At 38.6% G+C, this 67699-nt stretch overlaps 2 protein-coding genes across 4 annotated transcripts; both read left to right on the top strand.

The window, feature by feature from the left end:
• Positions 1–7411: 7411 nt before the first annotated feature.
• Positions 7412–15791, top strand: LOC108884479 (LIM/homeobox protein Lhx8). 3 transcript variants are annotated; one of them, XM_051070179.1, is made up of 8 exons: positions 7412–7577; positions 9301–9462; positions 10373–10494; positions 10870–11090; positions 12364–12467; positions 12781–12876; positions 15169–15349; positions 15599–15791. In XM_051070179.1, the coding sequence occupies exons 1-8, from the start codon at positions 7551–7553 to the stop codon at positions 15673–15675; spliced, it is 990 nt and encodes a 329-aa protein (XP_050926136.1). In that variant the 5' UTR covers positions 7412–7550; the 3' UTR covers positions 15676–15791. The 3 variants fall into 3 exon arrangements, with proteins under 3 accessions (XP_050926136.1, XP_018533899.1, XP_018533898.1); XM_018678383.2 differs by lacking the exon at positions 7412–7577 and adding an exon at positions 8366–8534; XM_018678382.2 differs by lacking the exon at positions 7412–7577 and adding an exon at positions 8611–9020.
• A 3765-nt stretch (positions 15792–19556) lies between these two features.
• klhl20 (kelch-like family member 20) lies at positions 19557–41307 on the top strand. Its single transcript, XM_018678380.2, has 14 exons — positions 19557–19679; positions 21941–22004; positions 26053–26310; positions 26430–26538; positions 28237–28443; positions 32183–32341; positions 32489–32583; positions 32784–32899; positions 33002–33185; positions 33335–33478; positions 33694–33827; positions 34636–34844; positions 34995–35101; positions 36857–41307. Exons 2-14 carry the CDS (start codon positions 21982–21984, stop codon positions 36939–36941), a joined length of 1830 nt encoding a protein of 609 aa, XP_018533896.1. The 5' UTR covers positions 19557–19679; positions 21941–21981; the 3' UTR covers positions 36942–41307.
• The last annotated feature ends 26392 nt before the right edge of the window (positions 41308–67699 follow it).

Genomic DNA, 67699 nt, shown 5'->3' with positions numbered 1-67699 from the left:
TTAAAGCATGCAAGAAACAGGGTCCACCTGAGCCTGACAGGAATTTAGCCTCCTAGCTGTTTGAAGATATTAAAGGTTCCTATGACCCGTCTAGACACAGAAGGGGTGTCTGGTCCTCTCCAGCCAGTGTCTCCTCTCCTCCAAGGCTAGCACCACTGCCAGGAACTCCTGGTTCCTGACATCATAATTTGGCAAGACAAATGGTGGGAGAAGAAAGCAGAGGGGTACAGTGCCGTTTCTTTGGTAGATCGCTGCAACAACAAAGCTCTAAAATGAGGGAATGCGGCCTTGGCCTCCAGAGACCAGGAAAATAGGTGAGTAGTGGAGGTTGACTTTAGATACTATATGGACACATGCTATACGAAGGCTAAATTCACAAGTTCTTGTACCATGTGCATAGCCTAGGACAGGAAGGCTCTGCAACAAATGATTAAAACCACCTACATCATCAACTACATGGGATGTTTAAAGTGATGCTTGTAGAGGTGATGGTTTTTGAGGCCCTCAGCCTCACTGGCTGGGTCAGTCTCACCACTTTCAATCTTGTTCCCAGCTGTAATGGCTAGCTTTCAACAAAAAAGCTCTACTAAACATGTTGTACACTATCTAGTCAACATGACACAGCAGAAAAAAAATAGCAACTAGCTGGTGAAGCTAGCTAGGTGGAGCGTTTAACAGCTAAAGAGCCAGATATGTTTTATACTAGTTGGTGACCAAAAGCAAATATTGGATACAATGTTGCTTTATGTATGCAGTGTGCGTACATAAGTAACTGCTTGCTAAAACATTCACCATGTACTTAGTATGTAAGGACAACCTGGACAGACCTGACATACAGATGTACGTACAGGGAGAACATGAAAACTCCACACAGAATAGCCCAGGCTGAACCAAGATTTGAACCTGGATCCTTCTTGTTGTGAGGCAACAGTGCTAACCCCTAACCGCAGCTTTTCTATATCTATCTAGTATTGTAACTGTTGTTGGAGTAGATGGCATTCATTTAGGATGCAAGTATATTTTTGCTTTCAAGGAAATGTTTATTTAGCTCCTGTCAGGCAACCTCTACAGATTTAAGGCACAGAGGGCAGAATTTTCCATCTGCTGAGGAAAAACATGAAAATCTCTGGAAAGAGTTAACACAATAAGTGGACCTTGAACAGAATCACTGTTGCCATGCAGAAGCTATTGCACTCAAATATGCATTTTTTTTCTCTTTTCTTTCAAGTCCTTCATGTTTTTTTAATAATTGAATACTGACAGTTTTATAATTAGATGCCTTTAAACTCATAGACATACAGTATGCAACCTGTGACAAGGTGTTACAAGTAGATATGGTTCTGCTTTAAGGAGAACACAAAACCAAAAAAAGAGTATGAATTAAGGTATATTTACTGTATATGCTGAGCAAATGGCAAGGTGCAGTAACTTGCAAACACTTCTGAATGTAAAGATGGAGATAACATAAGCAAAGACCGTGGCCATCAAAAGTAGCCTAATGCCACATGATTTCCCTTTACTATGATAGGGTCTTTAGGTTTATCTGACATTACTTTACTGTATGTTGCCAGAAAACTCTCTCTCCTACAAAAAATGTTTATATACTATAATCTAAGAAAATTATAGAAGCACTACATTTATCATCAGCAGTGGAGTCATCATAAATGTAGGGTGGGGTTGAGGTGGAAGGCAAATGTACAAAGCACACAACCGTCACACCGGAGAACTATAATGGACAAAAAATGACATATGTATAAATAAATAAACAAACAAATAAATAAAACATGTGGTGTCTGTCCTATGACTTGTCTATAATAACCTGATCACAATCTTAACCTCCATAAATGGATGTTGTTCTGCAGAGTCTAATATTTTGGTGGATGGTTTGGTGTTGTCTGTAAACATTTAACTTATCCTCATTCCATAAATAGAAAAACATAATCCAGTCACATTACATTTCTTACTACATGTATTTGCTGTTGCAGTTTGGTATATAAATGTTATTCTGAGGAAACATGTTTGCTCCAGATAGTTGTGATCAGTGTTGCATGTTAGCATACTGAAAATCAAGGACTGTTTGTGTTGTTTGAAGCACACTGTGTTTTGTAACTCAGCAGTGGCAGAAGTAGGAAGTATCTTGATCAAATGTCAAACATGCTGGCTGAATTTTTGGCTTTGCTCTCAGATTTATTGCAACAAACTGTATGTGTGTTTGTGCCTGTAGAGGAATACAGAAATGGGATGAAAGTGATCTGTCAACACCAGCAATGGGCTTTCAGTGAGTTTGGAATTTGTTTTTTAGCTGTGGCGGTTAACCAACTGACAGACAGAGCTTTGAAGCTGAGGCCTCAGCACTCAGCACCACAGTATGGCCTCAAGACCTATTTGGAACGAGAGATGACAAAAACTCTCTGGTGTGGAGTTTGACTTGAACAAAAGAGTGTTTTGTCTAACAATGTCTTAGAGCATAAAAAAAACTTTTATCACAATATTCTCTCACCTGCAAACCTTGTTTCATTGTCACAGACAATAATATCTGTGCTGACAAGTTAATGAATGACCAACCAGACAGAAAGAAGTCAAGATACAGTTGCCCTGTGATAAAAATGCTTTGAGAGTGATGCTGGAGAAAAACCAAAGCATATTTATAGATTGTTGCAATGCAACATATGTACATGTATCATTTATTTTAATTTTTTGGTATCTATTATCAAAAAAAGACCCTAATGACTGATGTATTAAAATTAACTAATCAGGAGAACCCACAGATTAGACTGGGGGCTGAAAGAGCAGTATCTCAAACCATACCAACCAAATTTAATCAAACCTGTCTGCTTGGATAAACCACAATGGATGTAAGTTTGAAAATGTTTATTTGTAATTGAAGTGAATCCACCCTTTCAGGTTAAACTCACAGTCCCAATGATAGTTATAGAGGTGAGCCGTAGTAAGTTTCCTTTGTTTGTTTGGTTTATTTTCCAAAATCCAGTTAACTTTTAATTATTTACACTTTAAACTCACTTAAAAGTTATAATAAATGGTTTGGATTTCAAAGCACCCTGCTGTTTGCATCACAAACCACTTAAGTTAGTATCCTGTGAATGAAGACAGAAAGCTAGTGGGGACATTAGCATGTTAGCTTAGCTGCAATAAACCATTGTGAAAGAACTGCAGTAAAATCAACATTGGAGGAAAACACACAATAATTAGTGTAGTAAAATGTTACAAAATAAATGCCAAAAAAGAACAATATGTTGCTGAATAACTAATGACAGTGTTCTAACATATATGCTTTAAACACGTACACACTGATCACTTCCTGTCACAGGTCAGGTATCCAATTAAAACCTAGCAGTGAGGAAGGAAGGTAGTCTGTCTCTCTTTCTCTCAAACACACACACACCACTCAGACGGCGTGAGACAGACACAGTTGCATCAAATCTTTCACAAGCAACTCTCCCTGACATCAAGCTAAATGATCTCTGATGCACTTGCACAAACACACGGATGAATACATGGTCACGCACGTACCATGACACTTCTAATCAGTGAGATAAGTCACGGTGTGTTGTGGCCAAACCAAAAGCAACTGCTACTGTACACCACAAACAACTGTGTGTTTGTAGGGTGCTGAGATTGTTTTTGGCTGAGGAGGGAAACCAAGCCCATCGACAAACACTGCCACTGCTCACGAACCCTGACGTCATGATGATACACTTGCCAGTGCTCAGTTCAAAAACTAGAAAAAAGCACTGAACTCTTATTATTGGATGCTATTTGACTAACATCACCAATGCTTTATGGTGTTCTGCTTACTCAAATTCTTGTTCAGGATTACACATTGGAGGCTCAAGAATATATATTCTTACTGTCTCATCAGTCCTAACCTAATCTAATCCTGCTTTATGCCTTGTGACTGCTTTAAGTGGCACTTACACCAACAGGTTGACACCTAAATTACACAACCACTTTCATAAAGGAGCAGGTGTCTGCAGTGTGTGAATGTTACCCAGAGCCCTCAGACCTTCATAAGTCATGGAAAATTTTGGACAATTTCAAATTAAGGCAACCACACAATTTCTTTCTCTTCTGCTTTTGTGCCAGGCATGGTATGACACTGACCATAAGAGGGGGCTGGGGCCGTATTACAGAAACTCCCTAACTCGCAGATCTTATCTTAATTGTTTTGTAAACATGGTGAGTAGGGTTAGGACCTGCTCTAGGAAAAAAAGCCATCACAAATGAATAGTTCCTAAGTCAATGTTCCTATCCTAACATATCTTAGGTTTCGGAAATCCTAAATACACCATCCAACAATGGTGATCAACTTTTATGTCTGTTACCCAGCACCTGGTGCTATTTTTCTCACCTTATCTCACCATGGTATTTTTCTAACCAATTAAATTTCTCATTGAAATGTACAAAAAAAAAATCGAAAGGCACATTACTTCAAGTTCTTTTTGGGAAATTTAGAACAAATCTAATTAACAGAAAGAGCTGGCTAAGATAGCTGACACAGTCTCCACCATATTAGAGCACTGACGCTATAAGTAAGAAGTAAGATGAAGTAAGATAAAATATGCCTAAAGTTAATTAGGATTTACCTCTGTAATACAAAATTAAGAAATATGATATTCTCTTCCCCTGATTCATATTTTTAGCAGCCATGTATATTTCTCAGCTGTCAATTAACCATAGTTTAGCAGTAGCACTAGTAGCACAAACAGAAATACAAACCAGATACAAAACAGTAAAAAAAAAAGTGTGAAGAAAAAAAATAACAAAAGGCAAAGTGTACTTCTAACTTCAAATCTTGGTGCCGTGATGTTAAACAGCTAGAGAGCTAATGTGGCAGCTGCCTCCACCTCACCCCACCCATTCATTTGACTGGATCAGCAGATGCTGTCTGTAAGGAGCATTGTCTGAAATCCTTTAACATTGTGAAGAGGCAGGATTAGGGTGAAGTGGAGTGGAGATGTCTGCCAAAGGCATGGCTTGACTGAGGGCCCATGGGCAGAAATTGTTAGGTCATTATTGGTTCCAACTATACCTGACAACCTAGAAACCAAGAAACCTTGAAAATTGGCTGAGTAATTGATAATAATTAAGGTTTTAAAACATGATTTTGTTAATTAATGACTAATGACACCTAAGCAAATTTGTGACAAACAAAATTACATCAAAGTTCCAGACACCTGCCACTACTACACTCCTATGGGTTGTATTAAAGGGCAGGGATTAGCGACATATATGGTCACAGGCCCCAGAGCAGCTCCTCACTCTGCCCAGTTGGTAATCCAGCCCTGACCAAGGGTGAAAAACAACAGGGGAAGATTTTATTTCTGATTTAAATTAAAGCAGTTGGCTCTCCTTTTGACCTTTTGGTTTAATTATTAAAACATAATCTTTATTTATCTAGAATGACAATAGTGTGATATTTCCATGTAAATAAAAGTAACATTTAAACTACCAATCATAACTCACTGGATAGATTCATAAAACCTTTAGCATTTGCTGTTCTTAACACCATCAGGTAGATCTCCAAGGAATAATATGTTTTACATGTGTAGTAAATGCAAGTTGATGCAAAATGAATTGAAGAAAAACTGGGTTAACAGTGAAAATGATGAAAGCACTATGCACAGGACAGAACAGCAGAAAAAAACACAAAGTTAACAGACTTCACATTCAGTGAATCAGGTTTGATTTGGGCTCAGGACCTCTTTCTTTCTGTGTAGTGATAGCTGCTGTCAATGGACTGCATTTATATTGTGCATTTCTAGTTATGTCAACCACTTAAAGTGCTTTACACTACATGTCACATTGACCCATTCACACACATATCCATATGTCCATATCCATATGCCATCTTGGGCAAGGATACTTTGGCACAAGAAGAAGCTGAGGATCTGATTGATGGGCAACCCACTATACCCCCTGAGCCATAGCCGCCCACTGTGCCATCTCAGTACAAAATATCTGCAGACATTCATGACAACATTTGGTGTTAAGCTTAGTATTATTACCTGTGGCATTTCCTTTTCACTCAGGCTCCAAAACCTAAATTCTTCATAGACATTTTTGTCTAACTTTGGAAAAAACAAAGTACTGCTTCCTTAATTTCTCCAAAGTTAAAGCAGACAGAGAAAACTGCAGTTGTTTTAATGCTCACCAAATAAATTGTATATTTTGTGAGCTCAGCATATCCTCTTTATCCTGTGGAGATAATGTGAAATTTGACAATCCTGCAAACTGTAATAGATGTTTCATTTAAAAGAACTAATTAAATATTTGAAATGGTTGTAAGAACAGGATTTGTTTTGGGGCATAATTCATAAATTTGATTCTTCCAGTCTTGTGATTTTCAAAGCCTGCTGGACACATTTCTCTGAAAGGCTAAATACACTCTGTTCCACACATTCAAGCCATGTAATTTCATATAAAGACCCAGTCTGGAGGGCTGGTGGCCTTAGTTTGGATTACAGATGTATATGCACAGATAATGGATTCTTGATCCAGTCTCATGCCTTGCCATTAACAAAGTACCTGGCTTGTTGTCATCTCTGTTGTCAGGTTTGACACAGCATTCCAACTTAAGTCAGTGAGCTGTATAAAATACACAATACTACAAGAATCTGTATATTTCTTTATAGAATATGACTATTCAGATGCACACCAGTAAACTGTTGTGTAAGAGAGAAAGCTACAGTAAGCTACAAAACAGAAACATCAACTCCTGCACACTGTCAACACTTCCTTCATCAGGCATTGTCTGATAAGGGTTTCATTACCAAAATGTAAATAAATACAACTTAAGTGTTGACAGTGTGCTTGGGCTGATTTTTTTTCACTCAGTTTAGCATAATTAAATCTTTAAAAGTGATTTTGTTCTAATTAACTCTGGGTATGAGGAATTAAATCAGAAAATGGTGTTGTGTTGAGGTGCTCTGAAAGTGCTGCTGCTCAGACAGTGTGGACGTCTAAACAAAAATAAACTGCTCCCCCAAACAAATTTGTGCTGTGTTCATAATGTCCTTGATTGTAAGAAAGGAAAATAAATAAGAAATACTGATAATGTCATACCGGGCATGAAGTAGAAGTGAATCTGTGTCTCTCACAAGAAAAGGAAATTGAGTTTTTAAGATTTTCTGCATGAATTGAAGTTTTTCAAATAATCAGCACTATGTGTTACTTTAAATAATTAGTTCTGGTCTAGTATTTTCCCATCTCAAATAAATAAGTAAATGAAAAAAAAAAAGCTCATCTGTTCTCCACAATGACAATCCAAACTCTCCACTTTTGTTTCAGCGGGCGGGTCCAGGCCGTCAGAGGATCAGAGTAGGAGGGCGCAGAGCTGCTGAAAATGAAAAGGTCGTGGCTGTCAAAACCTGGTGAGTGAACAAGTCTTCAGCAGAGCAAGAAGGGAGGCTGAAGGAGGTTGACAAGCTGAGGTACAGTGGACTAACGGGTTGAAACGAGAAACCCCACGTTGTGTTACTGTGGAATACCAACATCTGTCTGAGGAGGAATGCACAGGAGGAGCCGTAACAATGTTTAACTGTGTCTCCAACCGCATGGTGAGTAGGAAGGTGCTGCAGAAGAACAGAACTAGGCAGCTTCACAAAAATACAAATTCAAAAATATTTAATTAGAATCTATAGGTTTCATTTATTGTTATATTAAAAAAAATAGCTATGCATTAGCAGATATAGTTGTGGAGAAACCTTATTCACATGTCACAGATATTGTATTACACAGTTAACTTCATTGCAGTCATTACTTTCGTTTAGATGTTTTCGTTTAAATACACGTTAACATTAATACAAGTATTATAAGATCTTATAAAGCCTATACGATCACCATTTTTATTTATTTTGGAGCATCAGTATTGTCTACCATCAGTTTCAGTTCAATTAAGTGGCCGACATTTTTTTCTGCAAGTAAGTTGTTAAAACTTCCATTACTGTCACCACATATTGTCTGACCGAAAATAATGTGCACACAACTTACAGTAGTGAGACAGTGTAGGCCTAACCTACAATAGTGCCATTAACAAGGTTATAGTAATATGAGTTATTCTTGTACTTAGTTTAGGTTAAAAGTCACATCAGGAACACAGCGACAATACTTAGAAGATTTATCTGATTTATCATTCGGTTTAAACTCAACCGCTCTCTTAACGAGAGATCAGTCCTGACAGTCAGATAGGCTAGTTTACTGTACTGCATTAACACCACATAGGCTAAATATTCTTTATCCACCTCACATCCCGTCTCTGAACATTTTCTGTCATTCATTCACGTCTTTCTCCAGGGAAATTTAATGTGAAAGGTGTCGGGGGTGAACCAAATGAAATTGTGATTTTATTTAAATACCTGTTTTTTTTTTGTTTGTTATTTAGATTTTTTTTGTACTCGGCCTCCTTTAAAAGACCCTGTAGATCTCTACATGTTGTTACAGTTTAGAGGAGCAACAAGCGGGCAGATAATGTAGCCCAATGTGAGAGAAACATGCCCGGGTGTCAGCAGTCTGAAGTGAGTACTCATTGACATGTGCACGTGCGCGGCTGTGAACACAATTAGTCCGAATCACCTTCAGCTGTGAGCACGTGCCGGACGCTAACAACCTGCTGTCTTTGAGTAGGATTTGCTAATTGAACACAGAGAAAATGAATTGTTTTTCCATGGCAAAAATACACACATCCATAACAAGGTGATATGTGGAGCACTGCAGGCCACGACTGGACCTGTACCGAAATATGACTGCACATAAAAAGACGCACAAAAATACTTGCAAAACGTTGAAACTAAAATGTAGATTTTCATGGGTGGTGTCTGTTAGAAAGTGGGCTGATCTCTGTGGTTGTCATGGAAATATGAAAGGGACATTAGTCTATTTGGTCACCGTTGTGTCGTGCGTTTCACTCTGGACTTGTCGTTGGCACCATGTCGGAGGGAGAAAGGCGACCGACGGAGGCCGTTCTCACTCAGCTCCAACAAGGAAATATTTTTGTCGACACAGTAGGTGTTTTCAGTATCAAATTAACAAATTAATTTCTTGTTACGGCCGTGGAGTAAAGTGTTCGGAGAGTTTCAAAAAGCGTTAGTGGTTTCAGTCTGCCCAAATAAATATCAGCCTAGCAGCCTAATTTGAAATTATTTTTATTTTTCAGACATAAAAAAAAACATTGTTTGCTTGTCACTGACTGGCTACCTGATTCTAAAACGACACGCAACATTTTGTGATATGTAGGCATTTGGTTGTTGGTTGTTGTTACATTGTGGGGTTATTCTCTGACAGGGTTCCTCTGGGCCTGATGATATTTTCGAGGAGGACTCGTATTCTCCGTCCTCCCTCTCCTCCCCGTCGTCCTCGTCCTCCGTCCACACTGTGCCCTCTCTACGGGGGAAGACCCTGTGCACCTCCTGCGGCCTGGAGATAGCGGACCGATACCTCCTCAAGGTCAGACTGATATACAGCGAGTAGCATACAGTCTTAAAACCAGTTTTAATGTTGTGTCTGAGTGGTGTGTGTTTATGTATGTAAATATATAGAACACGTGTGTAGACATACAGTGTACTGTGTGTACACCATTAAGTCGCAATATTAAAACCGCGGTAACTGTTTTTTGTTTGGTGCTATATTTATTCTTATATATATTCTTGGCCTGCTTATACCATTATGCTTGTACTATTCCAAAAGTTATACAAATAAAGTAAGTTGACACTTGATTCAGGACATCGAAAATAGCCTCAAACATGCAGCTGGAGGCATAAATGGCCCTTTGGTCATTTGTTTTATCATAATTTGCAACGACTTAAGAAGTGCAGTGTTTTCAGCAACGTCATATATGGATCAGCCGCAATATGAAAAACTAACTGGTTTTAACTGGTTTTACTGTTATTTAGTTATAGACACATTTCAACAAAGTTCCCAACTGGAAAATGTAATTATTCCACGTAAAATGTTTTGTTTTGTTCTTAAATGAAAAACAATAATTCTACTGTAATTTAGAGTTAGAGTATTCATGTTGAAATAATTTGATGGTCTGTGGTAAAAGGTATAAACAACTTTTTTTTCTTTCTTTTTTTTTTTTTTTCTTTTTGACTGCACAGATTTTTCTTTTTCCCCCAGATGGTAAAAGTATTTCTACCTCTGGCTGCAAACCAAATAATTTTTGGAATAAAGCATAGAGGTATAAGTAGGCCAAATCACTTACAAGAATTATGGTGAATAAATATATCTTTATGCAATGATGCATAGAGTAATATGAGCAACCTTTCTTTTATTAATTTATAAGGATGGTATTAAATATACTAGTAAGGTATGTGCAGAATGACAAATCTACACCACTTTCTTTTTCCTCCCTTAGGTGAACAACTTGTGCTGGCATGTGCGCTGCCTCTCCTGCAGTGTGTGTAAGACATCACTGGGGCGACATGTGAGCTGTTACATCAAAGATAAACAGGTTTTCTGCAAACTCGACTATTTCAGGTAAGTCATACCTGGTGTGACTGTCTTTTGTAGATGTGTAGAAAAAAAAAACAACCCTCCAGGTAATCTGTGGAAAAGAAGTACCAGGTTTCTTGTTTTATATCAATGGTCTGGAGTGATTTTGTTTGTGCAACTAAAAATTTTAATATTTGATCATATAATTAAGGAGAATGATGGTGACATAGTACAGCTTGGTCCATCTAAAAATATACATTTCATGTGATCTGAAATGTCTGAGTAAGAGCAAAAAATGCAACAGAAAGAAATTCAATCGACAATCTACAGCAGGTGGAAGGAAAATATTATTTTGTATTACACAACTAAACATGTTCTGCTAATAGGAAAATCTGATGAGTGTGTTCTACTTTTCTTCAGGAGGTATGGGACCCGCTGTGCTCGTTGTGGCCGTAACATCCACTCTAGTGACTGGGTGCGTCAGGCACGAGGCAGCACCTTCCACCTGGCCTGTTTCTCCTGCACCTCTTGTAAGCGCCAGTTGTCTACTGGGGAGGAATGTGGACTACTTGAGAACAGGGTCTTCTGTCGGCCACACTATGATATTATGATGGAGAATATTAAACGTGCTAAGGAGAATGGTGAGTATATGAATGACATGGATAACAAGGGTCAGTTTGAATGGTAGCAGACAAAGGCAGTAAATTAGTCATGTAGTGTTGCACTACAACACACTTGACTAAACAGTTATAATTTGAGGTAAAAAAAAAAAAAAAAGTAAAAAAGAAATCTGGACATTCAGAAATAAAGGGTCAGGTTGCCCACTAGATTTAATCCTTACCCAGTAGAAATTGTAAGTGTTAAGCCATGTACAAGAGCTCATGAGTGTGACTGTCAGTCATAGAGCTGGTGCTCCCCATGTGTCCACATAATCAGAATAATCCATGGATCCTCTTATAAACTCAATATCACACTGGTTATGTCTGCAAATGGCAGTTTAGATTTCTGATAAAAACTGTTGTCAGAGCTTGTACCAATGCACTTGTCATTTGAAGTAGTAATGCTGTCATTGGTGAGAAAATTAGCAAAATCATAACTTGTGACAAAAGACAGCTAGAAAAAGACACACTAGTTTAAATCAAATGTATCAAATGTAAATGGCACATCAAATGTAAAAGAATACTATTTCCAGTAATTCAGGGTCATTTCATGAGCTAATGTGATTTTTGTGTTGTTTTGTGTAATTATCAGTAAACATCTACAAAACATGAACAGGGATTTGAAGATAAGACTGCACATGTTTGTCATAACTGAAACATTTCTTACCTAAAACACTCAACTATGTGTCCCACAAATCTTCTACATGAAAAAATGACAACATGCGTCATACATACAAAATGCTTCCAAGGACACAGGCTACATACGAATGCAGTTTCTGTAACTATGTTGCATCTGAATGTAGTCAGGTGATAATTTAGTACATTGGCTATAGAGATGCAATGTGGAAACCACAAGAACTGGGACTGGTCGTAGTCATCTCCTTTTCCGTATTAGTCATCTGGGAAAATCCTATACACTGCAAACCCTCTGGCCACCGTGACCATTGGTCTTTATCACTGTGGATCACAAACTGTAAATACAGCAGTTGTATGGCAGTAGTCTCCTTTTTAGTAGTGAGACAATCATAACTTTCCATTGCCACTTTGTCAGAAAGTGAATGGGGGAAAAATGCCAACATGCCTACTGACTTTAAAAAACAAATGGCTTTCTAAAGGAATACATCTTTGATGTGACTATACTGCAGATATGAAAGTTGCCAACAGGTTGAAGTGATCTGGAACAGGACCCTTAAGTGAGGGCCTATATTTCAAAATGTCAAATGTTCTTTGTAGCATATCCTGTCTTATCTTAAAGAGCAACCGAAAGTTGACAGTGAGGTGGCTGACAAAGATGACTCTAGTACCATGCCTAGACCTGCTAAGAGGGCCAGGACCAGCTTCACTGTTGACCAGTTACAGGTACTGCCAGCTACTGTGTGTGTGTGTGTGTGTGTGTGTGTGTGTGTGTGTGTGGTATTTCTTTTACTGCAGTAAAAGAAGTGCTGAATATGTAAATAGTGTTAGGCATAACAAATGAATATGGTGATATTTGGTCAGCTTGTTTAGTTTTTCTGTCTTCTAGTGGTAGTGGCAGTTAATCCATTGTATTTGAAACCAGATTGAGTACTCTTAGTGAAGTGGTCCCTTCATAACTGTTCTAGTCATATTATCAAAACTGACTAAAATGTCAACCATATAAACATGTCCCCCTCTGTGATTTCTACATCTGTAGGTAATGCAAACTCAGTTTGCCAAAGATAACAACCCAGATGCCCAGACTCTCCAGAAACTGGCAGAGAGGACTGGTCTCAGCCGCAGAGTTATTCAGGTGAAGCAACTGTTACGATCTCTAGAAAAGATGCTCCATTGAAATCTAATTGTTTCAAAAATGCTGATTGACTTCAGCAGCTGGGTTAGAATAAACATAGAGAAGAAATAATAGCTTTGCATGCTGAATTGGTAGTACTTCAAAGAAAGTCCTGTAATTGGGCTTTATATGATACGACACTCATGCAGACATCAGTGCACAGAAACTGTAAATGTACACCAATCAGCCACAACATTAAAACCACTGACCGGTAAAGTGAATGACATTGATCATCTCATTACAATACATTGTTCTTGGGTCCTGACATTCATCTGGATGTTACTTTGACACATACCACCCACCTATTAAATATTGTTGTAGACAAAGCACACATCCTAATGGCAGGGGCCTCCCCCAGTGGGTACAATGCTCTCACCACACCACAGAAACTGCTCAGAAATGTCTCAAGGAACACAAGGTGTTAATGTTGCCTCCAAACTCCCCAGATCCCAATCTGACCCAAGGGGAGGCCCCTGCCATTGGGGAGCATTGTTTCCATGGGGGTTGTGCTTTGTCTACAACAATATTTAGGTGGGTGGTATGTGTCAAAGTAACACCAGAGGCCTATACTATGGAAGGAGTTTAACCTACTCTGATTTAACTCGGGGTTATCAGTGAAAGTTGGGGTTGAGAAACCCTGACTGCCTCGATCTGTGTTAAATGGTAATACGGTGATTAAAATGTCGGTAAGTTGAGTCAGTGTTAACTTAATCGGAGTTGGTGCGCGTGCATAAAACAGGCATGCACTGTATCTCGGTTTACGAGGAATTTAAAGAGACTCTGTTGACAGCCGTGGTTTTACATTGTGTCGTTAAAGACAGGGAGACTTGTCACGTGTTCTCTGGGTTCTTAATCTGTAATATGAGATGTAAACACACGTAACATGTGATCATTTTTTGGATACTTGGATTACAGATTACACGTGGGTCACATGTCTGAGAATGACCTGTTACTTTCTGTTAATGATGTTCTACCTGGAACACTCAGGCTGTATATGTATGAATGTAATGCTGTTATGTTCAGTATGAAATTCATGTTATGGTAAAAAGTATTACAGTATTTCAGCTGCAGCCTCAGTGGAAATCTGAACCTGGAAATAGAAACTATAAAGTGCTACACATTCATATTTCCCATCATTAATGCTGCATGTTTTGGTCTGTAGTCTACAATTACAACAGTCTGTTGCATTATATTGTTTTTCAGGACAATAATGCCCCCTACCCTCATTTAAATGATTATTCAAATCGACAACATGCAACACTAATGATGCTAAATTCTGCTGCTTGACTGTGAGGAAAAAAAACGAAACAAATTGAAATAACTGAAATTGGAAATGGAAAATGCGGAGCATAAAAAACACCATTTATTGGTCCAGATATCTCTACCATCCACTACATACTTTTTTTTTGGTGGGTTGGGTTTGGGGGGTGGGGCAGACTGACTGTCTTTTGACAACCCCTGTTCTATGGAGTCAGCCTCTCTGTCGTTGTGCCAGTATCGATTGGTTCTTCCACCTGTGGGGTGGTACTTAGGTAGAAGTAACACCAGTAACACTGAGTTAACCACAAACATAAACTGCTCGGAGCAGTTTAGAGACGCAGCGTAATTTACCATGGCAGCAGACCCCAGGTAAAACCTATCCACCTTTCATAGTATGGATTAACTGGGAAGTTACACCTGACCAAGTTACTCCTAAAGTTACCCTGATAAGCCATTAACCTTGCTTCATAGTACAGGCCTCAGGACCCAAGTTTCCCAGCAGAACATTGTATTGTATAACAAATCACTGATCAGTGTTATTCACTTCACCTGTCAGTGGTTTTGTTATGTTGTGGCTGACTGGTGTATATATTCAGCCAGAATATATTCTTTACTCTTCTGCTGATTGTATAATGAATTTGCAAGAACTTGCACATTTGCACAAATTTTTACTTTTTTACTTTACTACCGTATTTTCTCAGAAATGGTCAAATGTAGATGAATTTGAATATTGTAATGGCACCAGGGTGCTTTCCTTTATGTGTGTGAATTTAAAGTTTTCACATGCATCATAATGAACTTGGAGAGTACTGATTTCCCTTTTTGTAATTTGACTGTAACAACTCCAGGGAATTTTAATGTTTAATGTCTGTAATAAAGTGTGTCTGAACATGAGAAGGGATGTATTGTTTAATCAGGAGCTACCACTTCAACACCTAGAAATAGTGAATATCACTTTAATGTCAAGTTATCAATCTATTCTACCTCCTTTAGGTTTGGTTTCAGAACTGTCGCGCTCGTCAAAAGAAACACATCAGCCCAAATCCTGCTTCCTCAGCCATGATGACATCACTTGCTCCTGGTCAGCTGACACCACCTATGATGGAGGATCTGCAATACACAACCTTTATTTCCCCAGACACACCCCTCCTCACTACACTGACTTATATGGATGGTAAGAAACACATTCACTGTCACTATCAATAAAGTTTTTGTATGGCATGTATGGCTGCCATTTAAAACTAATGCTGGGCCCATGCCAGGAGGAATTATATTTTCTCTGCAGTAGATCAGTGTTTATTAAAGTCCAAGTCTGAGAGTTTGTAGAAAAGCATTTTGTAACCATAATAATGATTATTAATTACGGTGTCTGGTTTATTCATATATTTTGTTTTTTTTTTCTCTTCTTTTTTTACTCTCCCAGTCCAAACTCCAGACCCACTTTTGCTTCAGCCACTCATATCCCATTCATTGACACAACTGCCAGTCAGCCATGCTTGAACTATAGCCCACCTCCTGAAAACTGAGGATGATGATTGCCTGCTGGGAAGATGAAGATCATTACTCTTTGATTAACACCAAAAAAAAAAAAAAAAAAAAAAAAAAAAAAAAGCAAAGATTGGATGAGTTTAATTCAAAACTGTCTGGAAAATGGACAGAAATTAAACAATTTAATTTTCACTGCTTAATATGTTAGCAAACACTTTAAGAAGAAACGTGATTGAATTAATTTCATTCAATACATACAGGGAGTCACAAATAAAGTTGAAAACGTCAAGTAAAAAAATGGTATTTGTAAGATGAAACTTTGTGAAACTAAATATATATGTGTTACGAATTTCTTTAATTTATTTGGAAAATATGCGAAGGCACTTTGTTAGAAAATGATGTAAAATGCTTTGTTTTTCAGTTAACTTTTTGATGGAGACATTCTCATGTTCCCTTCTGTTTTACTGACATGATAAACATGTAGAAAGCATTTATATTAAACTCCTAATATGGACTGCCCTCCTGCATTCTCCTCTTGAACTGCCTACATTTATTCTTAAGATATCCACACATCAAGCCAAAGTTAACCCATATCCCAAATAATACATTTACCTCAAGGGGCTTAATCTGTGCAACATGCCCTCTGACATTCAAAACTGATTAGCATGCAATAGATGAATAGATGTGGTGTATACACAATAGGGACAATATTATAGAGTGTAAACATGAGGTCTGCCAAACAGGATATTTACTAGGAAGAAGTCAAGAGAAGGTGGTGTAAAGACGTATGGGAAACTTGTTGGAGCAGCAAAACACTTGATTCTTATTTGAAACAAAGTTGACCTGGAAATATCATAAATAAGACAAAAAATGCAAGATGGTTCAAAATATAATGTCAGGGTCTGAGTGGGGAACACGTTCACATGCTTTAATATTTACAGTCATGCAAAAAAGAAAGTACATAATAAAACAAAAAATCTGGTTCTTACCAGGCTCTGAACTTATTTAAATCTAACTTCAGGTGTAAAACAACAGACGACAGATTCCACTGTGTCATTATTTAATCAACAAAAGTGAAGCTAATATGGAGAAGCCATGTGTGAAAATGAACTACACTCCATGATTCAGTAGCTGGCAGAACCAGCTTTAGCAGCAGTAACTTAAGAGTTTCCTGTACTGGTTGCATTGGTTTATGCAGAGTTTTCTTAAGGTCCCACCACAGCATTTCAGTCAGGTTTGAGTCTGAGGTCTGGACTTTGACTGAGCCATTGCAACACCTTGATTCTTTTCTTTTTCAGCCATTCTGATGAGGCTTTGCTGGTGTGCTGGGACCATTGTCCTGTTGCAATGACTGAAAGGTGCTCAGGTCCTGTGGCTGCAAAATAAGCCCCAATCATCAGTCCTCCACCACCACGCTTGACAGCTGGTATGAGGTGTTTGTGCTGATATGGTGTGTTTGGTTTTCTTCAGACATCTCCACTTTGGTCTGGTCTGTCCAAAGGACATTGTTCCAGAAGTCTGGTGGTTTGTTCAGATGAAACTTGGCAAACCTAAGCTGTGCTGCCATGTTCTTTTTAGAGAGAAGAGGCTTTCTCTTCCGAACAAGCCATACGTGTTGACTCTTTTTCTAACTGTACTGTTGTGAACTTTAACATTTACCATGCATCTAGTTTTTTTTGCAGTTTCTCTGAGCATTGCAGTTTGATCTTGGGGTGAATTTGCTGGGACGTCCACTCCTGACAAGGCTGACAACTGTCTTGAATGTTTTCCACTTGTGAATAATCTGTCTCACTGTAAAATGATGGACTTTAAATTGTTTGAAAATGGCCTGATAATCCCTCCAAGATTGATGGACGGCAACAGTTGCTTCTCTAACTTCATTACTGATGTCTTTCCTCCTTGGCATTGTGCAATGCTCCAGACCAGCAAACTGCCAAAACCTCTGCTTTTATAAAGGTGCTCACGCTTGCTGATGATCAGTTAATCAAATGGCATTTGCTCAGCAGCACCTGGCTGCTTCTTACCCATTTAATTCCTATGGATGCAATAAGAGTGTACTTAATTTTTCACACACTGCTCCTGCATTTTGTCCCATTTCTTGTTAAAGAAATAATGGCAGTGTAATATGTCATATATTGTCGTACATCTGAGGTTGTCTCTACCTAATTTAAGACCTACTGAGGAGCAGATTATATTTTATTATTTCCTGATATGTAAAACCATAGAATTCAAAGGGGGTCTACTTTCGTTTTCACATGACTGCATGTTGCTTCAATAAGTTCAGGGATTGGTTATGGAAGTGCCATATATATATAGATCAGCAGTAAAAAAGTGTTTGATAAGCTGGAAGTGATACAAAATCTTGAATTTTGAAATACCTTCTGTTGTGACTTGGCACTATATAAATAACATTGACTTGACTTAGTATTAAGGTTGGTGTAAGAATACAACAAAAAGAGGAGCTGGAAATTAGAGGAAGCCAATTGGGAAACTTTTCAAGTACTAGGGCAGATGTAAACCTTACAGTAGGTTCTATCTACAGAGAAGATACAGCAGATGGGGATGAAATCAATAAAAAAGTTGGTTGCAGACATTAATGCAATCAGCAGAGGAAACAAAAGCCAGGGGTACAGGGAGCAAAGCATAAAAGAGTGTACCATGGTGGGTTGGAAATTGTAGGAAAGCTGTAAAAAAGAAGGAACTGGGTATTTAGTTAAAAAAAACATCATTTATTAGAAACAAGTGTAGTGTTCAGAATAAGAGGAATGGAAGAGAGACATGTGTATAGCTTATAATATAAGATGATAATAATGTAACATGTCACCTTAATAAGCTGGATGTGGAGCAGGCACAAGGGCAAAGAGTTGAAAGTTGCAAGTCCAAATGGGGAAGCAACCATTATGAATAAGAAGAGTAAAACTTACGCTGACATACTGGATAAATCTGCAATCTGCCCCCACCCTGCAAAGGCTATCCTGCAGGACTGTTGGGAGAACAGCAAAACCAATTTTAGAAGTTTTGTACGGATAGGAAATATAAAAGCAGAAAGTATAGGTTTTTGTAACATACAGCTAATCCTCTGGTTATTTGTGATGCCATCAATAAATTTAAATAAACAACAACAACTGGGGAAAAATTCTGAACAGATACTTAGTGGGAGGACAGAGCAAAACTACACTGAGCAGCACAATGTAGGTATGTTGGTTTTATCACAGATGGCTCAAAAGATCCTGAGACTGGATGCATGGGAGCTGCAGTTTTCATCCCACAGTGCGAGGTAGCTACTGAGAAAAGAACATCAGATCATCATCGGTATATGCAGTCGTTGCTTTCCAGTGGATGGCAGAAAATTACATCTGGCAGCTGGGCAGCACTCACAAGCATTAAATCTGTGAAATCATACTGCAAAATCTTATATTTGAAATTCACTATTTAATATACAGAGTGCACAATAAGAGTCTGATGATCTGCTTCATTTGGGTTCCTGCCTATGTAGAAATAGAGGCTAGACATGAGGATCACTCAAATCAGAAACAGTAAACATGAAAATTCTGCAGAGTTGAATTGAATGCATTGAATGCCCTTATTGTATTATTCTGAAAGTACAAGAAGATTGGAGAGCTTCTCCTTTTCAGTGCAAACATACAAAATATGCAGAAACAAAATATATAAAAAAGATAAAAGACAGATCAACTCTATATACAATGAGGTAAAGCAGAGGGTAAAACAATCATAAAGAGAGAAATGCAGAGATTATGGCAAAAATACTGAAACGACGCACAAGGACATCTTTGTAATATCCAGAGGAATGTAGGTTTGGGAAAGAGACCGGGCAGGAGTCACACTCCAGTGCGGTAGGTGGCGGTAATGCGCCTGCAAACTGATTAGCCAACCGCCAAACAAACAGGAAGAAGGATAAGAAGGAAAAAAAAAAAGAAGAAGACGAAGAAGAAGGAGAAGAAGAAAACATTAGTACCCTGGGCGACTTCTATGTGTCGGTAGGATGGAAATATAAGGTAAAGCCCGTCTTAACCATGTCTAGTTTTTGTCAGATAGTTGTCACTGCTAATATTATCAACACATGTCGTTTCTGAAGCGCTGACATTAACTTAGTCAATGTTAGCAAAACAGTTTATGCTATCTAGTCCGTGGTTTCTGACCTGATGCTGAGAGATTCTCAAGCGGCCGCAGATACCCGGGACATTTCGGCTAACAAATGAATGCTTTAACTTATTGTTATATTTCCTCTTTATTTGGTTGTATGAATTCGCTGCAACGTTATTCGTTTGCTTTATGATTGGAATCGCCTGTGGATTCCCTACCCCCGGGCTAGCGATAGCACATAGTCTTCCCAGACATCCCCGGGAAATGATCCACTGTTAGCTAGCTTATTGATTTTTACAGGTCTGCTCAAATTAATTATGCATCGGAAGCATGCGTTCTTTTCTTCCTTATCTTATTAGTTTCTGTCACAACTATCGACAAACTTCAAAGAAACCTAATTCCTGCCACACCGTTGGAAATTGTGATTAGCTAACTGGTTAGCAAACTGCGTATCTGGCGTGCTAGTTTAACTAGTAATCATGTTGTCTGATGATTTTTGTTCTCTAGATGTTTACAGTCGCAGATTCGCCATATCGATGAAAATTTTCCTTTTAGGAAGAAAATAGATCACACTACCCCACTGCTTAAGACACTACACTGGCTACATGTATCTTGTAAATGTGTTTTTAAAATTCTCTTACTTGTATACAAAGTTTTACATGGCATTGCTCCTCCCTCCCTACTTCAGAGACTTTCTGTCATTTAGTGATTAGTGACTTTCTGTCACTAATCACTAAGTTCCTCCACTGCTTTTTAAAAAATGTTTCCTTTGTGTCCTGTGAGGCTGCATTTAATCAATGAAATTCATGGACCTTTAAAACCATATATCTCTACTCCAAATAATTTTTAGTTTTGCATTTTTGATAGGAGCTATATTTCTGGAGCATCTGGAGCACAAGGAAGTGGATGAATAAATAAATATCACCAGACAACATGATGGCTGCAGCACCTGATCTGTCTGTGTGCTCAAATTGCAAACCACAAGCAGTTCACCTGTCTATCTGCTTGTTAGATAGGTTAGATGGGTCATGCAAAGAATGTAGCTAGTTAGAGGCAAATGACCCAGAAGCATTAACTGTATTAATGTTATACGATGCGGTAGGACTGATGATGATGAAGTCAACATCTCAACTACTGTCTAGCTAACAGAATCAGTTTTCCCCTCCTGACTTCTCTCTAATTAATTCTGATGGAGTTCAGCTGCTAGCTGGAGCCCAAGCTGTGTTTAGTAATAAATGGACAGTTCATTTCAGTAATAAATGACTGATTACCTAAAGATTTCAGTATGTATTACAGTAACACAGGAAAAGTGGCTCTGTGTAACCCATTCACACATCTACAGTACAACTAAATTACAAGATTCCATTCATCCTCATGACTTTGCCAAATACCTGAATACAGCAAGCACATATAAATTCTATGGGAATGCTGTAGTCTGAAGTGTTACACCTGAGCGTAACTAGCAAATAGTAAATATTGCAATGAGTTGTATGTATATTAATTATGTCTGTAAAATGTATTGCAGCCCAGTACACATATATTTAAAAAAAATGACCTTGCTTTTAGTGGATATTGTTTTTTGTATTGAGATCCAAGTCTGTGGTCATTTTTTAGACTCTAGTTAGTGGTGGTGTTGTATGGGACTGCCTTACATTGATTGGTGTCTACCCTTCTTGACATAAATGATGTGAAACAGAAAAGCAGAAATGATACAACTAATTATAGTCTCTAAATGGCCATAGCAGTGATTACACACCTGTTTGACACATTGTTAAAAAAACATATATCATAGACTTCATGAAGGCAGGGTTTACTGCAGGGTGACCCTATTTGATTGCAACAGATTGTACAGGCGTATCTAAAGAGACTGATGACTCAGTGTAAGCTAACACGTCAATCTGATATCTGAGGAAATGGCTACATAATCAAATTTAGTAAGGAACGGGACAGGGGAGTTGCACTACAATGAGCAACTGGTCTCCTCTCACAAGAAGATATCGAAGTTTCTCGTCATCAGGCTGAGCATGTTTTTCCAAAAGGAATCATAAAGAATCATAAAAAACCTAAGTGGACCATGTGGAAATTTATGAAAGGGCTGTCCAGGTAAACACTGCTGCATGTGATTTCTATACTGACTACAAAGAGAGTCTAATTTGTCTTGTTGGCTTTATAGGTTGACCTCAAGGTGTGGGACCAAACATTGTTCTTCAGTGCATGGAAGCAAAGCCAATGCGCAGGTAGGTGTGGTACTGAAGAATCTGTGGTTACCCATTGTCCACTGTGAACAATAATTGTTTTTAATCAAAACTTAGAATTAATGTCACTACAATCACAAATGTATGAACACCTCATGACTCAGTGACCACACCTCTATACACTGCATGTCTTTTAGGGTTAGGGGGTTAGGGTTAGGGCTTTTAAGCCACTGGTCAGTGTCTGTCCCCCGACAGGGTAATAGTTTGATGTGATTCAAGTTAGGTGAAAGGATCATGTTGAGCAGGAAACCCAAACTTCTTGTTATAGTCTAAGGAATACATACTGCTGAGAAACAAGTGCCTCACACTGAGGGGAACCACAAAATTCAGATCCACAACTGAAAACCTAAATACTGCATTGAATGGATTATCAGATTCACTTTTAAGGGAAATTGACTTGAGAAAAGATATGGACATTGTGATTTGTTGGAAAATTCTGGGCTTATTTAAGAAATCACCTGTATATTTAAGACTGTATATTCCATTTTAATTCAGTAGGCTGGGGGGTTCCCCACTGTGAGATAAATATGTAAAGTTCAGGGTTCTGAACAAACAGACAGAAAAGATAACTCTACTGCGTATGGCTGACTTCACCCTGGCCTCCCTAAAACAGAACTCTGAAGCTTCGTTTCTACTTCTGTGTAGGATCAATGCAGAGCCTACACTGTAGCTTATGCATGTGGCCGTTGTGAGCATTTATACTTGTGCTGGTTTGTCTGTGCTGTTCTGCAATCACACCACAAAAACACTGGCTGGCACTGGGGTTTCTATACCACTGTTCCGAGTTTCTTCTTTTATTTCATGTTGGAATTGGAGTTCAGAATACATTTTGAAAACCTGTGACGTTAACTGGAATTTCTGCAAAACAGAAAAGACCTTGGAGGAATATTATCTGCAACCACTGAACTGAGTGAAGGAGATGAGAGGGTTTTCTGTGATTGATAGTCCACTGAGAGGCCCCCTCCCCGCTCTTTCTCCTTCTCAAACCAGCTGAGTCCATGCTCTGCTCAAGGTTTCTGCCTTTTTAAAGGAAGTTTTTCATGCCATAGCTACTTAGTGCTTCCTCATGGTGGGAATTGTTGGGTCTCTCTATCTAAATATAATAATATAAAGAGTAGAGACATGCTTAGATGTGCTTTATATGAAAAGTGCCCTGAAATAACTTCTGTTGTGATTTGGAGCTACATGACGAAAATTTGACTTTACTTGATTTTACATGCACAAGCTGATCAAGCGGACCAATCACAGTTGTTGCAGTCTGCGTCACCACAACATGTAGTTTTATTCCTAGGGAGGTGCATGTCAGACTGCAGCATAGGGTACGCTAAGCCATACCTATGCTGTACCTATGGTGTCAATTCAGTGCAGAAGTATAAATTTACCTTTGCCTGAGTGACCCACAGAATGTTGCTTTGTGTGTGAAAGAAGAGGACAACATGTGCTAACACACACAAGCCTTTTTTCACACATAGTTTTTGGATGATCCAAAAATCAAGTAAATCAGACTCTGACTGTTTCCCTCCAAAATCTTCACAAACTTTTACTGAGATTATCAGAAAACAGATTTTTGATATAAGTAGTAGCATTTGAGGTATTGGAATGTTTTGTACATATGTTATTATGGTTTGTGGCAGAGCTGAGAAATATCTGACATGTATAATAGCAATAATTAATTAATGTTCTGATAACTTAAGTTCTCACTATGATAGATAGATGTCATATTTGGTGTCATTAACAGCATAATTCATGATGGTTTTGGGATACTTTCAGATGTATATCTAACATGACATACAAGATGTATACAAATTTGAGTAAAGGAACATTAGTAGAACTGTTAATAGAGTTATATCCTAAGGGTTTGTGCCAAGACGTGGGGCAGGTTCCCTGGTCACTGCCTTCTTAACCCAAAACTAGAGCTGGTGACTTGCTTTGTTCATACTCTTAGGTTGCTCTAATATGCTTTCTCTCTCATGCTTTCACATGGCACCTCTCCCTAATGCCTCTGGCTGCCTCTCCTCCTGAACTTAGGAATTGGAGAGTGAAGCAGCAGAGACTTGCAGTAATTTCTAAAGCTTTTGCTATGTGAGTCCAGAGGTTCATCTGGCTGTTGCCTGACTGGTGTGGTTTTGCCAGTGCTGTCTCAACAACCTGCTGTGTTTACCTAACACGCATTAAAAGCTACCTCCTCCAGCTATATCTGGCAGGAGACTTCACCTGCCTGAAAGCTGAACATTCTATTGAATGCAGCCTACTAAATTTCTGGTGGACCAGCAAACTCCATATTGGCAGCTGACCTGCATGATGGGCTGTGAGATACCAGCTTCAAATTGGCTATGGATTGACTATGGTTGTCTTTGAGTGCCACAAAGTCCTCTTCACCAGAAATAATCAAATCACATTCCAGTAGTGGCATCCCAAAATCATCAAAGATATTCTAGTTATTTCACTAGCTCTCTGTTATACTGATACTTGTATGTATGTGGAATCTTTAAAGATCAGTTATAAAGAAATATATTTCATATAATTTCATCCAAGTTCTGTGTTCATTACACATGCTACGTTGTGATGTGGCCTACAAACCCAGAGACTGAACATAGTGATATAAAATAAATAGATATGGAAGGTTAATGCATGATGTTATGATGTCATCTGTGTTATGTTGTTTAAATTTCAGACAGCTCTGTCCAGATCAGTGAATAAACTAAACTAATCTTCATGTGTGAAACAAGTTGAATTCCCAGAAATTATATTGGAATTGTATTGGATTACTTTACAGTATATTGTGGTTTATAGTTATTTGTTGGTTGTTAAAAAACTGCGTGTAAGTTCTTAAAGTTTCAGAAAAGCTACTTGTATAACAGAACTACTACTGTCTGTGAAAACTGAGCCAACCTGAACACACGCGCTACATCTTTACACTAGGTATCTGCTGGTCTTCAACAGCCTTGAAAACCACTGAATCTAGTTTCTTCAAAAAAGGCCTTAGATGGTTACTTACACAGTGTTTGGTGTGTGATTACAGGCTGTTGGGAGACTTTATACACCTAAACTAAAAATGGGCCAGTGGATCGGGCTGCTGGAGGCTGTTCAATCCTCTTAGTAGAGTTTCACTTAGCACCATCACACTTGTAAACACTGTCACCATTGCCAACTCCAGCAGCTTGGAAGCCTGTGTCAAATTTAGCAAAACATTAAACACAGTGAGAAATTTTGACTGATTAATTCATCTATCTATTTTCTGCTTCTCCAGTTAGAAACTAGTGTTCCATATTGCTGCGAAATACTAAAAAAATCCAATGTAGTAACAAATAAGTCCAGACCATATTATCTGTACTTGTTCTATGTCATTGTTTCACTTAATCATTGGTTCACTGGTTAAACTGATTGCCAAATAGATACTGAGTTGTATTCTAGATGGTATGAAGTTCTTAATTCAACTTGGTGAACGCTGCAGAAAATATTGTGTGTTGGTTTGAGCTTTTAACATTATGAGAATCCCTGTTTCAACAGTGAAAAATACATCAATTATCCTGTGCCCACAGCTCTATTAAAAATGTATGCTATATGATGTAAATACGTTCACTAATAAGTTTAGTGGCCAGTGACCCAACTATATTTGGGTCATCTGATAGCCACAGGCCTCTGGTCAAGTGTGTGTAATGATGAGAGGGCTTTCAGTTAATAGGTATACTGCATATATTTAACACATGTTCTATATTTACAAGAACCAGAAAGTAAAACTTGTCAAATACCAGTTTGGATTTGGCTAAGGAATGAACTACTTGCATTTTCCAGTTATAGAATCCAGTGAGGCAAACAGTGTATTTTTGCTTTGCTTAGCTTGACTCAAAGGTCGCAACAAAGTCAAAAAGATTGTTACATCCCTTTGTTCATTCATCCCCTCTCACAAACTCTTTCCAGTCAACTTACCAACTTCACCAAGAGTTCATATTTGTGTTGTGAAGATGTTAAAGTGAAGACCAAGTATATATTTAATCACTTAAATATTGCCCATCTGGTTAATGTCAAGGGCCACCAGCGCACGCCAAGACGCCACTGGAATGGACATCACCAGCCGCTGTACTCTGGGGGACCCCAACAAACTCCCTGAAGGGGTCCCCCAGCCTGCACGCATGCCATACGTCTCAGACAAACACCCACGGCAGACACTCGAGGTGATCAACCTCTTGAGAAAACACCGTGAGCTCTGTGATGTGGTGCTGGTGGTGGGCGCCAAGAAGATTTACGCTCATCGTGTGATCCTGTCCGCCTGCAGCCCGTACTTCAGGTACCTAGAGACAAACAGTGTCGTAATTTCACATCTGTAATAGGTAAATATATCTGGAAATGAATCCATTAGTCAGTGAATTAACATCAGCTCCTGATTTATTTCTATGTTCTTTACAGGGCAATGTTTACTGGAGAGCTGGCAGAAAGCAGGCAGACTGAGGTAGTTATCCGTGACATCGATGAGAGAGCCATGGAGCTGCTCATTGACTTTGCCTACACCTCACAGGTAACAGTATCACAGAACAGTGTTTTATTAATATTTGGAATTGGTGGTGTGTTGATTGCAGTAACATCAATGCACACAAAATGCCTTTTTGACTAGAATAACCATATGCACCATATGCATCCACATAGTTATGTAAAAAAAAAAAGATAAAATCAGGTGAGTGCAAATAAGTCCTGCTACCAACACCTACCTGTACTCCTGCAGAACCCACTGAACAAAATCCATTTTTTTAAATATACTACTTCAGTTGCTCAGAGGCTGTTTGCATTTGAACAAATTTTAACAAGAATGGGAGTTTTTCAAATCCACTGTAAATCAGTGAAAGAAAGTAGGTTTAATTTTATCTAACCATATCTGATCCGATTATACTGCATGCAAGTATAATTTCTTGTACTGATGAAATATCTGTTTCTAACCTTTTAAACAACACCTTCCCATCCGTCTGACACTTTGAACTTTTGGGGTTTTTTGGTCTCAATCTTCACGCAACCTTGACAAATGATACAGTGTTTGATCTGGGTCTCCTGACTAGGTCTATGCTAAGGCAAGGCTCAAAACTATATTGCTACCATATTTATGCCTGTGTAACTTAGACTTAGACTAGACTTTATTGATCCCTTGGGATGACTCCCTCAGGGAAATTAAGTACAGTACAGTGTACAGTATCTTTCAGACCCACACTTTTTGGTTGTAAAAAAATTAAAGCGTTACCTTTCAGAGGAGACCAGGCTTATGACTGTAGTATAAAAGTTGAAGAACAATAATTGTTTTATTTTGAATTTTTTCTTTTCTTGCTTATGCCAAAATTGGTGTGTCTGTTAAAGGCTTAATGATGCTTAGTTTACTTATGGTATACTCTTTATTTATTTTTGGCTTGTTTTTCTTTTCCGTTCAGATTTTCATATAATTTATCATGCAAGGTTTTAATTCACCACAGCTGATTGTTGTCTTATTTCTGCAACCTGTCATTATTGGTGAGACACTACAGACAAAAATGAGCTTTTAGCTATATCTGGCACAATACATGTATTGTGCATCATGCATATGTTAAATAAACAATAAATAAAATTAAACAAAACACAAATAGTAATTGCTCAGGTTTGCTAAGAATGTTTTAGTGTAATTCACCTAAATGATCACTGACATAACCAGCTGTTTTAGTTGAATGTAATTAAGGTAGGTTTGAGAAGTGATTTTAGGTGAAGTAAGCAGGATGAGAACAGTCTAACTGCTGGCTGGGTAGTCCCTATCCTGTCAGAAATACATACAGACATACAAAAAGAACATGAATGGGGGCGCCCCCATAGCCAAATGGTTAGGGCGCAAAACATATGGGCCCTAGTGGCCTGAGCAGGCGGACCCTAGTTCGACTCCTGATCCAGCTGGACCTTTGCTGCATGTCTCTCGCCATTTCCTGTCTCTCACTGTCCTGTCAATAAAGGCAAAAAAAGCCCGAAAAAAATACTTAAATCTACAACATTGTAATCAAAAAGAAAGATACAAGATTTCCATTTATTGCCTCCTCTGCATGAGGAGGCAATAAAGAGGCCTGTGGGGATGGTGAGAAGATGCTGCAGGTTTCCGTGACTGAGATGGGAGACTATGCATATCAACTAATACCTTGGTGCTTTCCCAGTTTTAGCTTTATGACAAGCTGTTTGCGAAGAGTCTGTGATGTCCTGCTCTCCTTGTTCTCAGGTGACTGTAGAGGAGGGGAATGTCCAGACTCTGCTCCCTGCAGCCTGTCTTCTCCAGCTGGCTGAGATCCAGGAGGCTTGCTGTGAGTTCCTTAAGAGGCAACTGGATCCCTCCAATTGTCTGGGCATCAGGGCCTTCGCTGATACACACTCCTGCCGCGAGCTACTCCGCATTGCAGACAAATTCACTCAGCACAATTTTCAGGAGGTAAGAATGGAGATACAGTGCATTTTGAAAATATTCACTTTTTTCACATTTTGTAATGTTGCAGTCTTATGCTAAAATCAAAACAATCTTTTTTTCCCCTCAATAATCTACATTCAACACCCCATAATGACAAAGCAAAAATAGAATTTTGGAAATTTTTGCACATTTATTAAAGGAAAAACTGAAATATCACATTGACCCTTTGCTGCAGTACTTGAGCTCAGATTCTTCTCATTTCTCCTCATCATCTTTGAGATGTTTCTACACCTTTGATTGGAGTCCACCTGTGGTAAATACAGTTGGTTGGACATTATTTAGAAAGGCACACAATATGGTCTCACAGATGACAATACATATCAGAGCCAAAAACAAGTCAAGTTCCCAAGTCAAAGGAACTCCCTGCAGAGCTCAGAGACAGGATTGTGTCAAGGCACAGATCTGGGGAAGGTTACAAAAACTACTGCTGCACCGAGGGTTCACAAGAGCACAGTGGTCTCCGTAATTCTTACATGGAAGACCTTGGAACAACCAGGACTCTTCCTAGAGCTGGTTGCCTGGCCAAACTGAGCGGCTGGGGGAGAAGGGCTCGATAACAGAGGTGACCAAGAACCTGATGCTCACTCTGGCTTAGCTCCAGAGATCCTGTGTGGAGCCTTGGGAACCTTCAATGCAGCTGCATTTTTTTATAGCCTTGCCCAGATCTGAACCTGAGCTAAATTTCAAATGTCATAATAAAGGTTCTGAATAATTATGTCAATGTGATATTTTCAGTTTTTCCTTTTAAATAAATTTGCAAACATTCTAAAATTCTGTTTTTGCATTGTCTTTATGGGATACTGAGTCTAGATCGATGAGCTTCATATAGTGTGAAAAAAGTGAAACGGTCTTAATACTTTCTGAATGCACTGTAAGTAAGAACAACTGTCCATAGTCTCCTACAATTCTTAAGTCACATGAAGCATCATGCTACAAAAATATACAGGAAAATTTAGATACAAGCCTCAGGATGTATGCACACAGTTAGAAATATGGTTGTTGGTGCAATTCTGTGTTTGACAGTGTCGTTTCACCGGTGGTTGTAAACATGGAAAAAGTCCAGACAGTCTATTGACTCATGATTATAAGCATCAGGTGGAGGCATGTGAGTTTCCAGGCTTGTGCTAACACAGCACAAATGAGGGATCACATTTAGAAGAGTTTTGTAGCTTCACAGTATGTCAGTGTAAGGCAGATTTTTAAAGATAGAATGATGCATACTTTTGTCAGCCACTATGTATTTAACATTTTGCCTTGTGAGGAAAGAGGAAACAGGCTTCTGTGTTACTGCTGAATGACTGATGGACAGAGAAACAGACACACAGAATGATTATATGGCAGAATCTATTCATTATTCATACTTCATTTTGAAGATGTGTTGAGTCATAGTAATAGAGCAGGAAAAGCAGGTGTACTAATAATTTTAACAAACAGCTCTATTCCAACTGAAGATAGCCATTATTAATATCATTAATCACACATGCAGTTTTTCAATGCTGCTCTGTCACAGTGTCAGCTGAAATGATCTATCAGCATAGAACAAACTGTGTAGGTTTGTGGGGTCTGTTAAACAATGCAAAATGTTTATTTCTTATTTTATAAGGACAGCTTTGAGAGTGAGGGAATCCTCTTGTGCTTGACAGAGGAAACAAATTGATGTCTTTTGATGATAAATGCAGCACCTTATATTTCGTGGAAAACAGTATTATAAGGTAGTCAGTCAGTCATTGAAAAAAGTAATTTTGGTAATGATAAATGCCAGTGTGCTAGTTCCATTAGCAGCCATACATGCCCAAGCCATAACAGAACCAACCACAGCGTTTGTCAAATCTGGAGGTGGCTTTGGGTTATGACCTGTTCCTTTTTTTTCTCTCCATACTTTCCATTTTCCATCATTTTGATAGAGGCTGAGTTTTGTTTTATCAGTCCAAAGAAATTTGTTCCTGAACTTAATTAGTTTGTTGACTTCTTTCTTAGATTTACCAGGGGATTGAATCTTGTATTGAATCCTCTGATGTCATGGTCATGAACTCTTCTCTTGCTTGTTGACAAGGAAACATGTATGCCTACATCTCAGAGAGCATTCTTGATTTGCTGTGTATTCATTTTTCTTCACCATGAAAATTATTTCCAGGTCATACAAGACTTGGTGGATGACTCCTTGATCTCTCAGGTCATTTGCTTCATTCTAGATTTCCCATGTGCCCCTGCTCTTTTAGAACTGTTGATTTTAGCAAACCAGCTACCTTTTGATATTTCTTTAAGAGATTTTTGCTTCTCCACTTTCATGGTCACTTCTTTACTCCTCATGTTGTCAGACAACTCCACCTCAATCTACGTGGCAACTCTCAATCAACTCTGAGCCAAATGAGATCTTCTGTACATGAACTTTCGTTGAACCCATAAACAGCTGTCCAAGCGCATTTAATAGCCATATGCTCAGTTACATTTGAAGGGTTTGAGTGTGTTGAACTTATAACTTTTCAAACTAAATGTGCTGAAGGACAGAGCCTGGAGGAAAAAAATGTGTAATTGTCAAATACGTTATACTATACCTTATGTATATGTAATTTACAGAATGAAAAAGTATTTCTTACATCACAAATCACAAATATTCAATTGTAGCTTAAAGTAACTAACATACAACACAGTTGCAACAAGGGTAGCCAGAATCTTACTGTCCATAGAGGCACAGTGGAGACATTATGGTCTGCAGCCACAATCACTGGCCAGTTTCAAAAAGATATTTTACACTGCTCTGTGGGCCAGTCTTAACCTTCCTCCTAGATTAGTTTGATGGGAGTTACCTGGTTTCACAAAAATAGAGTGATTTATTTTAAACCTTAAAAGTTAACCACCCTACTTACACACTTTCAGAACTAAGACCAGCGCAGCAACCTGCTGCAAGTATACAGCAGTGAGGACACTGCCATTTGTTTTTGTTGGACAATGAAAACTGTCCTGAATTGACAAGTGCTGACACGAGTACTGAGTCCTGCCACATTAAGAAACTGCAGCTGCTCACCTGCGTTACAGTCTGCTCTGCACGACAATTTTATGCCAAGAGAGCCTTTTGCTTTGTTACTCTGAATTGCTGAATTCTCCAGAAGAACATTTTCTACTGGAGTGGTCACCTGGTCACCTGGTCAGCCATGTTTTTATAATTTGAAAAAAGTTAAAATCTACATTTTATGTAAACGTTTGACACAGTATGAATTTTGGTTTCACTAAATTAATTATGTTACTCATTACTGTTAATGTAAAGACTGCCATCATGTAAAATGCCAGTAAACTGGCAAAACTGTATAGGTTAAAACCATTATTAATGTCAGTAATTACACTTGTGTTTGTGCTAACACTTGTCATTAGAAGAGTCTATTGTAAATCATCAGTCAGTTGTGTACAGTACATCCCTGACATTATGAAATGTTGAGGACTTGTATGTAAATTAAAGTCAAAAGATTCAGAGACTAAATGCTGTTCACTGTAAGACTGGTCAACTTTATTTCCTGAAGGACACATGATTTTTAGAAATAGCTTTTCAAGCATCTCGCTTTGTGATAAACTTAAATTGCTTCAAGAAAGGAGAATAATCATGTGATGAGTACAGCACTGTATGGTTATGAAAATAGATTTTCATTTGATTTACTGATTGATCTGTGGCAGAGCTGCTGACTAACTATTCTACCCCTCTCTGTGGTAGGTAATGGAAAGTGAAGAGTTCATGCTGCTGCCTGCTAACCAGCTGATTGACATCATCTCCAGTGATGAGCTCAATGTGCGGAGTGAGGAGCAGGTTTTCAATGCTGTGATGGCCTGGGTGAAATACAGCATCCAGGAACGCAGGCCACAGCTACCCCAGGTTTGTTGCTCAAAAACATATATTAACACAACCCTTACAGCTACTGCAGCCAGTATGGTAATCAGTTCTATAACCCATGCATTGATTCTAAACACTACTTTCTAATGTGCTGAGCAAAAGAACACTCTTTTTGTGTGTGTACTGCAGGTCCTGCAGCACGTCCGTCTGCCACTGCTCAGTCCCAAGTTTCTAGTGGGCACGGTGGGTTCAGATCCTCTCATCAAGAGTGATGAGGAGTGCAGGTGGGTGCTGTGTGTGTACATAAAAGTTAAAGTATCTAATATTTTTGGTGGAAAACTGTTACCTGTGCAGACTTAGATCCAGGAATTTTCTGGCTTCCCTAACTTAAATTCCTAATTTCTGTCTACTCCTGAATTTTGCAGTAACATATTTAACTTTGATCTGTCAGTGACATTATGTACTTAATTTTCTGTTTTTTCAGAGACCTGGTTGATGAGGCCAAGAATTACCTGCTACTGCCACAGGAGAGGCCACTGATGCAGGGCCCCAGAACACGGCCGCGAAAACCGATCCGCTGTGGAGAGGTACTATTTGCAGGTCAGTACCTTCAGGCACTCAAATTAGTGTTAGTCTGTACAGGACAGGACTGTAAAAAAAGTGAATCATACACAGTGAAAAGACTGTTTCCTTGTCCTGTAGTTGGTGGCTGGTGCAGCGGAGATGCTATTTCCAGCGTTGAGCGGTATGATCCTCAGACCAACGAGTGGCGGATGGTAGCATCGATGAGTAAACGGCGATGTGGAGTTGGTGTCAGCGTTCTGGATGACTTGCTGTATGCGGTGGGAGGTCACGATGGCTCATCGTATCTCAACTCAGTGGAGAGGTGTGGTGTGATCGCTCAAACTTTGGCCAGAGATATTTGTTTTTATCTTTCTACTGTTCTGTCTTCTGTCTCCATGGCTCCTGTCTTTATTACTCATGTTTCTTAAAGTGAAATAGTAAGTTTTTGTCTTTTCCTTTTCTGTCGTCCAGATATGATCCTAAGACCAACCAGTGGAGCAGTGATGTGGCTCCTACAAGCACCTGTCGTACCAGTGTGGGTGTGGCTGTCCTCGGTGGTTATCTATATGCTGTAGGAGGACAGGATGGGGTTTCATGTCTCAACATTGTGGAAAGGTATCAATCAAAACTCTAAAAAAAAAACTGCTGTCTTTTTCTCAGCTTCAACTCTTTCATCAGCTTCACTGTTGAAACTGTTTTTTCTCGTGCTTTTAGGCTCTCTTCATGCTTAGCTTTACCATTCTGTTATTTGTAATTTGAATTGCAGTCTTGACGTGCACCCACCCCACATACAAAATGCTAATTGGACACGATCCTTCTCTGTCCTTCAGATATGATCCTAAAGAGAACAAATGGACTCGTGTAGCCTCCATGAGCACCAGGAGGCTGGGTGTAGCTGTGGCTGTGCTGGGGGGATTTCTCTATGCTGTGGGAGGGTCCGATGGGACGTCACCATTAAATACAGGTATGTTACTCATTTATTAGAAAAATACAATCACAAACACCGAGCTGTAACAATAATGATGGTGAGGAATTGGAAGAAAGGTGCTAAGGGCTCCCTGCAGGTTCTGCCTTAATCAGCTGCATGTTTTCCAGTTTTGTGCCTTTACGGGGGCCCTGTCGAGTTTTCTTATAAACAAACAAAAATTAAATTATCTATTATTAATTACTCATCAAAGCGCAGTGTGTGTCCTTGACCTGCAATAAACCTGTCAACTGCATTTCCTTCCTCATTAAACATTTTCACAGCCAGATTTTTTAAAAATGAATCATAAATCTCGTTTGCAGTATCTTCTTCCCTGCTTTTGTTTGTGTGTCACCGCATCCTGTGTATTGGTGTGTGGTGTCTGTTGATTAGTGGAACAGTGTGACTTAACTGGTAGGACCCTGCATGTATATGAGATAAATAAAAACCCACACATCTAAGAACAGCTGCAGCTAGAAGTCAAAACTCCTCAGAGAACCTTTAATAATGACAATATTACCAGTCAAAGCAGCTACTGTAGTAAAGTGGAAAGTTTCCAAATTCTCTCTGTCAATAATGAATGAATGAGAGAATATATGAGTGAGAGAATACAGGACAGGACTTTTCAAAATTCTAACCCAGTTGTTGACATAGAGACACATTCAACTACACCATTAATTCTTACCCAGCTGGCTGACTGCCATGTAGTTAGTTAACTGCCTGTGTTATCTCTATTCGTTTTCTTTCTTGCTGTAATGTTTCCATTTTTTAAAGATTAAGATTCTTCCTGTGTTTCTCTTTTCCTTAGTGGAACGCTACAACCCTCAAGAAAACCGTTGGCACACTGTATCCCCAATGGGGACCAGGAGGAAGCACCTTGGCTGTGCAGTCTACCAGGATATGATTTACTCTGTTGGAGGGAGAGATGACACCACAGAACTTAGCAGTGCAGAACGATACAACCCCAGGACCAACCAGTGGTCTCCTGTAGTGGCCATGACATCCAGACGGAGCGGAGTGAGTGTGTTTTGGGTCTTTTTGGGGGGTTTATTTGACTGCATTTGATCTGTTTCATTACATGTGTCAATAATTAAACAGTTCAAGTCATGAATTAGCTCTCAAAGATGTTTTTTTGTGTATGAGGCTGAAGTGAAGTTTTACCTGCAGGTGGGCTTGGCTGTGGTGAATGGTCAGCTGATGGCAGTAGGAGGTTTTGATGGAACGACATATCTCAAAACTATAGAAGTCTATGACCCTGACGCCAACACATGGAGGTATGTGGTAGTTCAGAAAGTCTATAGAATATGTTTACACAGTACAACCATGAAACTAAAGAGTACAGCAATCATAGTAATTAGAAAAAATGTAGATATAACGCAAGTATTTAGATATAAACATTATTGTAGCCATAATCGATAAATGACACAACTAATATCTGATTTATTGTAAAAGTTTTAAAGTTTGCATTATATGTGAAGGCAAGGCAAGTGTAGTTTGATGGCATGCTGAAAGTGTCGCTAACAGTGACACTTACACTTGGCTGAAAATCAGTAAGATCCTGGACACCATGTGGCTTAGAATATAGAGTGCTGTGTACAGTTTATTCCATAACATTCAGCCATTTTGGACCACAAAGCACTTCTCCACAAACGCGCTGATATCATACATACACCTCCAATGACATAAAGACAACAGAATGAAGGTATTTAACATACAGTATTTGTAAAGAGCTCCAGACTGCAACCATTTAGCTGCATTTTGTGACCATTTTTGGTGACAGTGCAACTAAATTTTCTAACTTGGATCACCACATATTAATTTTTTTTATTCAATCATTTATGGCCTCTCTGTCCGGGGCAGAGCTACATACACACACACAGAGAGGCTATGGGGAACCCGGTTGAGTTAAGATAACTTGAACTGATGACAACACTCATTACTCTAAGTGCAATAAAAGTAAAAGGCCAATAAGCACTCTGAAACCATCTGTTCAACAGGCTTTAGAAAAGCTATATTTTCAGCTCTATCTTAAAATTAGCCCAATTCCTGTAATATTAGCTACTGACTGAGACAAATCAACTCACCCTCACCGCACCAGTGGTACCCGCAGGCAGGAACCACAGCAGCAGCAGAGGACAGCTGATGTCTGTTCTTCAGTCTTCTCTCAGTATTGTGAAGTAATTGGTTGTATCTAAATTTTAAATACATAGATAAGTTATAACCCTGTTCTGAATGTATTCTCTTTTAAATGATTACTTTAAAAAGTTCTTTAGTAGTGAAAACAAACCAGTAACTGTATCAAATGAACTGATAGGGCTATGGATAAGATACATTCCTACAGCTGGTTAGTGTCTTTGCCCTGATTTCAGGAGGATGAGCAAGTCCCTTCACCTATAAGCCTGGTTTAACCAGTGTTACTTTATATTTTTGAGTTGTGTGTTTATGTGTTGTGTTGCATTCGTCGATTGAAGTGGTGCTCCCAAAGTCCCGTTATTGTCATTGCGTTCAGGTGTGATTACAAAGTACGTTACATGTCCATGGTCATATTACAGTGTTTTCTGAAATATTATTGACAAATATTTTGTAACATGTATCAAATTAACATTGACTTTCTGCTATGATGCCAACCTATATAAGTTTAAAACATCTAATGTTCTCAAACTGCAGTCAATCGTAGTCCAGTTTCTATGGAAAGAAGAATGGAGGGTAGTGGTTATATTGGAATCATGTGAGCTGCAACTGCCTGATTTTTTTTTTTTTTAATTTAATATCCAGAGATGCACTAAGAGCTTAATATAACATAGTTATTGGATGATATCGGCTTTAATAAAGCTATATCTTATCTGATTGTTTTTACTGTTAATATTTAGAACATGAAGTTAGTTTGTGAGCATACACACGCTAGAAGAGGGTAAAATCAGATTGATTAGACCTTTAGCCCCAATAAAGTAACAAGCACTTAATTTTCACTGTCACCCTTGCTCGTCTTCCTCTTCTGTTCTGCCATTTGATTGTCATTTCTTTTCCAGGTTGTACGGAGGAATGAACTACCGCCGGCTAGGTGGAGGGGTGGGTGTCATTAAAATGACTCATTGTGAATCCCACATATGGTAACACCACCCCCATCCTCTCGCTCACATGCTCACTTCTCATTACGCTGCAATATCTCTTGGATATCTCTTTTCACCAACTCTCGTGCCTCCAAAAGAGACTGTTAAGTAGTGAGGATGAGAGAAACATGGGGGGAGACGAGACAGAAAGAGAAACAGACTTTTAAACTCCAGTTCAACCCCAACTCCACTCCAAGGTGATTGACTTTGGTTGTCTTTGACCACGGTCACCATGAAGTGCACTGAGAGCAGAAGTACCATTAAGTTTCGAGTTTGGAGAGGATGACCCTTCTCCTGTGACCTCTCCAAGTCCACATCCCCCAGACTTCTCAGTCTGGGACATGGAACGGAACTAAACTTGATTGAGTTTGCTGTTGGGTGTGATTACTTAACGTCGCAGAGGTTTAAGAAGTTCCAAATCATGAGGTCACTGGAAGAGGGATTTTTCAGTCCTTCCAACTGTGAGGGCCTCCAACACCTTACCTTGTCTTAAAATACCACCACCCAAATTCTGGCTAGTGACTGCCCTAAACAGCTAGCCAACCAGAGGACCTTCTGTTTATCATGTGAGGTTGATTATTTCTGGGAGACAAAACATTGCATATCGGCTGCTCTCTCATTGTGTCTCCACTTGGCTTTAGGCTTTGAAATATATATCTGAACTGTGGCTGTTATGTCTCTGGGCCTTGTGTAGCATTAAATTGTAGAAAACTGTCAGGTAGTTTCCTTCTGCACTTAAGCTGTCACTTGGATACCAGAGAGAGGATTTCATCTCTTTTTTTCAACATGGGGAGGTTATTAGCAGAAGGATATGTGTGAGGAAGTCACTGCTACTCAACATTATTTGGCACATTGAATGGGGCTGCTGCACTTTACAGGAGGCTGATGTAGCTGTTTGTTACCTTGGATGTTTAAAGATTTCAGTTCAGATGGTCACAATGTAGTTAAGGGAATATACCATACCTTTTAGTCAGCATAACCCTTCAGTGGAAAGAAGCTTAAAGACACCAAAATCATCTAGCCGTGTGGCTAGTTTATTGTTGGCTCCACTGCTTAATCCTAAAGGCCTCAGTATACTTAAACTGAACCAGATTGTCTTACTAGGTCAAGTGGAGAGTGTTGATTGTAAATGCAGAACCTCAAAGGCCTGCTGTCATCGTCTCTGCCCTGCTTCATCACACTGCTTTTCGCATGACTATGCAGTCTCAACACAATGAAGTATACTAATGGATATAACAGGCCTCTTTCCTTAAAGACAGCAAGGCCAATCACCGTGTAGCTTGTCAGATTGTCAGTTTTGGAAAGTTACAAAAATTGTTCTGCCATTGATAAAAGGGGTCTGAGACCATGTTGGGTGATCTGATAAACACTTAATTTGAAGCATACAGTGTCATATAGTATGTTTGTATGTATGTAGCCAGTGTGACTTCAGAAGCGGAAAAAAAATGGTTTCATATATATATATATATATATATATATATATATATATGAAACCATTTTTTTTTTAAACAAATCCCATGAAAACACCAAAAGCCACAAGTTGTTTATCTGTCTTTCAGTACTTTCCAACAGCCTATCTGTGGTACTTAATCCCAAACCCATTAACTCATCTTGAAGGTGTTAATTTTAAAAGCACATTATAAATATATTCTTTCATTTTTTTAAAATAAGGTTTTGCAATATTCTAAAAACAGTTGAGATACTGTAGTTTTTAGCAAACATTACTCAAACAGGAAGGAATTGTACATATGTGGGGACTACTTTCAGCTGTGGATTAATCCATATTTGGCTCTCTCTGGCAGCAGGACTGTGTATATGGGGTTGATTAAAAAAACAAAAACTACAGTGTGTGTGTGTCCATGGCAATGGAGGAATATGTAAGTCGTGCATCAGTGTGGCTCGTTGTTGTGTTTTTAAAAGTTTTTGGACACTAGTGGAGCTCTGACATATAGGAATAAGATAAATCAGGTTTTAGCCACTCAGTACTTGAATTTTCTGAGTGGAAGAAAAAAACATTATATAAGCAGATTTACACCTGTAGTAATTTGAAATCAATCCCCAATGCTGTCAGAGTTGTTCTGGAGATTGAAAATTGAAAATGATACAAACATGCAGCTTTAAAATACTAGATTACTTTCCCTGGTCACTGGTTACAGTTGATGTATTTGCTTTCAATTCTAGAGACAGTGATCTTCTGTGGACTCAGATGAGTGTAGTGTCTCTTTGTAAAAAGGGCTTCTTAAGCCCATGATGCAAGAAATAAGTTCAGTGATCTTATTAATACTTTTTTCAGCCATTATGGAGACCAGCATCTTGGTCACCGGTGATCTGGGCTGAGTTCAGTTTGGAAATGTTTGGAAGTGTTGATGGAAACTGTCCCTTAAGTCATTAAATAACACATTGGATGAGACAGCATATATACAGAAATAACTTTTCATAATTCAGTAGTTTTAGAGCATATAAATTGTGACTATATAAAGAGAATATTTTAAGATTTCAGAAGATTTTCTCTTAAGTTTCATGGTGGCCTTGATAACAAAAATCGGGGAACTGCTAAACCCAGACTTAAACCCAGTTTATGTATTAGGATTAATGTTACGTGCTTCACACTTGTAACATCAAAATGTGCCTGTCCTACAAAATGTTGAAAAGTCCTGAAGACAAAAATAACAGTGGCCCACGGTGCAGCAGTGCATATTTATCTCAGTTTTTCTTAAAAAGAATTAACCAAATAATTAATATAATTCTCATCTGTACATGCAATAATAAAGTCAGAACTACTTCTGTAGTAATTAGTGATATGATATCATTTGTTTTTGTTCACACAACCATGGGGTTTTGACGGACATGTCCTTTTTGTTCTGCATTGACAATTTCCCACATTTTTGTTCTATGTCCTCATATGCTACACTCAGTAATGGCACCACCTGCTGGAGGACAGTTATAGTGCAGTACAGATATGAATGATAAAGAGATCCTCTCTGCAGTTTCCTGGTCCCTGGTTGTGTAACTGCTCTCAGTTCAATGTGACACAGACACAGTTTGAGTAGATGGTGGACTGGTTTGGGCTGATCTCATAATTTATTGCACTGTGATTGGAAATGTATTTTAGATTTTAACTTTTTTTTCTTATTTGTATTTTATATGGGTGTATCTTTCCTGATACAGGGGAAAAAGTCTAAAATGATCATAGGTCATCTTGGGAATCAAATTTTAGTCCCCAGACTGTTGGTGGCTTTGATGCTGAGCAGAACTGAATTTATTTCTTAGATGCAACACTACATGTTTTGGCTTTGTGTCACACAGTTTACCACAGTTCTGCACTTTTAATTGTGTGTGGAACTAAAACATTGCTGCAAGTGACAGCTGATAGGCAGTTGTTATGCATTATGTTAGCCACATTTTCATAAGCAAGCAGGTCCTAACCTGAATAGTGGTGTAGTGTTCAATAAAAAACAATCAAGATTTTGTTGGGTTTAGATTTCTTGGCTAGTGAACTGATAATGTATTTGCTGTATGCAACTCTTTATGTTGAAAATGTTTATGCTTCGGGATGTTTTGCAGTAACATATGTTAATGTTCACCTGAAATATAGGATGTCATTTTCAAAAATTCAAACACTGGTGCAACACATCTTATGTACTAATTGTAATAAATACATGGTGTCCATCAAATATCAGAAATATAATCACAGATTGTTGAACAAAAAATGATGCAGTCTGACCAACTGTATATGTTTTTTTCTCGAAAAATCTTCCAAGTGTATGCTGCTACTTTTCACTGCCACAGAATGATGAGGAAATCCCCCTCAGTTGTGAGTGTTATTGTCTGGGAACCCTGGTTAGTGTCCAGTAGCTGTCCTTTGAAAATCATAGTTTTACAATTTTTCATGGGCTAAGAAAACATCCTGTTTTTAATGCTGCAACTGAATTTCTCAGAAATTGTCCAACTGCTTTTATTTGACATGTGCTGACATTTTTTCCTCAGAATCTCTGATACTGGTGTTAATCTTCTTTAAACAGGTCCAGTGCATTTTTTTGGTAAACAACTATTGATCAGGCTGTGGTAAACCAAAGTGTACTGCAGTATTTGGCTCCCAAACTAATTGAGTCTCCTTTTAATCACGTGATCTACTAACAATGCATTGTTACTGTGATGTACCGAAATCAACCCGCCTTCAGTCAGTAGCCTATATTTAAATATCTTGTTTTAAGTAGCCTCTGTGCAGTCTGTCCAACACATGACCCAAACATGGTTGTGATCTCTGGTGTTTGTTTTCATGAATCAAGCGGCCATCTCTCAGCTGTGATCACTACAACAGATCTGGACCATGTGCACTATGACAAGGATTAAACCTTTTCCCTGGAAAACAGTGTGTCTGTTTCTTTTTGAGAGCTTCTGTTGAAAAAGACTGTCGTTGTCAAAAGCATTAATAGAAATAAGAAAAGAAATGCTGTTGCCTCTATAAATGTGAAGGACTTCCAGTGTAGCAGATGACAACAAAGAACAAAATTGTCTTGGTAGCTTTTTAAAGGGGCAGTTAACATTTTCTCAAATCATTTCAGTGTTGCAAAAGAAAATGACTGGTTTTTGCAGGAAACCCTTTAACCTTAATTTCTTTCCAGGCCCAGCAAGGATAATGATGACTAGGGATGCACAGTATACCACATTTGTTTCAATCCAATTACAAGTACAAGTACTTACATTTGAGTACTTGCCAATACCGAGTACTGATACGAGTACTTATTAATGCCATTACACTTCATACACTTACTTGAAAATGTATTTTATTTTCATCAGATATTGTTTCATTCTCTGGCTGTAAGAAATTGCTGTGACTGACATTTGAACATAAACTAAAAGCCCCTCATTAACAGCCAGCTGGAGGGTGTGTGTGACACACAGCAGGCTCGGGAGTCCAGTGTCACTCATGGCTTTGATCATGTTTTTCGCATTATCACGTAGCACATGAACAGAACTTTTAGGGACCCCCCCCCCATGTCTGAGGCATGTCATCAAACACACCTGTGATGGCTTGGCTGGTGTGTGAACCCCTAAATTGTTTTGCATGCAAAGTAAAATGCATGCAGAGTAAAATCCTCGTCAATCTGCTGTGCAGTTAAACTGATGAGGGACACCGGGCTAACGCTGCTCGTCCAAATATCAGTGGTGAAGCTGAGGGCCGAAATGTCTCGCAACAGGCTGCGGATGTGCCTCTTCACAAAGTCGTGTAGCTTTGGCAACACTGTGTCAGTGATGTGGTGTCAGCTAGAGATCTCATACCTCAGTCTTATTCACCAACCAGCCATGTGTCTGTAGAACCATACATTAGCTCCTGATTACAGTTTCCTCTGCTGCCCAAAGTATCTCCTGTTAAGAAGAAGATTTAGCTGCTTTACCAGTTACACTGCAGTTAACAAGAAACACACACACATTCAAATTGTCTCTGTTAGCAGTGTTACCTGACGTTACCTTTTCTTGGAAGAAATGGATTTATGGACTAAATCCATACAATTTACTGAGAATTACATACGAAGCAGCAACAAAAACACCACCACAAAAACATGCAGGCAGCTTACCAACATTTACAAATAGCTAAAAGCTAATGTAACTATGAAGTGCCCGTGAATGTGAATGTTGTCTTTCACATTGCTGTCAGAAGGAATAGTAAATTCTAAATCTCCCTCTGTTCCACCAAAGAAATATCATGGTTGATGTTATCCAATGATATGACATCTCCTCTCAGACTAAACCCAGACAGTGAACAGTATTTTAGTGAACAAGTATGGGAATTCAGCTTCTGAATGACTTAATGCTCTGCAGTCAAAGCACTGGTAGCTGCAGTAATGCTTCGTTACAAGCAAAAACTGTACTGTGTTAGATTAAACACAGTGGGTCTGTCCAAACAGACAGTTTGGAAATGCTAATTAGATGGACTGAGTTGAGTCAGTCTGAGTATTACTGCACAGCAGAGTGACCTGGACACATCAATACCAGACATCTGTAATCATGTTCATTTCAACACAAAGACGACCACAGCTGTAGCCTCAAAATGCTTAGAGGACAGAATAAACAAAAATGTATGATGAAAATTAGACTAATATGTCAGAGACAAAAAATGGACTAAAATGTCTTTGGTTTTTGGCTAAAATGCATATGCATTTTCATCAAAAGACTAAGACTAAAACTAAATGTACATGAGGCGTCAGTATTGAATGAGAAGTGATTAGAGGGAAACAATCCTTTAATTCGTACGAGGTACGATGTGTCCTGTCACAAAACATTCAAACTTGGGACAGTGGATTGTTCTGCTGTTTCCAGAAGGCACCTAATGACAGACACCAGATACATCTACAAATTCACTGTCAGAATATGAGCTAATTATACACACAAATCTCTGCCTCTTTAGTTTCAGTACCACTTTTTCTCTCTTCCATCTCTTTTTCATTTTGTTGTCTTGTAAATGTGGCAGCAGCCTATTCTTCTCTGAACTATCCTGCTCACTGCATCTGTCCCAGAAGACACACCCTTACTCTAACACATACACCGAACCATGAAAACGTTGCTCTGGGCAGGAGTCCAGACAATTTAAAATGCACTTTTACTAGTTTGTAGCTCAGCTGGAGCTGGCTTCTACTGCAGTCTGTATACTGCATATACATATATATATATGTGTGTTTGGGGATTTACAGCATCTTGTTTTTTGTCTTGCTTTTGACCAGCTCCTCCACAGTAAATGCATTGGTCAAACAGGTGCTGTTAAGATATAAGATAAATGTATATCTTCTTATGATAAACATGAGATGCAGCATTAGTCATCATGACTTTTATTGCCACAAGAAGAGCATCAGTGAGAGAGTTTTTAAATGTATTTATGTACATTTAATCCAAAGTGTGTAAAGTAGATGTCTGTGTATGTAAATATGCATGTATGATTATAAGAGATTTGTATTAATATTAACATAAGTGCAAAATATACAATTTTCCTGCTTTTTCCTTACTACAAATAAAACAGGATATCTAACAAAAAACCAGTAATATGTAAAGCTGCACCAGCCTTGAAGCTTAATTCAGAGTTAGGTTAATAAATGTATTTTTTAATAGATTCTTATCAAATATTTCAAATGAGCAGATGAATTAGTTTTGACTTTTGAGCTTTTTAATATCAAAACAAATTAAGTTAAACAAAATGAAATTAACTGCAAAATGACTTTTTTTTTAAATGGGTATTGTCCCAACCATTCAATATACACTGCCATTAGCACAATATCAGCCATTTTCAGCTCCAATGGTCGAGTCTCACAAATGGCAACATGCAACAAATAAAGGAGCAGTCAATAGACAGGTTTCCTAGTGACATGTGCGTGCAGGCATGGGGAAGAAAATGACCCAAAATGACTGAGAGCTTATGAGGAGCTGAACATGAAAAGCTGTTATTGTGCCTAAAGCTGCATAAATCATAAAAGAGTGGAAGATGTTCATTATGTCAAGAAGAAAACCTGCCCGTCAGCGCAGAGAGCAGAATTAGTTGTTAGCTCCAGTTATCTAGAGGGTGTTCTGGATTTCTTTGGTAATCGGTGACAGCTGATAGAGGAGCAGACTGACTTTGGATGGAAAATGTGTCTCGTTGTTGTGCTTAGAATTTTTAGGCATTTTGAAAGGCACACAGAGTTTCTGTTCACGATTCTGCGTGGCCAATCAATAATACTAATTAAATCCGGTATTGACACAGTTTGTCAGTGAGTGAGGCTCTGTTTACACAGCAGTCGTCTCTAATATGAGTTTTTGATTCAGTGCATCTGGTATATATTCAGTGTCTGGTATTTTTTGAGGAGACAGCAGGATTGCTTATGTATTAACTTGTGCAGTTGCAAACTGTTTAACATGTGCTGTCAGTGCTTTGGACACACAGGTCATTTCTCTCTACCTTTGCTGCTAGATCTTTGTGTCTAGCCTCGTTTAGCGTCATCATTGATACACACTGCCATTTCTCTACACGAGTTGTCTATCAAATGTGACGTGATTAAAAAAAAAAAAGGATGTGTGTTACATGCAAATTCAGCTGTAAACAGTTATTTCATGGGTTTCCAGCAAACTGTTTTATTTCTAAATAGTGAAAAGCGGAGGGCAAGATGGTGTTTGCTTTCACTTGATGAAAGATGGACGTTTCATTTGTTTTAGAGGAGCAATGATTCAATTTTATGAACATCTTGTGTTGCATTGTGTTATACAGATACAGGTTTTGTCCATCCCATTTATACCAATGAGGTAGCTAATAACAGTATACTGTACTATATAACGCAATACAGTTCAACAGCACCACAAACTACATCCTCTAATGTTCTATACTTGAATCAGCACCTCTCTAAGACAATTTGAATAAAAACTGAAAATTACTGCATTCGTTTTAGCTAGGTGTACCTAATAAACAGCCAACTGAGTGTATACTCCTACTACTACTACTATTATTGATAATAATAATAATAATAATAATAATAATAATAATAATTCAGGGGTACCAATAATTCTGACCAGGACTGTATATTTGCTTGCTTCCATCTGACTTTGTTCTCTCTCAAACGTCCCTGTGCTTGATGTCCACAAACTTTTGATTGAATTTCCAAAATAAGAGAACTGTGAATAGCAGATGAAATTTCTGACATTGCTCCGTGTGAATCAAGATTTAACCTCTGTTATAGAATAAGATTGCTTAGTCATGAGATGATTTCCTTTGAAGCTGTGCCATTCAACCACCTGAGGAAAGTAAATAAAACTGGCCTCAGTCCAGTTTGATTTTTAGCCTACAGTGAGATGTTCTGCCTGTGGTGTAAATACAGAGGCATCAGCATACATTCCATTAAACAAAGTTTAATCATGACTTTTTATTGGCTCTGGTAAACAAATGATAAGGATCCTCAATCAGTGAGATGTACACATACACACACACACACATACACACACTGAAACTCTGAATGTAAATGTGTTTGGTGTGTAAATGATATTCTCCTTAACACCACAGCAATTATATTAACAGTTATTCTCCATATCCATAGTCTCCATATTCAACTGCAAGTCATGCAGAATTTGCATCTAATGTAATTCAATACAACAGCACTGTAAAAACATACATTCAGCAAGCACTGTATTAGGAACATCTGTGGTGTACATGCAATTGTCCAGTCAGCCAATCATGTGGCAGCAGTGCAGTGAATAAAATCATGCAGCTACAGGTCAGGCGCTTTGGTTAAGGTTAACATCAAGCATCAGAATGTGATCTCAGTAACTGCCACCGTGGCATGAGGTTTGGTGCCAGACCGGCCAGGTTTGAGTATTTCTGATGGGCTGATTTCCTGGGATTTTCACATGCAACAGTCTTTAGTGTTTACTCAGAATGTTGCAAACAAACAAACAAACAAACAAAAAAAAACATCCAGTGAGCCACAGTCCTGCAAACAGAAAAGCCTTGGGAGAGGACAGAGGAGAATGGCCAGACTGGCTCGAGTTGACAGGAAGTCTATGGTAAACCAGATAACCTTCACTAACTGTGGTGAGCAGAAAATCATCTCAGAATTCACAACACGCCAAACCGTACCAGCAGGACCAAAGGACAGTTGGGTTCCACTCCTATCAGCCAAAAACAGAAATCTGAGGCTGCACTGGGCACCACCAAAACCGGACCCTGGGGGTGGTGGTGTAATTGTGCGAAGAATGTTTTCTTGTTGACAATAATGCCAACATAGACCAGAATCTGAAAGGAATGTTACCAACATCTTGGATCCATGCCACAAAGAATTAAGGCTGTTCTGAGAGGAAAAGCGAGGCCTACCCAGTAGAAGTATGGTGTTCTGAATAAAGTGCTTAATGCACACTACTCAAAAAAACAAATTACTTTTTTCCCTCAGTTATATATAAAGTAAATTCATTATTCATTTATATAGCCCAAAATGAGAAATCACAAATTTGCCTCAATTGGCTGTACAATCTGTAGAGGATGCAACACTCTCTATTCATAGACCCTTTGTACAAACAAGGATAAACTCCAGAGATGGAAGAAACCTCAGGAGAAGCAAATACATGTAAAGAATTTCCAAACCCTATTCTAACCATTTACATCATTGGTATATATGTAATCCTATTTTAGGTTGTAGGTGACATTTTTTAAATCATTTTGGCAGGAGCACCACTTGTTCTTTGGCACATGTAGTATCTTTGGCCAAGCTGATATTTTAATTTGTGTGTGTGTGCAGTGGATCCAAACAGGCTGCATCCATTTCTCTGTAAATGAGTACCACTCTCACATTTCAGTCAGTGAAAGACACTGGGAAGTGAGAAGACTTTATGTGTGAATACATATCGGGGGAGGAGTGACTGCCTCAATGCATAATCAGCACTCTGTCACTTATCTGCCACTGATGGTGACAGACAGGACTATAAATGCCAGAGTACATGTAAAATACATATGTTTATACAACAGTATATACCATAGTGCTGCACTTAGGTTAATTAGAACCATGACCAAAGAAGAGAGCAGCTTGGCTTCTGTAATACCAATAATCACAGACTGTGTTTCTATGCTTAACCGTTTCACCATAACATTATGAATGCACTTACAACACTTGTCCTTTCAGATGCTTAAGCCTGTCAACGATCCCTGCAATAAAAGCCATGGCAACTGGCTTAAAATGTAAATGTTTTAATACCACGCTTATAATAATCAGGCAATAAAACACCATTTAGAAGGAACACATCATGCACAACAGCAAAAGCATGTAGGTTAGATTTCTCATTTTTACTAAAAGATGGTAACTTGTGGCCATAAAGGGATGAACATGGTCAGCAACAATACTCAGATAGACTGCAGCATCCAGATGATGGGCGTTAGGGAATCCAAAGTGTGCTGAGAAAATGTTCCTTATAGCATCAGACTACCACCAGCAGCAGCCTGGACCGCTGACACATGCAGGCAGGTTGGTTTCATGGATTCATGCTGTTGATGCCAAATTCTCACCCTACCACCTGTGTGCCTCAGCAGGAATCAAGACTACACAGACTAGGCTCCATTTTTCAGTCCAGTTTTGGTGAGTCTCAGCCCTCTGCAGCCTCACATCTCTGTTCTTGGCTGACACAAGTGAAAGCCATAGTGGTCTTCTGCTGTTGTAGCCCATTCGCCTCAAGGTTTGACGTGTTGTTCTTTATGACATGATTTTCTGGTCACCACAGTTGTAGAGAGTGGATATCTGAGTTACTATAGCCTTTCTGTCAGCTCAAACTGGTGGCCGTTCTCCTCTGAGCTCTCCTCTCGACAAGTCTTTTCTGTCTGCAGAACTGCTCTGCACTGGATTTTTAAGATTTTTGTATAGTTCTGAGTAAACTGATTCTGATTGTGGTACATGAAAATCCCAGATCAGCAGTTTCAGAAATACACAAACAATATTTTGTTTGCCATGTCTGAATCACAGCGTAAACATTTTATGTTAACAGAAAAGACCAATAACTCACAAATGTTGCAGGTATGCAGCCAGCACAGTCTGCAGATGGAGGAGGTCACTTTGGTTGTATGGATCAAAAAAAAAAAAAAAATCAGAGACTGCTGTTTGTCATTTGAAACATTCAATGTTAATTAGCAAGACTACAACTGTTAAATATCCTTAAACACCTGTTTATTATTGTAACTGAAGTTGTTGGGGCCAAAGACAGAAAGACCTCCAAACACAAGTAATAGCTGGAAAAGGTACCATCTGTATGTTTTTAGAAAAAAAAGAATCAAATCTATCTACACTTCAGTTTATATTATTCTAAAAAGACACTGGGATTAAACAAGAATGGTCTTCTTTACATTAGGACCTTCAGAAGCTTCCAGACTGTCACTTCACACAGGGGATTACATGACATTTACAGGAACAATGAATCAGCAACTCCCACTTGTGTTTACCAAAGATTACAGACACATTGTCAGCCAAACAAGCAGAAACATGGGCTATTTTAAGATCACTGTCATTGAAAATTCCACTGCTGTGTCTTACTTTAGCCTTGCTTGTCAGGTTGTCATCTTCATAAACATGTAACAAGCCTGATTTATTCTCTCAGCTGGTGAAAAGCAAAGGTAGGTGGACCACATTTTCATTTCCTCTGTCACATGTGTCAGATTCAATATAAAATAACTAGATAGTTTGTAAATGTTTTAGTGCCTCTTCCAGTGCTGTGGAACACACACTCTGTGATGCTGCTTACTTCAGCCCTGCCACATGAACTTTCCTTTGTGAGTCAGGAGGTGGGAAGGATGTTTGGTAATGTCTTGGAAGAACAGATACCAAGACTGAAATGAAATGGTAAACTTGTCCTGCTTCTGGTTTTTATAGAGGTGAGTCCATGGTGATATAATGAGGTGGAATGTCTGAATGTTATTACACCTTAGTTTGATTGAATATGTGATGCTTGTGGTGCAAATTACAATCATATAATTGTATGTTAGCGTGTATCTTGTCATATTTAATTTTGTTGTGTATTAACTTTATTTTGTGAAATAAGCTGTAGAATGAGATATCTCAGCATGATAGTCTAAATGCCAATCTACACATAGAGCCTTTAACAGATTTGATGTGAGAAACGTTCTGTTGTTGCCTCTTATCAGTGACTGCCATTAGCACATGTACTCTGCCAGGAGAAAATCAATGCAACAGCACCTTAAAAGACAGGCTGGATTGATTGACAGTTGCAAAGAACGTTCTCTGTCAAATAAATATCAAGATTTATTTTTATGAACATAATTCACACAGATCATACTAATAAGTTCAGCTTTCACAAGCCACGAATGTGTGAGTGTATACAGGATATGTGCTGTAGTCTGTATTCCACTGCTACCATTTATAATCCTTACCACAGGGGATGTCACCAAAAATGATGAAACACTGTAACTCGGAAGCTGTTGGAGCTTCTGATTCCATTTTCATTTCATATGCACAGAGATTTTGTTTTCTATCAGTTCATGAACCTCTGACATTCTGTTCTATCTCTTAGTGTGTGCATGTAGATATGAATGTATGTACATTATGTATAAATATCTTGTTGAGTGTATACAGTGCATTCAGAAAGTATTCACTTTTTTCACATTTTGTTATGTTGCAACCTTATGCTAAAATTGAAGTTGATCTGCTGAGGATCATGCACCAACAATATTAACATTATTCTATTAATAACAGAATATTTGATTCATGAAACCAGTGTTTACTCACCACTGAGGTTTTTCCAGTTTGCTAATGTTAGCCTCTAAGAGCAGTTTTTATCTGGCACTGTAAAATTACTGGTCATTACAGGTAATAATAGCACACTGTGCTGGCAGGTCATGATGGAATCAGATGGGCAATTGTGAAAACAAAGCTAAGCCTGTTTCTGTCTGCTAGAGCGGATAGAAACAGACCAGAGTATTACTTTGGCGAGAAAAAGTCTGTGAGCCCATTGGTTCAGTTTGTTATAAAATAAGATCTGACCTTCAGCTAAGTTACCATAATGAACAAACACAATCTGTTTTAACGAATAAAAATAGATTATTGCATTGATTCGTCAAACATTGAACCTGTCACCACTGCAACTTTTGTACCACTGTATTCACTAAATTGGGAGTAATGGGCAACTGGTATCAATATTAGGGTATAATTTAACATTGAAAATACAGTTCCAAGAGGTCAAATTTATAAAAAAGACTGAGTTGTGTAATGGCTCTATTAATGCATTAAAGTCATTCATTCTATGATATTTTTCATGACATCCATCAATAAGCTCCTCTCCTACATACCTCTCTGTTATCCACTAACAGTAACAGCAGTAGCAGCCAATCAGTGAAGACAACTGAGAGTATTACAGGGTTTCAAAGTCCACAAAACATAATTTGGACACATACGGCAGAGTCTTGGGGAAAAGAACTATAAACTATAAACTACTAATTCCACTGTTTGCCTGGTGAGAGTCTATGCAACAAAGAAATCATCATTCCCTTCTTTAGCTCTTTTTAGGGGGCAGAAGCCTCCACATGAAAGCTTGGCACAAACAGAAGTTCATGTTACTCCAATATAGAGTCACTTTCCTGTCCTCCCAACTATAAATGAATAGGAATATTAATAAGTAAATGAAAAGTTAACATACTCACAATGATAGAGAGAGCAACTGGCATTTCATTTTTAAAGAAGAATTCATAGAAAGGTGTAAATATCTCGTATTTACTGAGCGTGAATCTAAGAAGACTGCAGTAGAACTTTTATCATTTTTCTCTTGGTGGCTAGAACAAGAGTGTTAACTTTCACACGTTGGCTTTGGATGTGGACTTGACTGAGGCAGCATCAAGGCTGTAAGGATTACTGAGCAGCAATACTTAGCTCCAGCTGTTGGGCCTACAAGCATGCACTGACACCTGCTCGTTCGCTTCCCTTCTCTCTCTCTCTCCCTGTGCCTCTGCGTCAGATGTTCTCATCAAGGAACAGGAAAAGCACCCTGACAGCAGGAGCAGCCAGCCTTTCTTCTGCTGTAAACCACAGGTGTCAAGCTGGTAAGGCAAGATACATGCACTTACCATGTCTCACCCTGAGCAAGCTGAAATTTGAACCTGAACATTTGATTGTTATAAGAGGGAGAGCAAAGACCAAGCTTTATATATTCAGGTAGAATCAGGAGAGATCGTGGCACTGGTGTCTGCATTAAAATGACAGGATGGGTCTGATAATTTTTCATGCTGACTAAGAATATCACATCTTGGCAGTCACCACTTATTGTTTTACTCGCAGCCAGAGAATTAGTTCATCGATGGAAAATGAAAATCATACAATATTGCAGCAGGAGATGTTAAATTCTAAAGGCAGATAACTAACCCAAGGGTCATGGAGTTATTATATTGCATGCACTTCAAATTTTTACCATGTGACCACATGACTACTGGAGCAAAGAGCCAAACACTTATTTCATACATGTTGTCTGTAGCTAGCTAACGTATGGACTTACTGCATGTATGGGCTGTTCTTGTGTGTTGTATTTGTGTGAGAGCTCAGATTATATATTTATATTATATTCATATTATAGCCTTTGTGTATACGTGAAATTGAGTCATGGTACCTTAGTCTGAGTTCAGACCTCTAAATAGTTACTTGCTTATGTGATTTGTTCAGTGATTCATATAGATGCTGTTGATCAGTAGATGCTGGGACAACCTCCTCTACTGTTTAGTGTGATTGACTGTTCTGGAGGAGCTGCCAGCAGCCCTGCAGGAGACACTCTCTGTGGCTCTTGACTGTGTGGAAAAGTCATGGATTCATTTAGTCTTACATGAAATGTGTCATGAAGGCTCTTACAGGAATTCAGTGAGGGGTGGAGGCATTGCAGATGTTTGAAACTGAACTGTGAACTGGGCAGAGGTTGCACAAATAATACATTTCTTGAATCTTGAGTGAGGTGTATTGAACAAAAACATCAGTAATAATGCTGAGGGCTTATAAAAAACAATAAAACATCTATAGATAGGACAAAGCTGGAACCACAAACACATGAGAAATTAAAATACTGAGTTTGTTTTGTGAAAGGCTCCTAGCAACTGCTACTGCAGCTTCTTAGTCGACTAAAACTGAGGGCAGCTGGATGGTTACCACTGTATCTCACTCACTCAGATTAGCAGGGGTAGAAGTAATGAGTTACATTTACTCTCCTTACTGTAACAAAGTATTTTTTTGCTTTTTGCAGTATTTTTTAAAATCAGTATTACTTCACTCTTACTTCCTTAAATATCAAAATCCTTACATGGGGGTGTAAATGAGTGATAAGGACAAAATCAGTGGAATCAGAGCAGTAATGAACAAGGACAGTGTACACGGCAACTGCAAACAACTGCTGAAATGTAATGGTAATGTCTGTGTCATAGGTAATGTCCATTAAAGTGCTAAACTAAAGGATCTTATAATATAACGGTCTATCTCTGTAAAAATCTATCCATAATGTTGTCAGACACTTATAATAACAATCCAAGTCTATCAGTGGCAGAAATAAACACTTAAGTGGCACAGATTACAATTAGATTACACTGCAGCAGCTGTTTACAGTTGCCAGGTACACTGTTCTTAGTCAATACTGCACCGATTCCAAAGGTTGTTGTTCCTATCAATCATTTATACCCCAAAGTAGAGATAGATCAATATAGTTTTTTCAGGGCCGATACGTTACCAATTATTAGTAGTCAAGGAGGCCGATAACCGATATTTGGAGCCGATATTCATTTGCAGTAAAAGTGAAAATATTGGCATCAAAATTTTAAATAATACAAACTCCAACACTTAATGCCTTTAAGCATATGTTTATTAAACAGCTTTTCAGATGTACAACATGTTAAAGGTTTTTTTTTTATCTTAGACAATAAACATCTTTGTTTTCAAATTCTGACAAAAAGTGCAGGGAGCTGCCTAAAGTTTTCTACAGTAAATAAAGAAGCATATATCTGCTCTCCAGAGCTTCTCCACCCAGCATGGAGGATAACAGTGAGACCAGAGAGACGGGTCATACTTTGCTTTGACAATGAACTTGCATTGAGGCTGGATTTAGAACCGATTGTGGTAGACCTTGCAGTACACAAGACTCACAGAGTGGTGTCCAGACCTTCAGACAGGTGAGTGCAACAAATGACTGAATGCTATGACTCACTGTACAGGAGAGTGCATCAACAACTACTACGTTGCCTTGCAATACAGTGTTTTATCCATGTTTGTGAGCTGCAGTCATTTTATGTAGCTGGTTACTACTGGACTAAATTGATCAATATTTTTGTCTACTTGTCTTTGCACTGACTTGTGGTTGTGGAATCTCTTAAATTTGTTAATTTAAATACACCTTCTGGCCTCAGGTTCCCCCTCTGGGTCATAGGAGTGTGGCAGGAAGATCTTCAGCTGGCTGAAAGATAAATCTTGTGTTTGTTTTTTGCTGTTTAGAGGACGCGAGCATTTCCTCCAAAATGCGACACCTGGAATTATTTTGTGTCACTTGAGTTGATGTACAATTTATCAGGCAGACACACCACTCTATTACAGCCTCAGTATGTTATTTCAGGTGTGTCCTGTTGACCAGATAATACTTTGAGTCACTCGGAGAAAACCTGGATGACAGAGACACTCAAAGACCTCACTGATGCAATTAACTAAATTTTCTCAGTTCCCTTTAGGAAAAGTTCGCAGTTTAGTGCCGCTGCTCCTCAATTCAGTTAAAATGAAAGAAAAAGAAAAAGAAAAGAAAAAAAAATTAACTGTCTGATTACACAGTCAAATTACAGGGGCACGGGACAGATGAAGAAAATGTGAAAGAGCAAGAGCAAGACAGGAGAAAATGAATCACAGTAACAGAGAGAAAGAGCATGGCTAGAAAAAAGGTGAAAAGAACTGCTGCGTGAAAGGAGGTGAAATTAGAGGAGGAGAAATAGCAACCAGAGACAGCAGACAATGACAGAAAAGAAGGCTAGAAAGGAAGACAACCCACACATGCTGGTGGTGAATTATGACAAAGAATAAGGCCATGCTCTGCCTTTCTATCTCTGCTCTGAGGGGGAGGTAGTATGTGTGCATTTATCTTCTCGTGCATGTACTGCATGTGTGTGTGCAATAGAAATTTGAATCCCGCTGCTGACTACAGGCACAGTTCCCTTCATTTGCACATTTCAAGAGCCACCCCCTCCCCACTCCCGTGTCTCAAGGTCACTGGTTATTATATACAATGCAGAGTCCCTCACAGGCACCAGCAGTAGATGGATTTGTCTACAGGAAATTGCATTGCAAAAATGAAGAGGTGATGGAGACGACACAGGCACTGGGCTGGGAAGCCTGGTTTAGCTGAGGCTGAGACAGAGGGTGTTAAAATGACTCGCAGTCTGAAATGGAAGACGAGGTCGTAACAACAGGTGGACACCATCGTCGACCTGTGTAACCAGCCATTCAACCATTCAAAATACTATCTTTGTAAAGCATCATAGGTGTTGATTCTACTCTCGAGGTGTAACCTGTGTGAGTTGTGTTTGTATTAGATCTCATTATGCTGTCAAATGTGCTCAATATTGTGACTCTCCTTGTATAGTGGGTATATATTTGTAAATGTTATTTCTATTTCTCTTTATCTACATCCATAACCTCGCTACATGGAATAAACTAACAAAACGTGTGTGTGCAATAATAAGTATTTATAGACAGGAGTAACACACAGTCACACACAGCATTCTTGGCAAGGACAATTTCTGTGGGGAGGGATACAGGGAACAAGGTTAGAGCTTAGGAGATGCTGCTTGTTTACTGATGGTTGTTCCATCTACAAGACAATGTTTGTGCGTGTAATGCCTGTACAAATATATTGTCTTCTGGCTGTAAACACAAACCCAACCACCCAACACCCAACATGCACACACATGCTTTTGTCTTTGTGAGGATATAGTACATTCCCTACCCCCTCAAGCTTAATAAACCATCACAACTAAACATGAGACAAGGATGATGTGAAAATGACCGGTTCATGCAGGTGTTCTAAACTCAATATAAAGTTAGCTGATGTAGATTTGTACACCATTCATCTTGGGGGGAAAAAAGTTGATTCACTGCTGAATAGGGAGGAATATCTCTCCTAACATTTTTGACAGGTAACTGGCTACAGCTAAGTATAGACAAGTATGCTTGTCAAGCTACCCTTGATTCAGCTTCCACCACTCTGAGATCAGGTAGCGCATGCATTATAATACACATGTACAGATGCGGGTAGTAAACACTTTTCTTCTTAGGCTTCAAGAGGAAGAAGTAGCAAGCTAATGAGCGCTGAGACAGCATATTGAGTTAGTGAAATACAGGATTCTGCTTTGTGAGTGTGAGTTGTGTGTGTCAGATATTCGTCTCTACACTGGACATTTGAGAATTTGGCTGCTCAAAAATCCATCATGTTTCAAAAGTTTTTATCAGCCCCGTCAGTCTCTTTGTGGCCCTGTCATTCAGGGCCTGTCCCAGGGTCCCATGCCCAGGGCTGAATTGCCACTGGTCTCACGTCTGTAGTCCAAGTCAATCCCATTCAAAACACTACACAGTCTGGTGGTGTCAGAAGTGTAGACTTCTCCTTTTCCCAACTCTGCTAATCCTTAAATTGGCACTATCCTTTAGCATGTACCAGATTTTCTGTCTGTCACGATCCTTTGAGTAATTCTGTGCATGAGCACAAACACCCACTGTGGCTGATCTATTGTTGTATGGTCCTATTTACAGAGCCAAGGATGTGTGGAAATACCAGATTTTTTTTCAGCGCACACATAGAACAGACAGCTGGAAGACCACGACCATCACTGAATTTGACAAAAAGTGTCACACGGCGGTGAGGTTTGTCTTGTCTTGGGATTTTGGTCTTGTCATTTCCTGTTTTATTTTGAAGGATTCACTCCCCTTTCGTTTCAGAGCACTTGCCCTTCCTCATGTGTCACCTGTGTGTCCTGATTACTCATTGTCTCCACCTGTTTCCCATTACCTCTGCGTGTTTAAATAGTCTGTGTCTCCTTTGTCTTTTGCCAGAGTGTCTTCGTCCTGTTCACCTGACTCACCTCCAGCCTTGTATCCACAGCCACAGTGTTGCCTCCAGTAAGCCATTGTTCCTCTGTAAGAGTGAATTTTTTTGTTTGTAAATTTTGATATCTTAGTTTCTCGCCTTAGCCTTAGAGTACTTTCTTAGTTGTTTGTTTTCCTCCTTTTGGAGCGATTTTGTTTTACTCGTTTATGTTCGTAGCTATCTTAGGTCCTCCGTTTTTTTTTTAGGAGAGAGTTTTATTTAGAGCTTTTCTGGTTTTCCTCCTGTTGGAGCGTTTTTTTTGTTAAATCTTTTCATAGCCTTTTGTTTGCCTCCTCTGTGAGTGATTTTGATTTGTTCTAACTTTATTAGCCTCCGTTCATTTGTTTTTTTTCCTCACTCTTGAGAGTGACTTTTTGTTTTTGTTTTCTTATCTGCCCTAGGATAATTTTATAGCCTCTGTTTCTTTGTCACTCAGTGAGAGAACCTTAGTTGTAAATAAAGTCTGTTTTATTTACGTCATCTCTGCGTCTGAGTCCTGCCTTTTTAGTCTCGGCCTGACAAAAAGTGCACTTGATTAGAATTGCTTGACCCAAAGTATGAGAAAGTATGCCAAGAAAATGTTCCCCTCACATATATATGTCATAAGCAATAACTTCCTCCACTTGGTCTCTCAGCTGTTTTTTTTTTTTTTTTCCGCTTGCTTGTTCACTCTCACCTTCATGACCATACTGCTGTATTTTGAAGTCACTAGATGTCGCTGGTGTGCCTTACACTGTACACTCTCCAGTACACTGTAGTTGTGGAATATTCTGTGTAATGAGTGACATATTGTTAAAAGTTGTTTTGCCATGCTCATAAGGTCAGCAGTATTGACGACAGCTCATTATTCTAAAAATTTAGGTTGTAAACAACCTCATTCAGTCTGTTCATTACGACGCTAAGCTACATTTCAATATCTGTTTGAGTGAGAAATACATCTGTTTTGAACTACTCTCTACAACTACACTTCACATGCAGGATTGTGACTAGCTTGCTATATGCAACAGTACAGAATATATTTTGCGCGACACGACAGGGAACAGTGAACCATTCCAGCACACTTATATTTTATTTAAGAATTTATTCTTATGCCAATAATTTATGTTGGGCTGTGCTGTATTTAATTTACTGGCAGAGTAATCTTTATGCTTATGCAAAAAATATTTGTTCATTCCTGTAAGATGAAGAAGCCAGCGAGATTCAGCAAATGGATCTCTTTGGAGCAATAAACTGCCAAAAGTCTCAGCCACAATCCAGAACCCCATGTCCCTGTGCTTCCCTCTTTCTGCCGCCCCACCACACACCGACCAAACACAACAAAACACCAAACACTGGATTATGTAGAGATTCTCCAGTAGGCAACAGACGTGCCAAGGGAGTGTGTTACATGACCATTTTGGGGAGGTTTAGCCTGTGACCCCTAATCGTGCTTCCTGTGACTATATTGCGTAAATTCAGATGCTGCCCTATAATGTATTCAGTCAGAATTCATAAATCCACATCGGAGACAGAGTGAGGGTTTGCAATAACATGTTAAGGACTATGAAATAACAGAGAGCAGTTTTTTTCTTTTACTCTAGTCACATTGTAACACTGAGGAAAAATGGCAAACTCAAAACTGTCACTAGCAGTTGTTATGCATCTCCACTTCTGTAAAGGTTTCCTTTACCATTGTCATCAATATCATCATCACTATTATTAGACCACTCTCTCCTAGCAGCAGAGAACACTCACGAGTGCTCATTTACAAACAAACAAACAAACACACAAACAAACAAACAAATAAATAAATAAATATTGAAAGGAAATTGCCACAGTCTCATACATTTCCAAGCCAGACAAAGAATTCCCAGCCTCTATTTTTTTTTTATATAACATTCATTAGGGTGTGACAGCTATGTGTCTGTCACAGAGTTTCTGATTTGACACTATTTGTTTTCTGTCAGGCGTGTCAGTATTTCATCAGCTCATACAACAAGTATGAGAGACACAAACACGTACAAATATGTGTATATGCACAGCCTAATATCCACACAGTAATGTACTCTTGTCTTTGTTGACAATTATGTGATTCATTATTACTGTCACTGTATCAACCCCACCAAAGAAAAGCAAACTTGTTTGGGTTTATCCATGTAGGTTAATGGGAAAAGTTTGGAGGATACAACTTCTGCTCTATTTTCATTTTGTTCATTTTCATTTTAGAATGTATACGTTTATTTTAGTTTGCATTGAGCCATAGCGACACCTCGATTCCTCGATTCTTTTCTTTTTCAGCCATTCTGTTCTAGATATTCTGGTTTGCTGTGGATAATCGTCCTGTTACGTAACCATATATATGTGTGTGTGTGTGTGTGTATGTATATATATATATATATATATATATATATATATGACTATGTATGACTATATATATATATATACAAAATTCAACTTATATCATTTTCTGAGCATTGTTTTTATTTTAGACACCAATATTTGACAGGGCTGATAAATTAAGTCCTTTTCCTCCAGCGATTCATGCTCACTGATCAACTTAAGGTGCTCAAACTTCACGAACTTAAAAGAAAATATCAGACAAAGTCATTAAAAGAATGACTTTGAGGTGGATTTTTGAAGTGGGTTGAAATGTCTGGGTGGAGATTTTCTGGGAGCTGAAAAGAGTTGTCTTTGCATATATTTTGAAGAGCCCCCCTTCTCTGTCTCTCTGTTTCCCTCTGGTTTCTTTGTTTTCCACAATATAAAGCACACTTATTTGTGACATGATGTATTGACTACATTCTGCTGTGCATACACTTTGCATCAATCTAGAGTGCAACCTTGATTGTATATTTCAGAGGGCAATTCATTTTGGATTAACAAGAGCTCAGTGGGAATCTCTCACCCTGAAGCCACTCCTAGGCTTACACTGTGTGTTTAAAAGAGGTTATGTTACCTTGAAAAATGGTGACAAAATCCATGGTGAAACTAGAGGGAAAGAGGGAATGTATGACGTATTACAAAGTTCCCCATCTAGGATCAAACCAAGACATATCCCACAACCTTTTATTTAAAGACTTGTTGATAAAGTTTTAGTTTTTTTTTTTCTTAATAAATATATCATATATATATCATATGTTAACAAAAGTAATATGTAGCATTGATAATTCCTGTTTATAATGGGTGTGAGATAATACTTTTGTAGCATGATTACAGTGTATAAAATGATCATCACCATGATCATTGTGTGCAAAAATGCATTGGCCCAAGCTAATATGTTTAACATGTTAGCCAATCTTCCCAAAGACAGTCTTTATCATATGAAATTCCTTCGTCCTAGTAGTCATATGTGTTTCCAAAACAAAACTCAACATCTACACAACTGTCATAATACGCACTAGATTTCATTCTAAACTACAGTACAATACTATTTCTTATTTTGTATAATGTGGAGGAATAATCGCTTAAACTTTACTGTATAAATGGTATATGTTGTCTCACCTGCATGCATCTGCATTTGTTAAGACAATGCTGCATTTTGGCAGCTTTGATCATTACCAAATGCTGCTCTGCCACATTGATTCATTCAGTCATTAAAATTTAATCTGTACTGGTATATTCTTCTTCACATTGCTTATCTCTTATGTATGTTCTCCAAAGTTAAATAGGTATGTACTCCAGCGTTATTGCTTTACTACGTCAGCGACTATCCATTTGAGATGATCAGTCACTACATTTACCACTGCCCTATTCTCAGTGTTAAAAGCAATAATGTTATGGGCCCTAAATGTGGAAAACTCAGTGCTCATCTCTTTTTCCAAATACCTCATCCACCTCCTCTTTGGTCCACTCAGACAGTGCTTCTTTCAAGTAGGCAAGTATGAAAACATTAAGGCATGTTTGTCAAATGATGGATAACAGACGGTAATGTGGTTAGTGAGATCACCTCTCAACTGGAGGGATTAATTCTTGCTAAACAATATTTGCATCAGTCTCCCAACTGGGAAGCATTATTGGCACATTGCATCAAAAAAATCTAAATAAATAAAATGTATAATAAACCAAGAATATCTACACATGGGTGATAAGGTACAAAATATAAGGGACATTCTACTGATATTGTGTTGCATCTTCTCTTTATGTGTACATCTCATTAGTGAGTATAGATTTAAGATTAATATATAGAAGAACAGCAATGGTAGTACTTTTTTACAGTTTAAGCATCTGTGCAGTGCTTGGTCAGTAGTTGGTCCCTGACTCTTCTAGTCTGCATGCAGACGGGTTCTTTGGCAAGATACTGTGTCCCAAATTGGCCTTGATGTATGCATGAATGTGTATGTGTGAATAGTAGCGTAAACTTGGTGTCAAGACTAGAAAAGAGCTGTATAATTGGAGTCCATTCACTATTTATTTGAGTGGAAGGTTAATGTCAGCATGGCAATATGCTCACAAAGACAATGTTAAAGCGAGGGTAGGTAATGATGAGGCAACAACAAGAGGGCATGTCATCAAACACTAAACACTACATCAACATGCAAGATCACAAATGTAAAAATGAGACATATTTGGTAAAATAAAAACTTTACCAAAACTCTTTATTTTCATTGAAAAAAAGGGGAGACAAAACAATATAGACTGTTTTTTCAACAGTCCCACAGAATTCCTCATGGGGAGGAGAATAAGAACAAGTGTTCAAGTGTTCCTGTCATTCCATCATCATCATTGTCATTGAAAACAACAGAACAGAGATACAGACAGATGGCAACAAAACATTGATCGCAGACACTGAGCACATGACATGTCGCACCTGCAACCCGGGCATCAGGTGTGGGTCAAAGATATGCTCAAAAGAGGCAAAGTTTTGTCTACAGCGAGCACACCAGGGTCACACATCATTGATACACCCAGAGGCACCTTACATAAAAACAGACACTACTTTTCACTGACCACTGGAGCACTTGAAACACCCATTAACTAACCTGAGACAACACCCGAAATACTGCTCCTGATGCAGTGAGTACTGTCACACCTGAGGTCCAGCGAGATGACAGTCAGCAGACTCCAGTGTGTGAGAGATGCTTTCCTACCAGGATCAGGGTGCCTCCGCAGTACCTGAAAGACTTTGTTTGTAGATTTGGGGGCTGACTGAGCTATGGGTCAGGATAATCCCTACACTCAGGTGGATGGTTTGGTTAGTCCATCCCATCAGTTGATTGCTGAAAAAAAGGTCAGTTTTGTTATTTTGTTGTTTTGCAATGTTAGATGTGTTTACTGACGCATACACTGAAAAAATGTTTCATTGTTTACCAAGCACTTACCAAGCATCTGTGAAGAGAGGTGAATAGCTTTCTGTTATCTGCTTTAATACTATTTACTAAGGCCTACTGGTGCATCTCTGCAGGGAAGGTCCTTTATTTAGAAATGGGTTTGTAATATTAGGTAAAATACTTGGGTAGGAACCTTGTGTGAGTTGTATTGCATTGCTTTGGGGACCACAATAAAGAACGGAATTAACCAACATGAAGCGTCTATCATACATTCCTTTGTCAAGCCTCCAGATATTACTCCAGTGCAAATATAAATAACACAACACCAACAAAGAGACATGGCATGCAGTAGGTTGTGATGACTTGTCCACTGTGACCAGAGATTGCATTAGCTGGCATATGTCGGCTTATAGCCGGTATCATGGCAGATGAAAACATCACTGGCCAAAATGTCCAGTAGAAGTTATCCTAAATAAATAGTCTGTGTGACAATTAAATATGTTGACAACTGAAAAGATAACTCTGGTATTTTGGAACCTGGTTGGAACCTTATTTCAATTCAATTCAATTCAATTTTATTTATATAGTGCCGAATCACAACAAAAATCATCTCAAGGCACTTTTCATATAGAGCAGGTCTAAACCATACTCTTTAAAATATTTCCCATGTAAATGAGTGATTGGGACTAAAATCTTTCAAATTGGTGCATTATTGATCAAGAACAGTGTACCCGGCAATGGCTTCCAGACTGGGTTGACAAAACTATTTTACAGAGCAGAACACAGAGTTGCTGGAATATCGCTGCCTTGATTGGTTAGTTAGTTTGTGACTTTCAGCAGTGGCGGAAGTATTCATATAACTTACAAATGTAAAAGTACCACACAGTAACTGACCGAGGCAGTGGTGTTTCAGTAGCTCCTGTGTTCTGTAGGAATCCTATCCATAACGCTGTGAGACACTTAAAATAACAATCTGAGCCTGTCAGTGACAAAACCAACCACTTTAGTGGTCACACTTTGATGTGGACATGTGCAACATCAGTTTACATTGCAGCAGCTGTTCTCAGTGTCAGGGTTGGCTGTCCTTGATCAATACTGCACTGATTCCAAAGACCTTGGTCTTGCTGTACTCCTTCATGCTTTGTTCTTACAGTAAACACTGCAAATGCTGCATCCTGAAATTGTCAATAAACAACAAATAAATCATATACTCCAATATGAATAAATCAAATATTCCTGCCATATAAACAAAGACAAAAGAAAAAGAAAGAAAAGGCAGTGCCTATCACACCTGAGAAAAATTATTTCCACCTGATTGCTTCCTCCATGGGATCACACCTTGTCTATTCCCTGCACTGTTGTGAATTTCTCAGCTTCAGTGCTATTAATGGAGAACTTGGATTTTCTTTTCCATTTTGATTTATACAGCATCTTCCTTACATTTGTGAATGCTGTCTGATTTTCTGCTGTTGGACCTTGAATTTCTCAAATGTCATGGCTATTAATCCAGTGGTTGTTGAGCTATTTCATTAACTATTTTTTCTAGAAACTTATAGCATCAAAATAATGTAAGAGATGCTATATTCAGATCAAATTTATACTCTCTGTGGTAAGAATTTCAAAAAAGGAAGGAGGAAGCAGATTCATTAAATATGTGTTTATGAGCCTTTATGACCACACAAACAGTAAGATTACTTTATTAAAATTAAACTATAACCTTTCACTGTCTCTCCCTGTTCCAGAGATGTAACTTTTAAATCACCATTGAGGATTTGGACAAATTCAGACAAATTCCTTGTTCCAGCAACTTTAAGAGAAGTTTGGTCTTCAAAAAGAAGTTTTTTTCAGGTACTTACAAGCACACCGCTTTGCCCTAACTTCCCTACTCTACCAGCAGCTGCCAGTATTGACCCACATTCCTCACCATGAAGGGTATGACATTTTTTGATAGTTTTGTAGAGTATCCACTCCTATCTCACTCCATACAACTGCTTACATCAAGGTAACTCCTCTTCCATCTATGTTTTATGGTATTGATTGTATTATTATTATTATTATTATTTGTTCTTCTTGTTTTCATTTGTGGGTACTCTACATCTTTCTTGTATATACACAGTATAAATGTATATGTTTTCACAAATATAGATTTTTATTTTCATGGTGGTGGTGACAAATCCCTTTTCCTTTATTTGCCTGTGTGTTTTTCTTTTGCTTATTTTGTTTTGTTTTTTGTCCTCTGGTTCACCATTTCTCTTTCTTTGAAATACATAATGCCGTCATCCTCATTTGACTCAGGTGGTATTTGTCCCACTATCCTGTAGGCCTTTCTATCATGCACTGTACTGGACCTCTATAAAAAAATGAAAGACACTAACTGTTGCTTTCATAAGGAAACTAATCTGCATATAATTTTGTTTTTGTTACAAAAACTGCAAATTACATTCTAATAACATGAAGCAGTTGGTTCACAGCCAAAACAGATACTGCAGATGAAGTATTTTCAAGAACAACTAAGTCTGCACTTTAATCCACTGACAAAACAAATTACTTATCAGTCACTGTGCAATATTGTTTCAAACTGTTCAGTACTGGTATACAGTTCAATCTGTTTCTATGTATATAGTCCTGTGTATATTGTTCTTTTGTTTATATTTTTATTCCATTGTCCTGTGTATACAGTTTTTTGTTGATAGTTTTAGAATATTGTTTATATCTTTTTTGGTATTTTACTCGTATTTGTGCCTTCTAATTTTTTACAATCCCTGCTGCTGCTGTAACAATGTAAATGTCCCCACTGTGGGACTAATAAAGGATTATCTCGATTATCTCGTCACAGTAATAGTATGAAATGGAGTTGAGATATAGCCAGTGATGCATGATGATTAATCATAATTTCCTCCTACTATAAATATTTGGAAATTTTAACAATCCAACTCCTTAGATGTTACTTGATGTCACCAAATGTTTTGTACCTGCAGGGGTCTCCTTCTGTAGAAGAATTGGCAAGATATTCTCGAGCTGTTCAGCATTTCTGGCCGTCCATCGGTCATCTTGGTTTTGAGAAATCTGTGTTAGACTTACATTGACTGGCCAATGGCTGGTAGTATATGGAACAACACTCTAGCATCCATTGTGGTGGCTGATATGCAATTCTACCATCAAAATCCATGCATATACAAGAAAACAGCTTTTTAATAGCTGTCCACTGTAGTGACCACTATGCATGAAAGGGTTAAAATGCTCCTCCTCTCTGTAGGTTACTGCCATGAGCAGGAGGTGGCCTCCCAAGTATCTGTAGAACCAATTTCCATTTTAAGTCCTGCTGTGACACAAACAGGTATTAGTGTGACCTTCCACATTGATTGGCTGGGACATAATTTCCAGGCGTACCATAATTAGGATTGGAGTTAATCCTTCTCTGTCTAGTCCCTGCTGCATATTTTCCTTGTGAGAGCTGACCTCTGTCAAAGATAAGGAACACGCTTTCCTTGTCTTGCTCTTGTCTCTCTTCTTCTGAAGAGAGAATTCTGAGCAGAGCTGATAAACCACGCTATTGAGGAGACTTTTTTTGTCCGAAACTTGCCCTCCATTTCTTACTGGCTAGGTGTCTCTCAGTCAATCAGCAGCTAATCGAGAACTTCTCATGCTGGTTCTTTCTGCTCCTCTGCCACTTTCTCTGTCTATATCCCTGAGTGAATATCTTGTCTGAACATTCTTGTTCACTTACAGCTGTTGACAACACAGAAAGAAAGATCACAATACACTGAATTAAACTTAATAAGCACTTTATTAGGAACACCTGTACACCTGCTGATTAATGCAAGTGTCCACTCAGCCAATCATGTGGCAATAGTGCAATCTATAAAATAATGCTGATACAGGTCTGGAGATTTAGTTGATGTTCACATCAACCATCAGAATGGGGAAAAAATTAGATTCAGTGACTTTGACTGTGGCATGATTGTCACTTGATTATTTCTGAAACTGCTGATCTCCTGGGATTTTTACATGCGTCTTTAGAACCTATTCAGAATCATGCAAGGATGTGATCAAGGATGCATAACGCTCAACCTGATCCAGGTAACAGTCCTCCCAGACAGTTATTTGTACCTGACTCTGTGCATTCCCAACACAAAATGTTTTTTTCATATAATTTCAAATAGTTTGCAGATCAAAATGACAATCTCTGCTTTTAAAGGAGTACATTAGGTGGCTGTGGTCCTGCAATGATGCATGTAAATGTGCAGGACTGCTTGGGTCCCTAATCTGTGTTATTACAGCATACAAATATCTCATCAGCCAATCACATGGCAGCATCAATGCATTTAGGCATGTAGACATGGTCAGACAACCTGCTGAATTTTAAACTGAGGATCAGAATGGGGAAGAAATGTGGTGTAAAGGAAACTGTTAAGATACTGAGATTTCCCTGCACAACCATCTCTAGGGTTTACAGAGAATGGTTTGAAAAATAGAAAATATCAATTGAGCAGCAGTTCTCTGAGCAAAAATACCTTGTTGATGCCAGAGGTCAGAGGGGAATGGCCAGACTGCTTTAAGGTGATAGGAAGGCAATAGTAACTCAAATAACCATTGGTTTCAACCAAGGTCTGCAGAAGATCATCTCTGAATGCACAGCTTGACAAATCTTGAAGCAGATGGGTTACAGCAGCAGAAGATTACACCAGGGGCCACTCACATGGGCTCACCAAATTTGACAACAGGAGATTGAAAAGACATTGCCTGGTCTGATGAGTCTTGATTTCTGCTGCAACATTCAGATGGTAGGGTCAGCATGAAAGTATGGATCCATCCTGTCTTGTATCAACGGTTCAGGCTTGTGGTGATGATATAATGGTATGGGGGATTTTTTTGGCACACTTTGGGCCCCTTAGTATCAACTGAGCATTATTTAAACACCACAGCCTGCCTGAGTATTGCTACCTGAGTTGCTAACCAAGTCTATCCCTTGACCACAGTGTACCCATCTTCTGATGGTTGCTTCCAGCAGGATAATGTTCCATGTCACAAAGCTCAGATCATCTCAAACTGGTTTCTTCAACATGACAATGAGTCCACTGTAGTCACTGTATTCATCAGATCTTAATTTGATAGAGCACCTTTGGGATGTGGTGGAACTTCAGATTTGCATCATGGATGTACCGCTGACAAATCTGCAGCAGCTGTGTGATGCTATCATATCAATATGGACCAAAATCTCTGAGGAATGTTTCCAGCACCTTGTTAAATCTATGCAACAAAGAGTTAAGGCAGGTCTGAAGGCAAAAGGGAGTCTAACCTGGCACTAGCAGGGTGTAACCTAATGAAATGCTGGCGAGTGTATATCTCAACTATTTTGATTTGCAGAATAACCATCACCCCCTAAAAGTGACAATACTTAAATTTTTATTCCTGGTGGCGATACAACAGTTACTTGTTCGTTGTGCAGGCTGTTTTAATGTTTTCACTTGTTTTTTGGGACATTTTCTTACCCTGTGTGTCTTTGATTATTGAGTTGAGTGCCTCCAGCCTGTATCTGTCGTTCCACTGCTTAATAAATTTAGACAGATGGAGAGCTTTTAAAAAAACTGTTTTGAAAGTTTCATGTTTTTTTTTTAAAGAAACAACACAAAGTAGTTGGCTATTAGAGTACTTATTTTGCCTTTGGCAGATACAGTGATGCTTTACTTTTGTGACGCTGGCCCTCTTCGTGTCCCTGCATTCACATTATTGTTCTGCTTGCACAACATTTGCAGTACAGCAATTATCATCAAATCAGTTATTCACTAACACCATTTATGATGAATGAAATACTCCAATAGTTCCCTGCTGTGTCTCTTCTGTTTCTCTGTTTCTTTACCTCTCTCTGTGTCTCTCTTCCATCCCTGTCTTCCTGACCCTTCTTCTTCATTTCAAAGAGGCTATAATGGTT

Source organism: Lates calcarifer, linkage group LG4, assembly GCF_001640805.2.
Source record: "Lates calcarifer isolate ASB-BC8 linkage group LG4, TLL_Latcal_v3, whole genome shotgun sequence".
Taxonomy (NCBI): domain Eukaryota; kingdom Metazoa; phylum Chordata; class Actinopteri; family Centropomidae; genus Lates; species Lates calcarifer.
This window is presented reverse-complemented; position numbering and strand designations above follow the sequence as displayed.

What these genes read in the sequence shown, in the direction of transcription:
- LOC108884479 (XM_018678382.2), top strand. Translation starts at nt 8,946, where the DNA reads ATGTCGGAGGGAGAAAGGCGACCGACGGAGGCCGTTCTCACTCAGCTC. An exon ending in TAAACGTGCTAAGGAGAATG is followed by an intron (nt 11,091 to 12,363) that starts GTGAGTATATGA and finishes CTTATCTTAAAG; the next exon opens with AGCAACCGAAAGTTGACAGT. An exon ending in TCACTGTTGACCAGTTACAG is followed by an intron (nt 12,468 to 12,780) that starts GTACTGCCAGCT and finishes CTACATCTGTAG; the next exon opens with GTAATGCAAACTCAGTTTGC.
- klhl20 (XM_018678380.2), top strand. Translation starts at nt 21,982, where the DNA reads ATGGAAGCAAAGCCAATGCGCAG. An exon ending in TGACATCCAGACGGAGCGGA is followed by an intron (nt 34,845 to 34,994) that starts GTGAGTGTGTTT and finishes TTTTACCTGCAG; the next exon opens with GTGGGCTTGGCTGTGGTGAA. An exon ending in CCTGACGCCAACACATGGAG is followed by an intron (nt 35,102 to 36,856) that starts GTATGTGGTAGT and finishes TTTCTTTTCCAG; the next exon opens with GTTGTACGGAGGAATGAACT.